Source organism: Musca autumnalis, unplaced genomic scaffold (assembly GCF_047663935.1).
Source record: "Musca autumnalis isolate F117 unplaced genomic scaffold, ASM4766393v1 scaffold_5, whole genome shotgun sequence".
Taxonomy (NCBI): Eukaryota; Metazoa; Arthropoda; class Insecta; order Diptera; family Muscidae; genus Musca; species Musca autumnalis.
Window position 1 is genome coordinate 93,186,253 of NW_027412088.1, and position 72,089 is coordinate 93,258,341.

The following is a 72,089-nucleotide window of genomic DNA, read 5'->3' on the forward strand; positions in this document are numbered from 1 at the left end:
TACTCAAAATATGTACAAATGTTTACTGTATGTTGTTCGTTTACTCTACGGTACAATGTTTGATACCTTCAAAATACCGAAAATTGGGAGGTATTATTCTATGAAGGTTATATCAAAGTGTGTAACAACAAAAAATTATAAATATGTATATATATATATATATATATATATATATATATATAAAAATATAAAATTATAATATATATATATATATATATATATATATATATATATATATATATATATATATATATATATATATATATATATATATAAATGAGCTTGGTGATAAGTGACTGACTGACTCATCATCAACGCCCAGCCAAAACGGCTAAAGCTAGGAGCTTGAAATTTTACCAGTGGGTCACTGTTGATGCAAATGTGCGAGATAAGGCCGGGTTTTAGAAAATTCGTCCTGGAACCACAAAAAATAACAACAGCAAAAATCCTTATTTTTCATTACTATTACGTACTTATTCACTTAGTTGGCCCTCTGCAAGACATGTGTCAAATTAACAATGCTATAACTTCTTGATGCCGTAAAAATCACACATAATTTCAAATTTTGTAGTTTACTTCTAGGCGCACTTATTTTATCGTAAACGACTAAATAATAGAAAGACAAAGACAAACCGATCCTGATTTTGTTTTCACATAACAGGTGTCGCACAAAAGATTTTTATTCGTTAAAGTCCAGTTAGAAAAAATGATTACAATCGATGCATTTGTAAAAATTTTGATTTTCAATTTAAAATTAAAACAAAAATTCTTTCAATAAATAATGTTGGGTTTGTTGAACAAATGAGTTGCTGTTAAAGACAACATTAGGGGAATAAATTCAGAAATCGGCCAGAAATAACAACAGCTAAAAACTGTATGCACTTGACTTTTTGGTAATAACTAAATGTTTGCAAATCAATGAAAGTGCAATAAAATGGTGCATATTACCACGATTTATTTGCAATTAAGAATTTTATCGTATATGGAGATGTACAGTCATAACTATTCAATTTTCAAAATCTGTAATTTGAAGAAATGGCTAAATAATTAATGAAATCAATAATAGGTCCCAAACCAGAGACAAAAGATTAATTCTGTAATTGAAAACGGTTTTGGAGTATGTGTGTTACATGAAAAAGGCAGAAAAGTATTACATAACAAGTATTCATCACGAAGGGTTAGGAAAAAGTTCTCTCCCCGCAAAATATAAAGCAACGAATCAGATTTGAAGAGAAGATTTCAAGCCCGTTAAAGTACTTTGATGACGTTATATTTTCTGATGAGATGAAAATTATGTTGCACTATTACGACGGAACCCAAAAAATATGGCGCAACCCTCTCACAGCCCTGGAAAATAAAAATGCAATACATACTGTAAAGTTCGGAGAACTGTAAGTTATGGTAAGGGCATAGACAAATGAAGTGTATAGACAAAACATTACTCATGTTGAGTGCTGTCAACAGACTGAAACCAAAATACTTAACATTTTTCGAAGTCGATTTTTGAGAAAAATTGCAAGATTTTCTTTTACATCTGAGGATGTCGATTCCGTCAAAAACTAACCACATACAGTTTTTGTTTTTAATTGTTTTTAATTGAGTTGTTCTGTAAACGAAATCGATGTTAACAAATGAATCGTATAGACAAAGGATTACTCATTCGATTTGTTGCTAGGTTTTGCCATTTTTGAGATATAGAAGTTCAGGTCACAGTTTTAGGTTTTTTGTTAGGTTTTCGCGAGTTTGCTTGAAAACGGCATGTACTGTCAAAATGGGACTAAAAAAATCTTATAGCTGTGAAAATTTCGTAATTTTTTCCTAGGTTGTACCATTTTTGCGATATATAAGTTAAAGTGGGGAAATTGCAGTCGTGACATTGTTTCATATGGAGACGATACAGTCAGTGAATTGTCCTAATCTGAACATCTATATCTTACAAATGGTAAAACCTACAAAAATAACATAAAGGAAAATTTTGTAGAGAATTTTCTATGCTACAACAATTTCTTTATTCCATTTTGAAATGGAAAACCTAAAAACCCCCAAAAAATGTGAACTTTGAACGTGATTTGTTTAAAAACGCTCAGGTGATTTTTTATTCCTAGGTGTAAGCTCCTTAACCGACCCAAACAAAAATACTCAACGTTTTTCGAAGGCGATTTAAAAAAAAGCAATATTTTCATTTATACATTTATCTGAGGATGTAGATTTCGTCAAAAACTAACCCCATACAGTTTTTGTTTGAACAAAATATGATCACAATTGTATTTTTAATACAGTTGTTCTGTCACCAAACTCAATGTTAATAAAATTGGTGAGAGCAGTCCTATGTATATACAATCCGTTTTTCTATGGCATGGGGTTGTACATAAAGCAAGGGCTTTGGTAAAATACGGATTTCGGAGGAAACATTGAAAAATGATTTAATCGACAACGTCAACATTGGGTTTTTGGACTCTGAAAATTATAATATAAACTCTACCAACACAAGACAGTCTATACAGACGTAAATCTTATTTACGTAGGACTTGGTTGTTATACAACTACAACGAAGACATCGACACTAAAGTCCAAAGTCCAAATATTAACCCCATTGAAAATTTATGGGTTCATCTGAAGAAAGAAGTCGGGAATAAGACAGCCCACTAATATGAGAGACTTAATAAAGATCGATGGCACAAATACCAATAAAATAAGACATTTCGAATTGTATTTTTTTAAATCCTAGGAGTTTAAAAGCTGTAATTGATACCCGAAGTAGGTATACGTTATATTAAGACCAACTTTTCCTGAAAGTCCCGATACGATAAATGTTATACAAATGAAATTTGTATAACATTTAGATAACTAAAACAGTCAAATGTATACATTTTTCGCAGAATACTTTCTTTGGACATCCTCAATGTTCATGTGAAAAAGAATGTCAAAAGTCGACCAACCCTAAATATGTACATATAAAATGTATATGAAAAGTTTCAACACATATGTAAAAACATATCGTGTAAAGTATCCATTACATATTTAAAATTACAACGAAAATAAATACATTTTTGCTCTGCAGAAAAATTGCAATTTTCAATACATTTACTATTCAGTGAAAAAAATCTGCGTTTTTGAATAATGGTTATTGAATGATTATAGTATAGTATATTTCTATTAACGCTGAATATTTTAAGACAAAATAATTAATTAATGGCCTGTTTCTCTAAGATGATTCGAAATCAAATCCGTTCGAATTACTGCCAACCAAACTCCTGTTGTTGTAGAAAATATTTGTTTGACTGAAAACAAACATGACTCATAAATTTTTATATATTTTTCAAAAAAAAAACGTTTGGTAGTAGTTTGAACGAATTTGTATATGTATCGTATTAATGAAACTGGCCATAAATCTTCTTATGATAAAGATTGTCGATTTGTTATACCCTACACCACACTGTGTTAAGGGGTATTATCAATTTGTGCATTTGTATGTAACATGCAAAAGGAAACGAAATAGGTCAATGGTTCCTTTCGATGATCTACATAGCATCACATTCTGAGTCCATTTATACGTGCCGGTCCATTCGTTAATGCACTTTTGACGCATTTATTATCCTATCCGGGTTAAAATTTATGATGGTCACAATTTTGACCAAAGGACTATAGCTTTTGACGAGAATAGGTTGAGATTTGGATATAGCTCCCATATATTCTCCCGATTCCGTATATTCTATCCACCAAACAACTATTTTAAAACAAATGTGTAATGAAATCTGTTCAGTAGTGCGATTCACAAACTAATTTTGTGAGTTATCGACAAGTGTCGGTAAAATTAAAATGCTTATAATTTCGGTAATTACCGAAAGAATATGTGGTAATACCTTAAACTGTCGTAATTTACTGGATAAAGAATTTGTAAATAGGAACGGGTGAAACTATACTCTGCATTTTAATGTATTTATTTATTATCCTCCTTTATATTCGTGTGAATTCTCCGCTAACGAAGTAGCGGGCACTTGCTAGTATATATATATACATATAACATATCATATATGCATCATTGAAATATTATTGTACGATCACCAATATCCGAATAACGGGTGAGTAAAGAAAGAATAAGATATCAAAACGGGGACCTTTACTAACGAGGTCCACTAACGAGGTACAAAGACGACCTAATTACAAATTTCAGGTAGGAGAATGTAACTAAAACCTTTAAAATACCGAGATTTGAATGTAGCGTTCATTTGGGCTATATCAAAACGTCGATCTCTACCGACAATTTTCAGGCGGAAAGTTTTTAGTCTCAAAGATGTCTAAATACCAAATTTCAGATGTTTCAGTAAGATGTGGTTAAAACCGTCATTCAATATACCGAAAATCGGGAGGAACGCTACTATGGGTCCTATATGAAGACGTGGATTTATACTGATAATTGTCTTCTGGAATATTTTATAACCTCATGGAAGACAACATACTAAATTTCAGTAATTTCTCTGGGACATTGAAGCACAACCTTCACAATATCGAAAATCCGGATGTACCATTATATGGGGGCTATAAGAAGGTTTGTAACTACACCGACAAATTTCCGGTGAGAAGTTTTATACACCCAACGAAGACTAAATACCAATTTTCAGCCATTTTGCGGTGATAATGAGACGAAAACATTAAATATACCCAATATCGGGAGGTACCGTTCTATGGGGACTGTAATAAAGCGTGAACGCATGTAGTCAATTTTAAATACCAAACATCCTAGGAGTAATACCAAATTAAAAAGCTCAGTTAAAATTTTATATTGATCAAAAATATATGGGGAGTTCTAATTAAAATCGGACACTTATGCAAAAAGTGGTTTTGATTTCCTTTATTTTTTGCTGTGTTGATGCTGCTGCTCACAGGGAAAACGTTTCAGTATTCTTACTAAAGATATCGCGCCATAAAAAACGATTTCTGTAAAAACTATATGCAAAGAAATACTCATAACTTCTTTAATATTGGTCCAAATAGAAAAAAATTGTTTTTTGGTTTTTTTTTATCTGTTGTCTAATAGAAAATAATTGCACAGTGGGCTTGGATGCAATTTTCGCGATTTAAAATGTTAAATAAATTTTTAGCAATGATTGTATTATTCGATTTTCATGGATTTTTTTATTAAACTAGGCCAATTACACATTGATCATAATTTTTTAAAATTTGTCAATAAAATTTTCGTACACACCTGTGTGAAACATATGCTAAACATTTTAAAAACTGTTTATTTTTCGATTTTTAAAGTGATTAGCAATTATTGTACCAGCCGGACAATAAACTAATTAAAGTGATAATCAAATAACTACAGCTTGGCAATTATATGAACGGGCATCCGAGCCGAATTATCTACCAAACACCAAAGTGAAGAGGGATTGAATTTAAGGTATGAAATGGTTAAACCTTCATTAAGTAATACCCACTAATTGCTAAACTATTCTTAAAATCGCAAAATTAAAAATCAACTAAAACATCAATACAAATCTTTATAAATTATTTTATTATTATTTTAATTATTGTTATTATTATTATTTTTTATTATTATGTTTTTTTTTTTGGTAAAATAGCAAATATTTTTTGGCAAAAATAACAAATGTTTTACACTGTATAACAGAACTTCTTTATTGACAAATTTAAAAAAAGTTATTATTCGAATCCCACTACCAAATACGATTTAAAATTTTTGTACTTAGTCGAAGTTCAATACAAAAGAAATTAATAAAATCGAAGAGTACAATCATTTATTGTCTATATTTCATTACCTGATAAAATACAGAAAAGATTTTTTCTATTTGGACCAATTTTAAAGAAGTTATGAATATCTCTTTATACATAGTTTTTATAGAATTCGACTTTTTCACGACGCGATATCTATGGAACGGTTAGTCAAAAAATCTCAAAATATACTGAAATGTTTTTCTGAGGATCAGCATCACCACAGCAAAGAAGAAAGGAAATCAAAACTGCGTATACGTAATATCACGTTATTATACCCTACACCACTATGTGGGGAGGGTATTATAAGTTGGTTTTGGCCAAAAAGTTTGTAACGCATCGAAATAATGGTCGTAGACCCATACTTATATATACCAAAATGAATGTCTCGACGAGCTGAGTCGATCTGGCTATGTGTGTCCGTCCGTCAGTCCGTCCGTCAGTCCATCCGTCCGTCTGTCCGTCTGTCCATCTAAACCTTGTAATCACGCTACAGGTCGCAATTTTGATCGGATCGTCACGAAATTTTGGATGTTGATGGAGGTCCCGGAGGGGAAGAAGCCTATTGATTTTGGTGATGTTCGGATAATATTTAGGGGTCGGAATGGGCAAAAAACTTATGTGGATAAAAAGACAACGTTTTTTTCCAAAGTGAATATCTCAGCTTCTGTATGGGGTATACCAAAAGCAAAACATGATAAGGAAAGTAGAAAATATCACATTTCTAATGATGTAAAGTAGGTTCTCGTAGGGGATCAAATAACGAAGATATCACAATAGTCGCAAATAAAACTCAAATTTTCATTTTTGCGATTTTAATTATAATGACGAATATCACAGCTTTGGTTGGGGACTTTCCAAAAGCAAAGCCTGGCTATGAAAGTAGAAGATCCCATCTTTACAATGATGTAAACAAGGTAGGCGCAGGTGACCAAATAACGGAGATATCGCAATAGTCGGTAATACATCCCATTTTTTCACTTTTTTGGAAATCACGCTACAGGTCGCAATTTTGATCGGATCGTCACGAAATTGTGAGGGTTAATGGGGGTCACACAAATGAAGAAGCCTATTGATTTTGGCGATGGTCGGATAATATTTAGGGGTCGTAATGGGCAAAAAACTTATTTGGAGAAAAAGACAACTTTTTTTCCTAAGCAAATATCTCAGCTTCAATATGGGGTATACCAAAAGCAGAACATGGCCATGAAAGTAAAAAATATCGCCTTTCTAATGATATAAAGTGGGTTCTCGTACGTGATCAAACAACGAATATATCGCAATAGCCGCTAGTAGAACCCAACTTTTTATTTTTGCGATTTTAATAATAATTACGAATATCACAGCTTCGGTTGGGGATCTTCCAAAAGCAAAGCCTGACTATGAAAGTAGAAAATCCCATCTTTACAGTGATGCAAAGTAGGTTGGCGTAGGTGGCCACATAACGGAGATATCGCAATAGTCGGCAATACATCCCATTGTTTCATTTTTTTGTAATCACGCTACAGGTCGCAATTTTGATCGGATCGTCACGAAATTTTTGGGGGCTAATGGGGATCCTACAGAGAAAGAAGCCTATTGATTTTGGTGATGGTCGGAAAATATTCAGGGGTCGGAATGGGCAAAAAACTTATTTGGAGAAAAAGTCAACGTTTTATTTCAAAGCGAATATCTCCGCGTCTAAAAGGGGTATATCAAAAGCAAAACCTGCTAATGAATGTAAAAATCCCATTATTACAATGATGTAAAGCAGGTTGCCGTAGGTATTCAAATAACGGAGATAACGGAGATATCGCCATTTTCCACTTTTTTGGAAATCACGCTACAGGTCGCAATTTTAACTGGATCGTCACGAAATTTTGGGTGTTATTGGGGGTCCCACAGAGGAAAAAGCCTTTTGATTTTCGATAATGGTCGGATATTATTCAGGGGTCGGAATGTGACAAAAAAAAACTTATTTGGAGAAAAGGCCAACGTTTTATTTCAAAATGAATATCTCTCTTCTGTAAGAAGTATATCGGAAGCAAAACCAGGCAAGGAAAGTAGAAAATATCACCTTTACAACGACGTGAAGTAGGTTGTCATTGGTGGTCAAACAACAGAGATATCGCAATATCGGTAATGCATCCCTTTTTCCATTTTTGTGCAATCACACTGTGAAATTTTGATCGGATCCTCACGAAATTTTGGGGGTTGATGGGGGTTTAACAGGGAAAGAAGCCTATTGATGGTTGGCATACATCCCACTTTTCCATTTTTTACTTGGGTTGTACTGTCGATGCACTTAAATGCGTTTCAAAAAAATTGACCTGTGTAAATGAAGACATTCAGAGCAAAGGCATAGCTTAGCGCTTAATATTTTGAATTTTATTAGTCAAAAGGTTATGAACAGGGGAAGTGGTGTAGGGTATCACATACTCGGCCCCGACCCGACTATAGCCTTGGCTCACTTGTTTTTTATTACGTTACTCATACGGCTTGGAACTAACACAGTGAACTAGGAACTAGATTACCCATCTCTAGTCTTCGACGAATATTTCGATGTGTTACAAACGGAATGACAAATTTAATTATACCCTCTATATTATGGCGAAGTTTATAATAATAAGGTATGCAAAACAAATATACATATACCACATATTTTCACTTTTGCTTAATATAATGAACAATAATTTTTTTAATTTTTTTTCCAAAATGCGCACAATAGCCAAAATAAGTATTTTGAATACATTCGAATTTCGGGTTTTTTCCTCAGAACATGTGCCAAAAATCTGTCTTCAAATAAAAAAGGTAAAAATGTCAACTTGTCCCTTAGTCACAAGCATTTGATTTTAATTTGTTTATGATTATAATAATAATTATTGTCATTTTATTTTGATATTTTTCATATAATATTATTTATAAAAACAAAAATAAATATAACAGAAAAAATGTTTAATACTATAAAATATATTTTATATGTTTTTTGCATAAATGTACATATTGTTTATGTAAATATTTTAAATTACTGTAAGTAATAACATTAAACACTCTAAGAAACCTTATTTGATTTTATGACAATACTCGTAGTAGAAGAAAAATATAGAAAGAGGTCATTTATAATTAGATCTCTTATCAACGATTACAAAAACACAAACATTATATAGAAGAAATATTAACAAATTACAATAAGTTATAGAAGTCTTTCGCAAGAAATATTATATGTTTAAGGTTGATCTGTAATTAGTTAACATAAATTCCATTATTTGCCGATTCAATTGGCTGCACTCCAGCTTCTTTAATGTCAAATTGTTGTGGTATTGGATTTTCACTATTCCAACGAATTTGCTGATAGACTTGATAGATGGGATAGAAGAAAAATATCATAATACCTATAAAGAGAAAAAAAATTACATGGTCGAATAAGTAATGGAAATAATAAATCATACGCATCCTTATAAACACTTATGTTGCAATAGACAATAATGGGTGTTGGGTTTAGAGTTTTACCCTGGCTCGACTAGAAATTATCCACAAACGAATTTTATTCCAGACATTAATAAAAAAAAAACGGAAATGTCGCCTAAACACGAAAAACTTCATGAATCTCTAAAATTTGTGATATAACCCCCACATAGGAACTGTGAGATCCGAAAACAACAAAAATGGCATTTACCTATTTTTTAATTTACTCATCGTCATAAAGAGTAAAGTAAATACACCGCAAAAAATCCTATTACCAAAGAAACGGGTTTTATTGTCTTTTTTTGTAGTCGTAACTACTAGCACACAACACACTGTGCCATGCGTTGTTGTTTAAACGCTTACATGTGCACCACCAACTGTTATTTATTTTATTTAATTAGAACATTTATTTCAAATTCTCAGCAAATTAGTGACTACTTGTTTAAAAACTTATTTAAGTGGCTTTTAAATAACTACCAATTTCTCACAACACGACCTTGTTAAAGTAATGGGTTAGTAGGGGAATTTTTAATGAGTATTTTTGCTGGGTTAAACACTTTAAAAATACGCAAAAACCTTGTCTTTAAGCGAAAAATAATTTTAAAAAATGTCAGTTTCAAAATTTCGATTTTAACGAAAAAAATGAACGTTTTTGTCAAAAAATCGGCCAAAAAACCGTTTTTAAATAAAATCTGTCTCGCTTAGAGACAAGATTGTTATGAGTTTAATAATCCCACCAAAATATATGAAGATCGGCAAGCGTTGGCACAGTGGTTCGACCGAAGCAAATGTTTGAATAACAAGATATGCCCGCAGCTAATTTGAATTGAAATTTTCGTCAACGGACAGATCGAATGTATTTAGGGTCTTTTCAGTATTTTTTCAGTATCTTTTGGACATTTGAATTTGCCGACAAAAATGTGAATTAGGATTAAAGTTCAATGGTGTTCCGGAGGACGTACTTGAATTGACTGAATTGATTCCATTACGGAAGTGCATTTTATTTCGGGAGTCATAACTTTTCGATAGATATCGCGCCCACTAGTCATTTTAGTGGATCATGGTATAAGTTTTGGACCAGTATGCCAGGAAGCATGGACTTGTCCGCGGAAAACATAATGTCGCTGTAAATAGGACCACATCGAACAGCATCATTATACATTTCCAAAGGATCTTCAAACAGACCTTAAAATGCACTTGGACACAAATGTTGAACTTTTGTGAGGGATGTACCCTAAGGAGAGAACCGATATGGGCCATTTTAGAAGTTAAACTAAATTTGGATAACATATTAGGAGATCAAAAGTTTTGACCAAATTAGTTGCCTCTTTCAATAGATGTCGTGCATACCATTTTAGGGAATTATCGGAAGTTGTGGGCCGGTATTGCCTAAACTAAAACTAAGTTTAGACAAAATATGACGAAATCCAAGTTTTGGACCAAATCGGTTGATCAGTTCCAGAGTTTTTGTGCTCTCTACCTACTACATATGGCGCCATAGATTTTTTACACCTTTCGGGCTGTTTTCCCAAGAAGTAGTGGAGACAGCAAATGCAAGTTGCTTCAACAAAAATCAAAATGATTCGATATGACCCATCTTCAACTAAGTTTGGACATAATGTTACGAGGGCTAAATTTTGGACCAAATCGGTTCATCCGTTCGAGAGTTATCGTGCGCACCAGCCAGACAGACAGACGGCCATTGCTATATCTACTCCAAATTGTCTGAAATGGATTTCGTCCAAACGTTCTAAAACCATTATTTCGATGAGGCACATTTTGCTCGTATGAAAATTTGGCACAAGATAAAGTAGAAGTCGCAGACAAAATAGAAATTCCTAGTTTAGAAAAATATCATTTTTTGATTTATGCCACTTTTTGAATAAATAAGCGATTTATAGTTAAACTAGGAATAAGCCAAAAAAGCTTCCTCACAAAAAGCTTTTAACGTATTTTCACGCAACAGACTTATCTACTTGTCGCTAACTAACTGTTGATCGTGTATCTTGCATGACAGACGAGCTTTGCTCGGATACAAAACTTAAGACATTACTTGGAACATCTTTTGCCGTATAGGTCTGTTAAAAGCGGGTTTGTAGTCGACAGAAATTGAGAATGTCTCGATCTACACACTTGAGTTTTGTCATGATTTGCCGTGGGGTAGATATTTTGCCAATAACAGGTTTGCCTGTGCAAGATACGTAATGATATTGATCAATTGTTTCTAGCCCAGTCAAAATATACATGCGAATAAGGGGGAAATAACAAGAATTCCTGAGGTGTTACACAGTTTTTTAGATTTTTCTTAAAAACGGTAAAACTTATCAAAAAGCGGCTGAAGTGAAACTTGTACATTCAATTTTTTTTTACAAGAATTGTCTTTATAACATTTAGAACGGAGTACCCATTTTTGAGGTATCGCGACCGAAGTGTCAAATAACACATATGGAGAAATAAGCTGCGTAGATACATTGTGAGGCGAACCGGTTAAAATGCCCACACCTTGTGATAGGTATTTCCATAAGCTTTCAAAGGATACTTTGTAGTAATCGGTTCAGTAGAACCGGGTCTAACCCGGTTTTTTTATCTGGCCTTTCGGGTCAAATAGCTGAACAACTGGGCATCTATTATAATTTGGATAAAAATTAAAAAAAAAAATCGTTTGTTTACACACGTGACACGGTGCGCCTTAACTAATTTTAAATGGAAGGTGCTTACACCTGGGAAGTTTCTGCAGATTCTGAAACCACAATGCTCATAGATGAGAAATGTCAAGAAACAACAAAATCGCCGGAGGGATTTTCAAATAAATCGCGATTTAAGTTCACATTTTTAGGGGTTCTTTAGGTTTTCACAATTTTACTTCGAATGGGTCTAAAGAAAATGTTGTAGCTGTGAAAATTCTCCACAAGATTGACCTTTATGATACTTTCGTAGATTTCACCATTTTTGATATATAGAAGTTCAAATTGAGACAATGCACTGACTGTATCGCCTCCTTATAAAACAATGTCATTACTGCAATTTTTCAAATAAAAATAATATATCTTGAAAATGGTTCAACCTAGGAAAAAATAAATCAACCAGTCTTGTAGAGAATATTCGCAGCTTCAACATTTTCGTTAGTCCCATTTTGATATGACTTGCGGTTTCCAAGCAAAATCTTGAAGACTTAAGATAAAAACCTAAAAATTTGAACTGAACCTCTATATCTCAAAAATGGTAAAACCTACGAAAAAACCTAAAGGTATTGTAGAGAATTTTCACAGCTACAACATTTTCTTTAGACTCATTTCGATACGAGTTGCGGTTTCCAAGCAAAATCGAGAAAACCTAAAAAAACCCTAAAATTGTGAATTTTTATCGCGATTTATTTAAAAATCCCACCGGCGATTTTTTCTGTTTCCTTTATTTTTCTTATCTATGAACATTGCTGTTTCAGAATCCGCGAAATCTTCCCATGTGTAAGCGGTTTTCATCATGCACTGAGCATGATATTGTTTTATAAGGAGGCGATACAGTCAGTGTATTGTTTCAATTTGAACTTCTATATCTCAAAAACGGTAAGACCTACGAAAATATCATGAAAGGCCAATCTTGTGACGAATTTTCACAGCTACAACATTTTCTTTAGGCCCATTTACATAGGTCTCGCGGTTTCCAAGCAAAATCGTGAAAACCTAAAGAACCCCTAAAAATGTGAACTTAAATCGCCATTTATTTGAAAATCCATCCGGCGATTTTTTTGTTTCTTGATATTTCTCATCTATGAGCATTGTAGTTTCAGAATCTGCAAAAACTTCCCAGGTGTAAGCACCTTCCATTTAAATTTGGTTAAGACACACCGTGGTGATTGTCTAATTTGGCAGAAAATGACTCTTTCATGGCATAACTCTGCTTAACTCTCTCCGATTTTGTTGGGTATTTTTAAAGGGTAGGTATAATTGTGCTGTTTACGGGGACACATATTACTTTGGTGGAAAAATCCAGTGACCCTAGTTATTTTAGCCGGTTCGCCTGAATATGTGCATACTCCCCTTATATGTGCATATAAATGATGTGCCTTTTACAGCTATATCTCAAGAATATCTTTTTGATTAGATCAATATTTTTTATAAAAAAAAACGAAAACCTAAAAACTCTTCAATTTTCAACTTTGACCCCGAATAACTTTTTTGCACACATGGGATTGATGGGGACATTGACTACATTTTGGGGACATTTTGACTAACATTGAATGCTGAATACCCCTTTGAATATACATCTCCATTTGGTGGACGGAGAATTGCCGTTGAAATTATAACAATGACCTTAGTTACTTACCCAATGTCACGCAATTCAATATCAAGTGAATCATTAGATCTCCAAATGTCGCAGAATCGATGAGGTCCCTAAACACATTGTAAACAGTTAAACACGTTTGGATGCCCAAGGCAACATAGTTGCCAAAGACAAATGGTGACATAAGTTTGTGACGTTCCTGGTGAAAAAGGAATAAACAAATGAATTGTTTTTTTTTACCAAAAAAATGTTTCACCAGCTCACCTCAGAAATTCCTTTCAACAGCATAATATCAAATATTACACTCATCACACTGAATAGAAAGAGGAACACCAGAGTGGGTAAGCCCGTATTGGAGATTCTTTCTATAAGTAAAAAAGTAGTGGTTAAATATAATTCACAATTTCCTCACACAATTTTGCCCGTTGAAAACAACCCTTCGTCACAAAAATCTCATTATTAGCATTTATGTCATTACCACTACACTTACCCTCTATAACGGTATCCTCATAGGGTTTACCCTCAATAACGGTATCCTCGTTGGTTTTATTATTAAAGGTGCACAAATAAATCAATGTGGAAATGGCTAAAATAACAGCCAAAATTAAGTGTATCCAGCCAACGATAAGGCTAAGAGTTCTCATATTAGGACAACACATTTTAATAAAATTTTCTTTTCCTGTTTTAATTTCCTTGTTTTTTTTTTCTTCTTTCTTTTAAAAACTTCCTGCAATTGTAAACTGTTGACACCAGCCGCTCTCAATAAAGACTAAAATAGTTATATTTTTAGAGCAGCAATGAAAGGATGCTGCTGCCTATTGCCGTCTCTGCCCAACAAGTTCACAGAACAGTAGCAGACATCCAAAAATCCTTTGGCGCCAGTTATTGGAATACCAACAACAAAAAGCGAAGAAGAAGACTCATCCTCCAAATCTGTGACTTCGTTACATTTTTTTTTTGGTTTTTATTTTCAAAGGACTTTTGTTTTCAGTTCAAGTGACTGTAGACTAATAAATTTCAACAAAAGGACATGACTTCATACATTTCAGCAAAGAATGAAATTATTTATTGTTGTTGTTGTTCTTTCGTATGACCTAGAAAACAATTTAACGCACATATCAAGTTACTTTGATAGTTTTTCTCTTTTTCTGCTTTTCAAATGCCATGACATTGAAAATGTGATATTGTGGACTGCAAACATTTTGCATAAATTAATTTTTTATTGTTTTTGGTCGAGTTTTTTTATGAATTAACATGCGTACTTATCTCATTGGAAAATAAATTGGGCTTTTATATAAAAGTTAATTTTTTTAAGAGCAATCAAGGAGGCAAATACTAATTTTGCTTTTATTTTTCAAAAGACAAAAATGGGAATTTTTCTGAAAATTCTCTAAAGGTCGCTACAATGGTCCAATCAATGAAAAAACTTTACTAGTTCATTGTTGTGGCTAGAAGATGGATTCTACAAAAATTTTTGAAAATCGGATCGGATTTTGATATATTGTATAGTCTCGATAATCCGGACACCACATGTTTCGGCGTTGTCCGAATTACCGAGTAGTAACAAAAACATATAATTTTGTACGTTTTAGGGCCATTATTACATGTGTTCTGATGGATTTGAAAATGCAAAAAAACTAGTTTGGAGGCATTAAACCTATAATTTTCATATTGAAAGTTAATGGGAAGAAGCTCCCCCTCGAAATTCAAACATCACATTTAACTTTAACTTAACCGGAACGTTCGGTAAATCCAAACTATAACAAAAGAAAACTTATAATAATGGGGGTTAGTCAGTAATAAGGTCGTTTACTTTATAATAAACTAACATATAAGATAAACGTGTTCATATTAAGCAAATATCGCGGGTGGCGACCTTTTTATGACTGGGAGCAGCTTCCCTGGCTACCAAATTTACTACTTATATTCCACCAGCGTAATTTAACTGACATTTTCTGAGTAATTTTGTCAGCTGAAGTTTCTCTACAACTAATATTTATTTATTCATAGTATTTGTATGGGTATAAACTACGTAGAGCATGTACATACAGTATAGTCTCGATAATCCGGACACCACATGTTTCGGTGATGTCCGGATTATCGAATTGTCCGGATTACCGAGTAGTTACAAAAACATATATTTACTAGATAATAACCTGACACCTAACCAAAACGAATTCATGTTAAGCTAATATCACGGGTTTTTAGACTGGAAGCAGCTATCCTGGCTATCAAATTTACTTTTTCGTTTTACTCATCCAGCGTAATTTAGGTGAAATTTCCCGTGTAGTTTTGAAGTCTAAAACGTCTCTACAATTGGCTTATATTTATTCATATTTTTTTTCGGGGATATAAACTTCGTAGACCATGTACGGATATTGATTTTCAGGGTCCATGGAACACGAGACTCTTACGACTTGAGATATAACTTCAGAATTCGAATGCACTTATCTCATTATGGGGAATATATTTAAGCCATTTTTAAGAACATCACCAACTGACTTTATCTCGTCGGCGAAACCAAAAAGGTAATGTTTATATATATGTTACAGACTTCGAATATGACAATATAGAATTTAAACCTATTAGATGCATAATTATGAGAATACAACAACAATCCGTAGTTGCCGGTAATTTTGTATGAAAATAAAAGGACTCTTACCTTTTTTAATAATTTATTGAATTTTCTATCTCTAAAGGCCTGCATACATAAGCGACTCTGTCTGATTGCCTTGCTTTCCTGCTTCATTTTTGACATAATAAAAATAAAAGAATAAAGAAGGCCGAGGAAATTTCGAACTGGGTTGCCCTTTTCTTTTTTACTCTTTTATCAGAAGTAAGCAAGGTAAGCAGGCAAGGCAGCTTATGTACGCAGGCCTTAACTCATTTTTTGCGTTACTGAAAAAATCGGTAAAATTAAAATGCTTATAATTTCGGTAGTTGACGATAGATTTCAGTAAGATGGCGACCAAAAAAGTAATCGTAAAGTTCTGCCTATTGCAAGAGTACTGTCAACTATTATTTAAACTTTTCATTCATAATTTTTAATGTTAACGATTTTTGTCACTAACTCAAAAAGTGAGTTAGAGAATCTAAAAAATCTTAAAGCTAAGCTATTAATCCTAAGGCTTTAAATGATTTAAACATTTCTAGGGAAAATATCCTTGGAAAACATTACATGCTCCCAAGGGACATTCTCACTAATCAGAGGGCTAATGAACTAAATCCTTTAGAGGAAACGCACATCCAACATAGATTTTTAAGGGAACTAAGATACCCAACACTAGGTTTAAAATATCGTTGCTTATCATAGTCATCCATCAATTGTTGAATGACAGAAAAATCATTCGACAGATTCAGATAGTTAATCCCATATTGACTGTATAACTGATGCAACAGTGGCTCGCCAAAAAGGCGAGATGTGGACCGAAAACTTTGAAAAACTTAACTTTTCTTATTTGTACACCAATTGCTATTGCTACGAACGAAAACGTCAATGAAATAAATAAGAATATAATGCTCAAGATAGGAAAAAAAATACTGATGTCCGGATTATCGAGGTACGAAAAATATGAGATGTCCGGATTATAGAGTCTACAATGTAAAAAATTCTAGTGTCCGGATTACCGCGTTGTCCGGATTAACGAGTGTCCGGATTATCGAGACTATACTGTATATTGATTTCGCTTGTCCATGGGACATGATCTTCTTATGACTAGTGATAGAATTTCAGAATTTAAATGCACTCATCTCATTATGTAGAATCTTTAGGCATTTTTATGAACATCACCAAATCACCTCACCTCGTCAACGAAACCAAAAAGATATATCGTTTTATCTACAGAAATGTTATAGCTTACGAATAAGACAAAATGGAATATAAATCTATTTTTTGCATACTAATGGGAGTGACATACAATAAACCTTAGCTACCGGTGATTTTGAGTGTCAAAGAATGAAAATAAAAGGGGCGCATGACCCCTTTAATTTATTGAAATTCCTATATAAGGTCTTGTTTCCTCGTTTAGCTATAAATACCAATTAAATCTAAGCTATAAATCCCAACGCCCAGAGGGGAAACATAGGCCTTAAGTTGCTCAAAACTCAAAATATGAAAATCGTTTTTTATGAAAAACTTGTTGATAAACAGCAACGTGACTCTTTTCTACATTTGCTATAACCATCCGCAACTTTGTAGGATTAACCAATCCAATGCAGCAGTCGATTGAACTCAGCCATACTGAAAACAAAAAGTACATGTTCGAATACTAAGAAATTAGGTTAACATTAAAGTGATATTATTTTCGCAAAATATATATTTTTCAAAATTAATTGTTTTGTACAGTCTCCAAACAAGATGGGTTTTTAATAATTTCAGATTGTTTTTGCATGTTTGTTCTTTAATGATGGTGATACAAATCCTTTTTCATACATGTTTTCTATGATAATTTTTAAGATAACTAAAATTTCAATATTGAAAAAGTCTATTTCCCCGTCGTTTCCCGACCCTAGTTTCTTCTGAAGTTTTATGCGCTTAAGTTTCAAATATCAGATTCAATCATAAAAAATTGCGCATATTTGCGCCATTACGAAAAAAATCTATTTTTCTCAACTTAGCCTCAAAATATGAAAATTTAAAGGCAAGATATTTTTCAAAATGTAAAATGATTTTGGTTTCAGCGTTCGCCAGGACTGTTTATTTTATTTGTCCTCTGGCGTATTCAACATAAAAACGAAATTTGTATATATGTTTGCTACATCCGAAAAAGCTCAGTTGCTTACTGTGATAACTTATAAGAATAGGAAATTGAGAGTAATATTCCACTTACAATAATTCAAAAAACATGAAAATTTATAAGCATGTAATTCGCGAATCAGTTAAAATCAGTCAATGCGCATTTGCTTTTGGATACAGCGAATCAATCTCTTTCAATATTTATGCATATTTCGATGTTTCACTCAGCGGCCAAAGTGTGCCGTCAGTTCCCAATGCATACATTTTATTTTTGGTAAAATACCCATATTATTCGCGTATTTCGGTAATTTATGACATGCACAAAGGATTCCATATATGTAGAAATTTTCAAAGAAACTCGCGCCTTAGTACGCGTGTCAAAATATATTTTTGCAGATTTCCCTACTTTCATTAGAATCGTCGCGTAAAAAAACTAAATTCACGCGGTGTTCAAAGGAAATTGAATGAGGCTTGTAAATTTTAAACGCAGAAAATAGTTTCCTTTAAGAAAATTCGTCCATAAAATGTTGGCCTTTAGACTCCAATTACTAGGATGCTGTACGGAGCACACTCATGAGATATACATTAAACGACGTAAAGTCACGAGTTCTATAATCCTATCATGACTTTGGAATAGTAATATGTTGCGCGTCCGGATATATTTAAAAATCATAAACTAGTACCATGTTGCCCATGGAGTATTCTTTGAATCTTGCATTGGGCATAGCTCTATAAAAAGTACGGTTAAGCCAGAAATCGGAAGGGAACATAAAAAATTTTTCTTCCACGTAAATTAATTTTAATGGTCGGCATAAAGGAATTCCTCCTACAACAATTAATTTTAAAGAATGTCAGTCATACTATATAGAATACTAGCTGAACCCGGTGCGCTTCGCTGCCCTGAATAAAGCAATGCCAACAATTAAATTCCCTTTAAATTCTAAAATTTTTTAAATATTTCAATGCATAAATATAGGATGGATGCGTTTTCTACCCGTTCAGTGCTGTGTATGGAGCTTAACATGGTGTTTTTGTATGATGCAGGAGGTAGCACTCCTCTAAATCCTTTCGGATTATAGTACTCTTACGTAGGTTACATTTACAAATTATATTCTTATACTCTTATGTGGTATGTGGTATTTAGTAAATGTGTGATATTTTTTAATGAAAGAAAAAACTGAAATCTGAATTGATTTCACAATAATTCTGCACACATTTTACAAATCTTGACAGATTTCAATATACTTTTTCAAACTTAATTGGAGATACATAGAGTGTTTGATACATCAAGTACATGAACTCGGGCGAAAATATGTTCGGGATCTATAACTAAATCTGACTCGATTTCATTATATATTGGCAAATTTATTGGACATGTATAGCGTGTTTGGTGCATCAAATATATAAAATCGGCTTAAAATATATATGAGAGCAATGTCCAAATCTTAACCGATTTTAACAAAATTTAGCAAATTTATTTGTAGACCAAACTGCGTCACATGTTCCAAATTTCAAAGAAATTGGACATATTTATGTAGCGTGTTAATATATATGGGAGTTATATTCAATTCTAAACCGATTTCAATATAATTTGTTATACTTATTCCTACACCAAATTCCGTCACACAATCCAAATTTCAATGAAATTGTACATACATAGCGTGTTTAGTTCATCAAATACATGAAATCGGCCGAAAATGTGTTCAGGAGCTATAGCCAAATCTGAATCATGAATGCATCAAATACATCAAATTGACCGAAAATATATATGAGAGCTATATCGAAATCTGAACCGATTTCAATATAATTTGATACACAGTTTTCTACACCAAATTCCGCCACACATTACAAATTTCAATAAAAGTGGACATACATATCGTGTTTGATGCATAAAATGCAATGGGAAGCCATATTCTATCTGAACTCATTTCAATATAACTTGGCACATTTTTTTCTATATCAAATTTCGTCACAAAATTTTCGTTAAATTTCATTGAACATACGTAGCGTGTTTGATGCATACCCAGCAAAATTTGACGGAGGGGTTCTTTGCGATGACGTGATTTCATGTCATCTTTTGCATTGGTTCAAAGGAAGTCGTGGAAGATCCGATCTTTTCATTAGGATTTGAACCAATGCAAAGGAAGTCGTGAAAGATCCGATCTTTTCATCAGCATTTGTACCCATTCCATCGATCCAATAGAGATGATGTTTGTGTTTTTATTTACACACCTGTTTATTTTCATTTTGGTATGTTCCAGTACTGCAAAAATCTACTAATTTTTACTATTTTTTCCGATAACATAAAGGAAAAATTGTTATCGTAGTAAAAATAAGTAGATTCTTGCAGTTTCTGGAACAGACCAAAGTTGTTAGAACTGTCGTCGTGATGTTGTCTTACATTTCCTGCATATCAAACAACTAAAACTTCTAAACAATTGGTATTATATGAAGTCCCAACCATCGAGCTAAAAATAGAATCGGACTGCACACATTGCTATTTTAAAAGTTCCCTTGTCTGTTCTAAATCTGACATAGAATGAAATCAATCAAATCTCGCTTCTTGGAATTTGAAAAAAAAAGTCCGAAACGAAAAGGAACAAGAATCTGAAAATAAAGAAGAAACTACTTTTGGAAAGAAACAATTAAAAATAAATTAATTAAGCATAAATGGTATTTTCCATAAAAAGTCTCTCCTCCCCGTTCGTTACATTTTGTTCTTAGAGATCCCTAAAGCAAGCCGGGTTGTAGATCCCTACATATTTCCGTCACTAAACAAAAGAGTATAAATTACCAAAATGTTGTTATAAAATAAAAGTAATTTACGAAATAAAAATACTTAAAGGAGTGCATTTGGAGTCCATGTCGAAATCTGAACTGGTGATGGGAAGATAATTGAAAAAACCTTTTGTAAGATGAAAGAATATCAGTTGCGGAGAACGGAGGAAGTAATCTTTTGCGTTGCAGCGGTGGTGATTACATTGCAATTTTGGATGTAAACTTTTGAAAAACTAAACTGATAAATTAATTGTAGTTATTTCATGAATTCGTTTGAATTAATAAAGAGTTTTGTTTTTCATGAAAACCATATTTCAATACAGCATTTCCATTTTCCAAACAATATGAAAATTTCATGCCAAGGGGTTGGTGAAAATGACATGCCAAAGCATTGGTTAAAATGACATGTCAAAGCATGGGTGAAAATGACGTGTCAAAGCATTGGTGAAAATGACATGTCAAATCATTGGTGGAAATGACATGCCAAAGCATTGGTGGAAATGACATGTCAACGCATTGGTTAAAATGACATGCTTAGGATCCAGAAAAGAACGTCATCTTTTGGGGTCCACGCTCATATAAAATTCATCGATGAAGATGCTAAAAAGATGACATGCTAGTTCACTTGCACCCATGATTGAATGTCATCTTTGGCATCGAACATTTTGCTGGGATAAAATACATGAAATAGATCGGAAATATATGAGGCGCTCAGCGCAAAAACGGCCTAACCCACATGCCCAAAAAAATCGAACTGTCTATAAAGATGTAACTGGAACATTTTGAAATACATTCTAAAACATTCCATATTGCATTATTTTAGAAGGAAGTAAAACCTAGTGTTGTGCCCAGATATCACTGCTAAATTTCTGTGCAAGATCAAGCATGATTTGAAGTGTCTTGGTGCTTCGTAAACTCAAAAAACTTTTTTGTTGAATGATGCCAAATTCATAGTAAATGAACTGTAACTCGTAGAGTTGTAGAGATATCACCATGAAAATTTTACACACAATAAAATAGAAGTCGAAGAAAAAAAAATAGAAATTGCTATATCAGAAAACGCATTTTTTGAGTTATGCCATTCTTTGAGTAAATGAGCGATATGTATATGGGAGCTATATCCAAATCTAAAGTGATTCCAATATAATTTGGCAAATATATTTCTAAACCACATTCCAAATTTCAATGAAATGGGATATACATAGCGTGTTTGATGCATCAAATATATAAAATCGGCCAAAAATATATATGGGAGCTATATCCAAATCAGAATCGATTTCTATGGAATTTGACATACTTATTTCCACATACTTATTTCCAAATTGCGACGTACATGACGTGTTTGATGCATCAAATCGGCCGAAAATATATATGGGAGCTATCTCGAAATCTGAGCCGATTTCAATATAATTTGGCATACTTATTTCTAAATTATTATCCGCCACACATCCAATTTTTGGAAACTAAATCTATTACTGTTCTTGAGATATCCGCATACAACTTTTAAATTTTTTGGAGATACCTCCGAACCCGATGCTATATCTCCAGATCAACGTAGAATTTGAAAGATTTATGTAGCCAATGTTACTTTCAGGCGATGCAGCAACATTCTCTGAAAATCTTTCTTCAAAATATATCTTTGCAAATTTTCGGGGATTTCTTCACAATATCTCAAAAATAAAATACATCAGATCCTTCCTTGGATAAATACGAACATTTTGAGATAATAATTTCTGACAATCTTTCTTCAAAATATATTTTTGCAAATTTTGGCGGATTTTTCGCGATATCTCAAAAATAAATTTATCAGATCCTTCCTTGGATATGTACGAACATTTTCAGATAATATTCTCTGACAATATTTCTTCAAAATATAGTTTTGCAAATTTCCGATATCTGAAAAATTATATACGTCAGATCCTTCCTTGGATTAATACAAACAGGTTGAGACCATATTATCTGACAATCTTTCTTCGAAATATATTTTTGCAAATGTTCTCGAATTTTTAGCGATGTCTCAAAAATTAAATACGTCAGGTCCTTCCTTGGATAAATACAAACATTTTGAGACAATTTTTTCTGACAATCTTTCTTCAAAGTATATTTTTAAATTCGAATAAATTCGAACATTTTAAGACAAACGCGAAACAAATCGGTTGTAAATTGGTTAAGTTTTTGATTCACGTACGAACGTCATTTGAGTTTTATATAATAGATGTTAACAGTTCGCGAATTCTTAAAGGGTGAAACTTGGATTCAGAACATTTTTGGTTTTTACCATATATGGAAGCTACATGTATGTACATCTGAACCGATTTGATCTAAATCTTATCAAAATTGTCCTAGTGAAAATTTAGAATAAATTTTATCTTGTGAAACTTTAACAAAATGTGAAATAAAAAATATGTTGGGACTACAAATAAATCTGAACTGATTTGGACCAAATTAGACACACTTTGACATCGGCTAAGTTTGGATGCTTTCCGCTTCTATCAATTGTATATAGCTTTTTTTGTGTATGATTTATCTAAACTCGGATGCCAATATATATGGGAGCTGTATCTAAATCTTTACCAATTCTCACTATTTTCTGTAGTGTTACTCTTTAGGCCGTAAATATGTGTGCCAAATTTTACGTCAATCGGACTGCAAATGAGCTTCTAAGGAGTTTTAATCAACTTTTAACAAACATTACTCCTCTGTGCAATGCTTCAAATGATTAAAAAATTTGTTGGTAATAGCATGTTCTCACGTGCCACAGTGCAAAATATGAGCACTTTAGCGGAACTTTACTAGTAACTTTTAAAGGAAAAGGTTTAGATTCCTAAAATTTTGCACAAATGTTTCTTATATTAGTGGACAGTGTGGGGCTCAAATTGGGCCACATAGACCCGCGGTTTCCTGTAGCGCTCATGTAACGGTGGCTGCCGTTTTTACGTTTTACGTTAATTTTTCAATCGATTTTGATGCAAATTGGTATATTGAGTTTTCAGCGGATAGAAAACTTATGCACAAAATATTTTCAATATAGGTTCGCGTTTTGGAATAGCCCCCATATGCCGGGTTCCCTCATATTGGGTATTTTAAAGGTTAAAGACAAAAATTGAAGCCGATTTTGATGCAAATGTAAATTTTAAGATGTTAGCGAATAAAAAACCTCCTCAAACAAAAGCTGTCAACATAGGTTCACTTCTGGGTGAAGCCCCACAACCCTACACATCTATTAAGGAGTAAAATGTCAATATTTTTTGTTTTCATTTGTATCTATAATGTTTATTGGTCCATTCAGCAGGTCTGCACCATTAATTTTGTTAATAATGTCTTTCAGATCAAGTTCAGGTCTGCACTGCATTAAAATTTTTAACGTATTTTGGTATTTGCACCGCAGCATCTAAAAATGTTGCACTATATTTAAATCACCAATATTTAGAGGTCAAACCTATGAAGAATTGCGAGAGGTCTCTTAATTTTACAGAAATTGTCATTGTTGGAATTAGTGAGTCCATTTCTTCAAAACACAGTCAACAATGGCGTTCATTGTCGCGTTTACCTTCCACTTTTTGAAAATGCAACTGAATGAAATTCCCGAAGTCTTTTTAGAAAATCTTGAATATCTCCAAAGACCGCGCGATACCGCAGCTGTTTTATAGCTTTGCGAACAGAGGAGAATCCAATTTTTCAGATTATATATATCTTAACACATGAATGTACGGAACTCACTTTTGAAATGTCCACGGAAAATAAAAAAATTATAATTTTGACAACTTAAAAAAATCACTTCTTTCCGACTAAAATTGCACGAAAACAATAAGGGTTTTTTGAATTTTTTTTAAGTGTAAAATATCATAATTGTTTTGTAAAATATTAAGAAAAGTAAGCGCCACTCCATTTTTTTAATGAATCAAAAATACATTTCTTACAAAAAAAAAAAAAAAAAATTATTAAACAAAAGTGCAAGTTTAAGTGCATTTTTAAGTCGTTTCGTGGAGTAAATCGGCAAACTGAGTATGGACCATTTGTAGTGGAGTACTTAGCTAATGAATTCAATAAAAGTTTAATTAATTTCATGTACTTTGAAAATCCCTTAAAGTTCTACTAAACTTCCCAAATTTCGCACTGTACGTGCGTTTGAATTACGTTGTTCGCTGTCGAAAAAAATTTTGAAAGTTCATGTTAGCAAAAATTTTTATTTAGCAATGACGTAAACCTTATTTTAGACATATATGTATTACCGATGAAAACATTTGCATTACTATTTTTTAATTAAAATGACGTAAGACTTCTTGGCCAATTTACCCTTGTTTTCAGAATTTTTTTGACAATATGTATAATAATATGTTCAAAACAATGGATATGTTAATAATCGCATATATTTTTGGGTGTATCATTTATCAAATAACTCACAACTAGAGTGAATGTTTTGTAATTCAGTGAAGAAAGACTATATTATCAGAAAACCTTAGAAATATCTTAACATTTCATTTTTTTGTTTACATGGAATGTTGAGGACATTTCCTTTGTTTATTACTTCACAAAAGTTCAAAATCACGGCTTCAATTTTCCACTCCAATTTTATTGTGTAATTTATGAAAGGAAAATGGGATTAGTAGATAATTGATTAAGTAGAGGGAACTTTGGATATCATGGCGTTATCCACTAGTATTTTTCATATTTACAGGTAGAATTTAGAAGGAAACCAGTAAGGAAAGGATCAAAGTCGGGCGGGGCCGACTATATGATACCCTACACCACTGTGAATATGTAAAATATAAATCGGAGCTATATCTAGATCTAAACCGATTTTGATATAATTTGGCACATTTATTTCCAGACCGAATTCAGTCACACATTCCAAATATCATTGAAATCCGACTTATATAGCGTGTTTGGAGCAGCAAATACGCGAAATCGGCCGAAAATATATATGGGTGCTATATCCAAATCTGAACCGATTTCGATATAATTTGGCACATTTATTTCTAGACTGAATTCAGTCGCACATTCCAAATTTCATCGAAATCGGAAATATATAGCGTGTTTGGTACAGAAAATACGTGAAATCGGCCGAAAATATATATGGGAGCTATATCCAAATCTGAACCGATTTCTATATAATTTGGCACACTTATTTCTATACCAAATTCAGTCAAACATTCCAAATTTCATTAAAATCGGACGAATATAGCGTGATTGGTACATCGCATACGTGAAATCGGGCGAACATATATATGGGAGCTATATCCAAATGTGAACCGATTTCGATATAATTTGGCACATTTATTTTTAGACCAAATTCAGTCACACATTCCAAATTTCATCGAAATCGGACATACATAGCGTGTGTGTTACAGAAAATACGTGAAATCGACCGAAAATATATATGGGGGCTATACCAAAACTTTGACCGATATAGCCCATCTTCGAACTTGATCTTCCGACGGCTAAAAAAATGGTATTCCCCAATTTTCAGCGAAATCGGTCAACAAATGCGACCTGTATGTTGCGAACGGACGGACGGACGGACGGACGGACATGCATAAATCGACTCAGAAAGTGATTCTATGTATATCCCTAGAAGGAACTATGGGTCTATCTCGCTTCCTTTTGTATGTTACATACAAATGCACTAACACATAATACCCCTTACCACATAGTGGTGTAGGGTATAAAAACGACGATGCGCGTGTGTCTTCTTTTTTTTGGTCTCTTTTCACGCTGCTGTGTCAGAATATGCTCAATTTTTCAATTGGTGTCAGGTGTCCAATAGGGTTCTGACTTTTTGACATTTTTTCTCAAAAATGATTTCCTGTAGCAGGGATGAATGAACTTTTGCCTAATAATCACTACGCTATCGTTTATTCCATTGAAATATAAAAAAGTTCACGCACAAATCGATTTTAAAAATATAACATTTTTAAAACAATGTATGAATTGAAAAAAAAATTTCAAAAATTATTTTTTGTTGCAAGAATGAATAAATATAAGCCCACTAATAACTATAATAATGTTTATTTCATTCAAATATTGAAAAAGGTCTTGCACAAACCACTTTGAAAAAATTTTAAATTTTTTGTTTTTTGTTAAAAAAATTATATCTTTAAATAAAAGCGTTTACGACATTTTTACGATTCTCAGAATTGAAGAAAATTAGTGAGAAATACATTTTATGTCAGTTTAATTATCTCATGTGACTCTAAAGTTTATTTTCAATTGTATATCTGCTTACAGTGACTTCAAAAAATTGTCCATAATATTGATAAATTCAAATTTTAAAATCATTTTGTGCGTGAGGTTTTTTACCGAATCACCTTATAATTATGATTTTATGTAATCTTATGGCAAAACTCATCACGCTATGATACAGGAATATGAGGTTGTAAAAAAGTCATAACCCTAGTGTCCAATCGTTGTTATTGTCATAAAGAAATTGTAGTTATTTCCCTAAAGATATTTTTTCAAGAATTCAAGAAAGTGGTATGGACAAGTTTTCTTGAACGGAGCAACAGATTTGGTCCAAACTTTGGATTTAGTAATATTTTGTGCAGACTTAGTTTTAGCTCGAAAATGGACCAAACTGTGTACATCCCTAACGTACCGGTAATGTACATCCATTGAAAGTACTTCCCAAAATACAATTCAAAGAGTAATCGACAGAAAAATCCCTGAAGATGAAATTCAATGTAATTTCGAAATATTGGAAATAATAATAACATAATAATAATTACATAATAACATTGACCTCATTCTCAATAACCTTAATTTTATTAACATTCGAAAGGTCGAACAAAACATTAAAATACGACAGAAAAATCCTTTTCTATACATACAATTGACATTTACTAAATTATAGGAAGAAACCAGTTTCAAATAATCTCAACGGACGACACTACGTTGGAACAGAAATTATATCATAAATAGACAGCGGAATTTTATGCAACCCCTGCAAAATGCATAAATTTTTGCATATGCAAAATTTATGCATTTTACATATTTTCTTATGCAACAAATATTTCAATAATAGATACAAAAATGTTTGTGTGTACAATTTTTCTGTTTAAAATTCTCTTCAGACAAGTCAGTAAAATAAAGAAATGTATAAGGAAGACTTAATACCAAATTTCAGCCATTTCGGAGGGATATTCAGGGCACAACCTTCAAAGTATGTACCAGAAATCCGGAGGTACCGTTCTATGGGGGCTATATGAAGACGTGGACCTATACCGATAAATTCCAGGTGGAAAGTTTTATACCCCCAACAAAGACTTAATACCAAATTTCAGCCATTTCGGAGGGATATTGAGGGCACAACCTTCAAAATACCAGAAATGCGGCGGTACCGTTCTATGGGGGCTATATGAAGACGTGGACTTATACCGATAAATTTCAGGTGGAAAGTTTTATACCCACAACGAAGACAAAATGCCAAACTTTAGTCATTTCGGTGCGATATTGAGGCCACAACCTTCAAAATACCGAAAATCGGGAGGTCCCATTCTATGGGGGCTATATGAAGACGTGGACCTATGCCGACAAATTTCAGCTGGAGTGTTTTATACCCCCAACGAAGACTAAATACCAATTTTCAGTTCTTTTCGTGGGATATTGAGGCTACAACTTTCAAAATACCGAATATCGGTAGGTACCGTTCTATGGGGGCTATCTGAAGACGTGGACCTATGCGGACGGATTTCAGTTGTAAAGTTGCATGACCCTAACGAAGACTTAATACCAAATTTCAGCCATTTAGGTGGGATATTTAGACCTTAAATCCTTGAATATGTTTTTGCATATGCTTTTTTTATGCAGATATGTAAAAATATGCCAAAATATGCACGATATGCAGAATATGCAAAATATGCAAAATTTTCTGGGCCTAATTCGTTTTATTTTGTAATAAAACGAGTTTCTGTCTAATCAGATTTTCTCTACGACCATCCTAACCATAATCATAAAAAATGCTTGATATAGTTTTTTTGCAAATTTTAAATTTGTAATTGTTATGATGTTCAAAATAGTTCATTTCATAAACGTGTTAGAGACTCTATACAAAAATTTATGAAATTCTTTAGTTCGACTTAAATTGTAGGGTAAACAGCTTTAGGGCCATACAGCAAATTTCTCATTTTATTTAATTTGCTAGATGGCTTTATTGACCTGTTTATCGATACAGAGTCGGCGAAAAAGGGAACTGATGAAGTTGTTTGGTGACAACTGAAACTACAGTATTCCCTACCCTTCGCCCGCAACTAATCAATTTCATATCCACTTTAAAATATTTTGTTGTTATTAAAACAATTGAATTACAACAAAATATGGACTCAAGCTGAAATAAACACAAAAATTTAAAACCACAGAGATTAAGCAACGATCTTTTATTTTCCATATGTTGTTTGTAAGCCAAAGTATTGGAGGTAATATGCTGCAAACGTCCAATAAATACAAATAAACGTCTTGTTCTGAACTCAGTAACACTTAAGGCCAGAACAGAATCAATCGTCGCTTGCTGTGCTTGTTTCCCCAAAACATATTGGAAGATTCTGAAATGAAACATATAGAGGTGATAAAGTATTTTTGTTGAATAAGGCGTTGTATGGCCTTAAGCAATCTGGTCGGCAGTGGTATAAGAAGCTGGATGAGAAATTGAAGAAATTTAAACTAAAGCCATTGGATTCATATCCCTGTATTTATTTGTCAAAAGATGGAGAAAATATCACACTTGTATCAATATACGTAGATGAATTAATAGTGGCAACGAATAACATGAGTAAGTGGCGCGCATTGAAGAAAGAACTTGCTAAATCTTTTGAGATGAAAGACTTAGGTCGTTCGAATTTATGCCTTAGAATATAATTTCGTCAATATCAAGATACAAAAGAAATGATGATGTCTCAGAAGAAGTACGTGCAGACAATTCTTAAACGGTTTAATATGAGCGATTGCAAGCCTGTAAGCACACCATTAAATTGCAGTGTAAAATTGTCCTTAAACATGTGCCTAAATACGATAGAAGAAAAAGCCGAAGTAGAAAACCTACCATACCAAAATCTTGTTGGTTCCCTGATGTATCTTGCAACATCAACCAGACCGGATATCGCCCATGCAGTTAGCGTTCTCAGTCAATATAACACAAATTATGGAAAAGAACATTGGATTGCATCAAAACAAGTTCTACGCTACCTAAAAGGAACTGAGAATTATGGATTAAAATTTAAAAGAACAAATGAGTCGCTAGTAGGATATGCAAACGCAGACTGGGGGTCAAATATCAATGACCGAAGATCATATACGGGTTATGCTTTTAAATTGGCTAATGCCGTTGTGAGTTGGGACTCAAGAAAGCAAAGAACTGTAGCGATGTCAAGCACCGAGGCAGAATGCATGTCTCTCTCAGATTGTACAAAAGAAGCCATTCATATTCGAAGATTTTTAACTGAAGTATTTGGTGAACAACAAACGACAATAATTTTCAATGACAATCAAGGTGCCGGAATGTTAAGCAAGAATCCTGCATTTCACAACAGAACTAATCATATGGACGTCATACATCACTTTGTTAGGCAGAATTTCATGGAGAACGTTATTGAAGTTAAATATCTAACTACTGAAGAGATGACTGCGGATGTTTTAACAAAATGTTTGGCAAAACCGAATCACGAAAAATGTATTGATAAATTAGGATTAGTAACTATTGATAATTAAATGTATTAAGTATTTTTTGAGGGGAAGTGTTGTAAATGGCAAAATAATACTTTATACATTTCTACTGTATTTCATTGTTTACATTCTAACATAGTAGGCCTTGATTCATGTGCATTGAAGAAAATATTGTAGACACATTTTGTTGTCAGTCTCTTAATTAACTTTCATTCCTCTACATATTAAAAGTTGGTGTTTGTATTTTTGTTCCTCGGACTCATCAATTTGTCACAATGGAATTGCAAAGGAAATTTGGTTTGTACCATATACCTTGGTTGGTCTAAAGACTGAGGGTATACTAAGAAAATGCTGCTATTCCTACTACAGGAAAAAACATTTTGTTCAAAAAGTACAAAACACGTCAAGATTAAATAATAAACAACAGTATTTTTGAAGAGTTCTCTTTTGAGTTCAGTTATTATGGTCAAAGACTCACGCACAATATCTTTTGAAAAATTTTCTATATGAGCTTTTATGGCAAAAAATAAGCTTTGGAGCCACATCATATTATTACACATGCAAAGAAGGGATATTGTAGCGGCAATCATATTCTAAGAACAAAATAATATATTTTAAAAATCTGAAAATATATATTGTTGGTGCAACAATATATTTTGGCTCAATATGGTGCCAGACACAAAATATATGGTTGAAACAACAATATATATTTTCAGATTTTTAAAATACACTATTTTGTTCTTAGAATATGATTGCCCGTTACAATATCTCTTCTCTTCGTGCATATATATCATTTTATATCATATATAATTTTATTTCATATACCATATCAATTAAAAGTGTTTTTTGTGGGACCATTTGCCATATTTAAATAGAATAAAAAATATTATAGTCAAAAATAGAAAAAATGCCATTCATTCATGCAAAAGGAAATATTAAAAAAAAACAATTTTTATTTCATAGTGTTTATAAATTCGTTAACTTTTGCTCGCCACTGTCCGGTTGAATTAGCGGTGACTGCGTCAAAATTCAAAACTTATGTAAAATATGTAAACAACATTTAAATTAAATTGAATTTACACAGAAAATTACATTGAATTTATAAACATAAAGAAACAACACAAAATACCACAAAGTACAAAATAAATTAAAGAACAAAACACAAAAAATTGTTAAAACTAAAATTTGCCTAATTAGAAACCTACTTATAAACTACAATTTTGCTATTTAAAATCTACTTACAAGCTAAAGTGATAAAACTTACACGCTAAAACATAAGTTAAGAAAGCAGAAACACATAAATACTTACCCAAACCTAGATCTCAAAGTTGCCTAAAACTTACCTTAAACTTAAATTGAATCTGCCTAAAATTGCCTAAAACTTACCTGTTAAAATTGCCTATTTAAAATCACCTAAAAATTGCCAAAAAATTATCTACTTAAAACCTAGTGAATTGCTGATAAAACCTTGTAAATATTGCCTAATTATAACTAAAACATAAATTAAATTTGTGAACTAACCTAAAGCATCAATAAAAACCCTACATTGAATTGAAACTAGAGTGTCCAAAACCGAAACCGGTTAACCGGTTACCCGGCAAGTTTGTATGACGTTATTCACACGTTTTGGAACTAGTACAGTGAACTAGGAACTAGAGCTGTAGTAGCTACAATTTAAAACCAATATTTAGTCCAATATAGTAATTATTAAACAGATCAGCCTCACTAGGGGGAGTATGTGCATAATTAACACAATTTTTAGACGAATGTCAGGTTATAAAGGGTAACGGTAACAAAATTAATGTTGGATTCAGTCATTTCACGATAAGTTGAGGTTGGCAAAGCGAGACGAAGAATCCGGACTTAATGAAATGTAAACTTAATTCTTTTGGTACACAATATTATATTTGTATTGTTTACCATTGTTATAATAACGAAGTCGTTATACTTAATTTACACCTTGTCGCACATTTTTAATCAACTATTTATAAATTATGAGCAATTTTGTACCTATTTAACAAAACCGGTTTAAACCGGTTAACCGGTTTTGGCAAATGCTGAAAACCGAAAACCGGGTTTTGAAAAAATTAAAAATTTCGGTTAACCGAAAACCGTTTTATTTGGAAACCCCGGTTTTTTGGACACCATAATTGAAACATAACAAAAACAAATCTTATTATTACAAAAAGGCAAACCAAAGGTAAGTCGCGAAACACATAGTATTTAAAATAAATCAAGTTGGTTAGTGTGTGACCTTTTCTATTACCTGAATAGAATAAAGGTTATTTCAGTCATTGAGAAACAAGGTCAAAAAGTCATAACCCTAATGTACATCCGACCAATATGCTACGGACGGCCATTCGTGGTTAAACATCTCCGTGAGATTATACAGTGCTCAACTTGTAGGAGAAATAATCAAATAATTCATCTAAGGAATTCGAACTAATAAAACAAAAATAACCCTATACGGTTTAAAGCAGAAAGATTTACAAAACACTTACTGTAATACTAAAAATCTGTGACCTTTCATTGTTTGTTTCAATAATTTTTAACAATCGATTTGTTTATTCAATAAATTTTCTTCAAAAATCTTATTTTATACATACATATTAAAAATAAATAATTGCGTTGGTCATATTTTTCGGCTTATTCTCAGCCCTCTAACAATAACAATAAAAGCATTCGTTTCATAAAAAGTTTCATAAAACTATTCGTTGGTTGGTTCGTTTTTTGTAACATTTTTTTTTTTTGTTTTTAACAATTGACCTTGTTCACCTGGATGTTAGGTCTCGGAGGTCTTACGGGTTTAGTAGGTTTGTGGTGTTTATTCGGAGCATGTTTATTAACAGGTTTCCCATGTTTCGATGGTTTAGCTAAAACTTCAGTCTCATCCAATATCTGGTGTTCATGGGTAGGTGGCAGACGTGTTTGTTGAACCAGCAGATAGACGGGATAGAATAAATACACCATGGTGACTGAAAAGGAAATAAATAATATCTATTAATTACTTAAATATTTTTATTTAAAAACTTCCATCTTACCCAATGTCAAGCCATGCATTAGTGGATTTATTAAATTACCCACCGTTGTATCCTTGTGCACATAATCCTCAGCAAAGAAGAAAACAGCACAGCACATCAAGAAACCCAAGACCATGTAATTGCCAATAACAAAGGCTGATATTAAATTAACGCGTCGCTGGAAAGAATACAATCAATTCTTAATTACCATCAACAATTCTTGCAATATCTACTTACCGCCAGTATACCAGTAATTAGCAGTATGTCAAATATGAAACTGGAGAAACTGAATAAAAATATTGCCAATAGTACCGGCAGGCCAAATGCAGCTATTTTTGCTAAATAAAATAAGAGAAGAAACTTTATTAGTACATTAAAAATTGAACTATGGAATTTGGTGACTTACGATTGTCATGTGGTCTCTCATAATAGAATATCAAATAGTATAACAGTCCCATTGCTAGAGCAGTAGAAAACAAGAAATGAAACCATCCTATGATCAGATTAATCCAGCTGGCAATAGTTCGTCTCATCTTTACCGCAGTCATGTTTAATGTTTCTGAAATGAAAGATAAGGTAAGAAAAATATATAAACATTTATATATACGTAGTGATTTGAATAATAATCGTAGATTCATTTCATTAGCACATTTCAAATTTTTATTTGTTACTTCATTTTTGTGTATAGGAAAGATCTGGATGTTTCTTAATGGTATGTTGGCTCAGATCCAAAGCAGTAAAAATCACCTGATATTTCAACGATCAACTTATCTTTATTTCACGAAGAATTGTACCCAAATTTCAGTAGAAGTTCAAGTTTATTTTGCACCGTCTCTTCTATTACTCATTTTATATTAGTTATTTATAAATCTAACAAGAAACTATCAACTGTTGTCACGTATTATAGACAATTAAAGGCCACAGCCTTCAAAACGTATTTTTCCAAGTATTATAGACATCGTTTACCCAATATTAGCGTTTAAACTTGAAATGGCTTTTATTCCAATTTCAATTTTAAAGAATCGTAACAGTAGCATTCAAACTTGGCAGTCGTACTCAAATTATTAAACAATGTGCTATTTCGGTGAAACACTTCAAACCGCACAAATTTTGGGATTTTTGAAAGAAAATTATAAAAAAAACAAGGCTATAGTCTGGTCGGGGCCGACTATGTGATATCCTACACCACTACCCCTGTGCATAAGCTTTTGCCTAGTAAAATTCAAAATATTAAAATTGGGATAGCTTAGCGCCTTTGCTCTGAATGTATTCATTAATACAGGTCAATTTTGTTGAAACGCATTTAAGTGCATCGTCAGTACAACTCAAATAAAAAAATGGAAAAGTGGGATGTACGCCAACCATCAATAGGCTTCTTTCTCTGTGAGACCCCCATCAACCTCCAACCTACTTCACATCGTTGTAAAGGTGATATTTTCTACTTTCCTTGCCAGCTTTTGCTTTCGATATACCTCTTACAGAAGAGAGATATTCACTTTGAAATAAAACGTTGGCCTTTTCTCCAAATAAGTTTTTTTTCACATTCCGACCCAAAATGTCGTTTCGATCCAATCAAAATTGCGACGTGTAGCGTGATTACAAAAAAATTAAAAAATTGGATGTATTACCGACTATTGCGATATCTCCGTTATTTGGCCACCTACGCCAACCTACTTTGCATCATTGTAAAGATGGGATTTTCTACTTTCATAGTCAGACTTTGCTTTTCGAAGGTTCCCAAAGCTGCGATATTCGTCATTATTATTAAAATCGCAAAAATGAAAAGTTGTGTTCTATTAGCGGCTATTGCGATATCTTCGACCCCTGAATATTATCCGACCATCACCTTCATCAACCCCCAAAATTTGGTGACGATCGGATTAAAATTGTAGCGTGATTACAAGGTTTAGATGGACAGACGGACACACATGGCCAGATCGACTCAGCTTGTCGAGACATTCATTTTGGTATATATACATATGTATGGGTTTACGACCATTATTTCAATGCGTTACAAACTTTTTGGCCAAAACCAACTTATAATACCCTCCCCACATAGTGGTGTAGGGTATAATGAAATGACATGACATAAAGAAGAAATTAAGTTTTATTGGAAGTTTCTCGCAAAAAGAGTATTCAAACAAAAAAATTAAATATTTCTTAAACAAATTGGGCCGCCACCCTGCGTTCATCCCTGAATTAGGAATTAACTAATTATTTCTTACACTCTAAAAATACAACCTAATCCATGACCCCCAAATTAGAGCGCACAATAGGCCTCCTTATTGCTTAAGTCTATGTCCACACGGACATGTGATGATTTTGCATCACCCCTCTTTTCAACCTAACCTAACCTGAAGTCCCCAGTGGTCATAAAACATCTTCATCAAAAATTGTCAACACGGCAGCTTTTTAGGAGATTAGCTACGTTTTTTGACCGAACTACCTGTAATTAAGTATTTGAGGTTCACAAAATATATCCACAAACAAGTAAGAAAAGCGTTAAGTTCGGCCGGGCCGAACTTTTTATACCCTCCACCCCGAAGTGTATTGAATTGAATAAGAACAATTAGTTTTATTTCATTTATGAAAGTACTAAACTCTTCCTTTTATTGCAGGAGTAGTAACGGGTGTTTTTTACAGGTTTGTTTTTCGAATAGAGATAAAACTGGCATTTTGTGGTCAAATCTGGCAACTCTAATGTCATTTATGTTTGGTTTGGTTTGCCATTTCATCATGAACAGGTTTGCAAATCGTGCAAATTTATTTCGAAAATAATGGTTCAGTTCGCGAAGTTTACCGCAAGCTCCGTCCATTTTATGGTCGACATAATCGTCCATCGGAACAATTAATTCGGTTAACCATGGATAGTTTTCGCACTACGTTTACTCTATATGATAATACGCATCCGCAGAGACGTCGAACAGTGCGCACCGAAGAAACAGTTGCCGCTGTAGAGCAAAGTGTTGAAGAGGACCCGAATGAATCGATTCGCCACCGTGCACAGCAATTGGACCTTTGTCCATCAACATTATGGAAGATTTTGCGCAAAGATCTTGGCTTGCGACCTTACAAGATCCAGCTTGTGCAACTGATAATAATCCCTTCAAAACAGTTAATATGGGGCGACATTTTTGTTCTTTTCAAAACATGGACCAATATTTACAATCTTCCGAATTCTTTCTATGGGGGCTATATTAAGGCGTAGACCTATACCGACAAAATACCGAAAATCGGGAGGTACCTTCTTATGGGGTCTATATCAAAACCTTGACCTATATAAACATTTTATGGTAGAAATATTTCTTAGCCTGTGGAAACACAAAATACAGACTTACAACCGATTCTGTGGTCAAATGGGACTAATACATTCAAAATATCTTAAAGTGACGCGTACTATACATGGGGCGTTATATGGGGGCTCTACCAAAAGGTGGACCTATATAAACAAACTTCAGTAGAAATGTTTTTTAGCCTCTGGAGACACAAAATACCAAATTACAACAAATTCGGTGTTCAAATGGACTAATACATTCAAAATATCTAAAAATGACGCGTACTATATATGGGGCCTTATATGGGGGCTATACCAAAACGTGGACCTATATAAAAAAAATTTGGTAGAAATATTTTTTAGCCTCTGGAGACACAAAATACTAAATTACAACCAATTCGGTGGTCAAATGGGACAAATATCCTAAAATTTCGTTAAAAGACGACGCGTCACGCGTCACTTTGTATGGGGGCTATACGAAAACGTGGACCTACATAGCCCGCTTTCAATACCAAAAGTCATACATACATATAATAGATTTTACCAAAATTTCATCCACCTATTTCAATCCGTTCGGAAGCTGGAGTGATTTCCACTGACGGACGGACATGGCTAAATCCATGTAGAATTGCACGCTGATCAAGAATATATATAGTTTGTGGGGTCTAAAATCATTATTTCGAGTAGTTACAAGCGGAATGACAAACTTAATATACCCCCCATCCTATGGTGGAGGGTATAAAAATCGAACAAGAATTTTAAACCGACCAAAAAATTCACCAACTGTAGTTTTCCTAAAATTATTTGTTTTTGTAGAGGCGAGAACAAAAAGATTATGTCTGTTTGCCATTTGTTCTGTTCATGAGAGAGCAAATACAAAAACAACACAGCGGGTTAACGCAATATACTGTCTTTAAAATTCAGTTCTTTATCTTGCTAAATTTGATACTGAAGACAAGTTGGGAAATTCTGTATTTGTAACCGACAATGGTTCCAACGTTGTTTCGGATTTTAAAAGATTTAAACGTATACCGTGCGCTTGCCCCAATTTGAACTTAGTTATGGATGATGTTGTTGAAAAACATCCTCTTCCCGAATTGGGAAACGTTATTGACTGCTTAAAAAAGCTTGTAAGATATTATAAACACTCGGAGCTAAACAACATTAAAACAAGATATAAGAACACGTTTGAATTCAACATATATTATGCTTGAGAGCATATACCAAGTCCAGAATGAGATTAAGAGTATTTTGCTAGAAAATAATGAGTTGGATCGTATATCCGACTTAAAGCTAGAACCTCTATTGGGTTGTCTCAAAATATGCAAAGAGTGTTCCGAAAAATTAAGCTCGGAAAAATACCCTGCTGTGCGTATTAGCGTTCAAAGCCAAACTCATAACTTCAAAGGCAGCGCAAAAAAGCGTTTGTCATGAAGAAATACAATTCAACCGCATTTGCATATGAAAAATTAAAAGTTCTAAGACAGAGAAGTCGATACGTCTGAAGAGCTGCTCAACAAATAACGAATCCAGGTCACGTAATTTGGTGACTGTATGGGTTCGAGTCCTTGGCTTTCCTTTTTCACTTGCAAAAAATGTTCGATCATCAAGCTAACTCTAAACGAGAAAATTAATAAAAATCATTAAAAATGATCTTCGCCCTAACAGGCAAAATTTCAAACTTTTGAAAGTTTGCTCAATTCTTGCCATTGACTCTCAATTCATGAAAGATTTGAAAGCAATGATTGTTTACATTGTTTAAACGCTTTGTACCAGCAATGGCACATCTTATAGGGATGTTTTTATTTCCGCCATTTAAGCAGATGATTTTTTATTAGAAAAAAAAGAACTGATGTAATAGCTAATGTAAAAGCAATGTTAGCTGATATACAAAGTGAGAACATAGAGTGTTCTAAGTATAAGCACATTTACACGAATTTTCACAGTTTCTTGATCCAAATTTGGCAAAAAGACGAAAAATGGACAAGTCTCTAATTGATAAAGAAATTTATACCTATTTAGAGAATGCCGTATCTAGCCAGCCTGATGTTTTAAACTTATGGAAAGAGTCTAATCTGAAATTTTTAAAACAATTAACCAGGAAAATTTTGGTTATACAAGTCAGCTCAGCAACGAGCGAGAGATTTTTTCCACATCTGGAAATAATGTTTTTAAATAAGAATATGAATATAAGTTTATAAGTAATTTTGCAATATGTATATTTTAGAAGTATATATAAATATTTTGTGAACAAATAATTGCACAACCATATGAATATCTCTTTTTTTTTTGTTGTAATTTCGTGCGTGAGTGTGGGTGTTCGTGCCTTCTTGAAAAATGCCGGGTTTGTGCGTGAATGTGCATAAAATTTTTGTTCCGTGTTCGTGCATGTTAGTGCCTAATTATTTAGGCACGCGCCCATCTCTACTTCCGTTCGTTTTTCTTTTTTCTACACGCAGAAAAATTTATGTTAGAAATATGTTTGGATCCAAACAAATATATGTTTGGGACCGGTTGCAAACAAATATATGTTTGCAACATTTTGTAACATATCTCAATTTGATATGTTTGGGTAAAAGATATTTTTTATGTTAGAACATTTTTTCATGGGTGGAGAGAGGATGTTTGTCAACGATAGTAATAACAGTGCTCTTGCGGCTGTGGAATGCTGTTTAATAATAAAGAGTTGTGTGTATTGTATAATAGAAGACGTAGAAGCGAAGAAGGGGGTTTTGGTGGCATGTATGCGTCAAACTCGAGTGTTTCTTGTTTTGTTCTTGTTAACCAAGAAGAAATGATATGAATTATATTTTTTCTTTCTTCAGTGTTTTAGTTGCCTTTGTAGAGTCAAGACGGTAAAGTTAGTGAATAAATCAGTGTTTTGTGTTTTCTTAAAGAAATTGTACTTTTTAGTAAATTAAATGCCCAATACATTTTATAATTGAATCGGAAAGTTGAATGGAATTATTTTATTGGACAAAGAAATGGCATTTAATATTGGTAATTACATACATACTTATGTATATTTGAAATATGGCATATCCATATTTATTTATTACATTAGATAATCATTTGATTCTAGATGCCGATTCCCCGCTGATGATTTCAACTATGAGGACAATTTGTTTTATTTCACAACTAAGGAGAAGCGTTCAACTACGTTTCTATATATTTTCCTTTTTAAAAGTGTAACTATTTACAAATTATTTCAATCAGTTTTTCTTTTATTAAAGTGTGTTATGTATTTCTTTGGAATTTTGTATGTACCTATGTGTTTGTTGTTCTTTTGCCTTTCAATAAAAAACCACAACATTTGTGTGTATACTATAGAGATAGCCAGTGAGTTCTTACTGAGAGCAAGTGAGCACACATTTTAAAGTGTTTTACATTGAATTTTACGCTCCCTTGCTCTCAGTAAGCGCCCACTGGCGCATGTGTTTGTTTTTTTTGTGCCTTTTGGGTTTGTATTTTTTACACCCAAACATGTAAAATGTTTGCACCCAAACATAGAATTGTTTCCACCCAAACATATCTTTTTGCACCCAAACATAAATATATTTTCACCCAAACATAAATATCTTTGCACCCAAACATGTATATGTTTGCACCCAAACATATATTTGTTTGCAGACCCAAACATATATTATGTTTGGGACTGTTGCAAACATATATATGTTTGCTGCAAAATATGTTTGGGACATATGTTAGAGAGGCCGTTTTTTTTGCGTGTAAATACTTCCCAAACCGAAACAATTAAATGAAACTATCAATTAACCGTTCTTTTGTGTTTTCACTTTTCATAGTTCTTATCTTCGGAGTTGATACATAAAAAATGTCTTTTTTTGGTGGAGGAACTATGTATTTCCAGTAATACCCAACTGTAATAAAAGTTGAATTTGTTCAACCTCAAATTTTATACGCTCAACGTATTTCGGTAGTATTCATAAGAATACATGCATTCTTCTTTTGTGGTAAAAAACGCTTTAAGTGTTCGGGCGTTGTTAGCATGTGCGTTACAGAAATTATTCAAAAAAATCACATCTTATTCGCATCACATTATTTCGCACAAAAAGTAACATATCCGTAGGGAGCTGGACTTTATCAACCATCAGCAGTACAAACACGACCATGGACTGTTAGTCACATTTTTAAAGCAGTAGGCCGTTACACCAACAAAACTCTGCATGATTTAATCCCTAAGGTGAGACAATCCGTTATTAAATGCCCTTTTTGGATCATGTCCATAGTTAAGATTTTTTGGAATTCTTTGATACCTATATACATTTTTTTACATCTAACTTCTTTCTTTCCAAAAGATAGAATTTTCCATTGTAATTAATTGAAATTTAATCCAAGTAATGAATCATTTTGAAATTTTACTATTACTATTTGCAACGATTATAATTTGATAATTATGCCTAACTGTTTCATTATTTATATCCACTTTCTGTAATTTGACCAACAAATTTATTATCCTCAAATCGAATTTATCGTAAAATTTCACAAACAACGCCGAAATTTGCTCTTACTTTATTTATTTATTTTTTGTTTTTTTTTTTTCAAACTTAAAATTCTTTAACCACCACGTTTCACGTCCGTTTGACAACTAAATGACAATGGTATTCCCCGAAACGGGAATTACATCAGCCACGGCGAGCGAGAACACACAATTCCTGGCATTCCAAAAACACACAAAATTTCATTCGTTACAAATCACGAAATTTTCAAAAACAGAAAAGGGCCAACAGAAGGGAAGGGCAGCAAAGTAAAATCAATGGCGCCAATAGGTCGAATGGAAAATGCTAACTAAGACAGTTATCAGTGAAATAAGCTCCCCGAACCTGAACCACGAAACCTTTTGTTCGGTTAGCCAATCAAATAACGAAGAAGCTTGTTGACCTCTTTTTTTTTGAATAGAGATATTGACACTCCAAAGATTCCTGACCTACACACTCTCCCAAAACACACACGCGCACGCACGCACTCTAATCCAGAAATATGTACATACACCAACACTAATAATATTTATTCATATCCTTTTGTTGTTTTCATTTCAAAACCAAACACCCACGACCAAAATAGTCCCGACAGCTGAACAAATCTATGACGCCAAATAACTGGAATTCTAAAGGACTTTTGGTTACATTGACTTTTGCTGTTGTTGTATTTTACTTTATGAATGTGTGTGATGTTTGTTTTTGTTGTTAATCCAGTGAAAATATTTGTTCTTGTCTTTTTTGTTACTTTTATTTTGGTTTAAATCCACAAGTGGTTCACAAATGTTGAAAAGTTGTGCTTTCTTGTTGTTGGTGGTGGTTGGCGGTGAGAATGTTGTGACATCATAAAAGTCCGTTGGCAAACAAACATGTATAAAGTTGTATGCTATCATCGTCCTATTCATATTCCCTTAAATGTGAGCAGTTATGCTGCTGTCATGTTTTGAATAAGAAATTTTGAGAATATTTCGTGGATAGTAAGTGCCCCAAAATGAATATCCTTAATGACTTTGAAACAATTTAATGTTTGCTAAAGGTCATAAGGACAATTATTGATACAACAAAAATTTGTATTTTTAATAGAAATTTCTAGTAATTACCTACACCGTCCATTACCGTATACAGCCGCATACAGCTTAAAAGAAAACACCCTAAAATTAATTTCCTTCATCGTCTAACGGACAAATATGTATTTAGTTTTTGTTGTTAGTAGTGGCCTGACGTCATTGCCTTCCTGTAAAAACTTTATGAGTTTATATTCCTATACAGCTCCTGAAGTCTACCTTACTTAATAAACATATTAACGCTGCTTGTTTGGGCCTAAACGAATTCTTATGTCTACCACCATAAGGAAATTTTATTCCTATAAATATATTTAAAAGTTGTCTATAAATGGGGACCATGGAAGAGACTGATCAACTGGATAATTATTTTTCAGGGAGGAATTCAATTCACTGATGCTATAGATTGTTAGAGAGAGAGAAAAGAGAGAATAACAGACCAAAACCCATAAAACGAAGTTACACCCAAGTCGAAGCTTAAATAAGTAAAAAAAGTATTAGTCGATACCATCAGATTGATTTATACCTTCAGCTTATGACATGAGGTTAGATTTTGCTCACTCGGAAATCTTAGGTTTTTTGTGTTCATCCTGAAAATATATCACGGTGCGCCTTAACCAACTTTAAATAAAAGGAGCTTACACCTGGGAAGTTTTTGCGGATTCTGAAACTGTAATGTTCATAAATTGGCAAAATCAAAATACTAAAAGAAATCGCGGGAGGGCTTTTTCATCTCCTTATAAAGCAATATCATGCACGCTGCTCCTTTACTAACTTTAAATGAAAGACGCTGATACCTGGGAAGTTTTTGAGGATTCTGAAACAGCAATGTTTGTAGATGAGATAAATCAAACCACTAAAAAATCGCTGGAGGGGTTTTTAAATAAATCGCGGTCAAAGTTTACATTTTTAGTTTTTTTTAGGTTTTGGCGATTTTGCTTGAAAACGGCAAGTCCTATCAAAATCGAGCTAAAGAAAATATTGTACCTGTGAAAATTCTCTAGAGGATTGACCTTTATGATTTGTTCCTAGGTTTTACCATTTTTGACATATAGGTCCCATTTTTGGGTTTTTTTGTTAGATTTTCACGATTTTGCTTGAAAACGGCAAGTCTTATCGAAATGGAAATCATATAGCTGTGAAATTCTCTACGAGATTGGGTTTGTAATTTTTTCGTAAGGTGTACCATTTTTGAGCTATATAAGTTTAAGTTGGGAAATTGCAGTCATGACATTGTTTTATAAGGAGGCGATACAGTCAGTGCTTTGTCCCAATTTGAACTTCTATATCTCAACAACTAAAAAAGTATCAGTCGGCTTTGCCGACAGAGATATACCCTCAGCCTGTGTGAAATGAAACTTGCATCTAGGGACAGATCGAATGTATTTAGCGTCTATCCTGAATTTTGTGGCCTTTTTTGGACATTTGAACTTGCCGACAAAAATCTGGGTTAGGGTCAAAGTTCAAAAGTGTTGCGGAGGAGGTACTTAAGGGAATAGACCGACATAGTCCAGTAGTCATTTCATTGGGTCATTGTATAACTTTTCGACCAGTATGCCAGGAAGCATGGACTTGTCCACGGAAAACATAATATCGCTGTAAGCAGGACCACAACGATCAGCATCGGTATACGTTTCCCTTCTCCTGTTTCTTCGAACAGACCCTAAACTGCACTCAGACACCAATGTTGAACTTTTGTGGGGGAGGTACCCTAAAGAGAAGATCGATATCGGCCATTTTAAAAGTTAAACTAAATTTGGACAAAATATTAGGAGATCCAAAGTTTGAACCAAATTGGTTACCCCTTTGAAGAGATATCCTGGATACCATTTTAGTGAAATTTTTTATATATTGGGGGGAAGTACCGGAAGTTGTTGCCCATCTTCGAACTGAAACTAAGTTTGGACAAAATATTACGAGGTCCAAATTTTGGGCCGAATTGACAGATCCTTTCGAGTGATATCGTTTGCTCCAACCTCTACACACGGTGTCATACGTGTTTTTGGGAGATACCCGAAGGTGTGGAACGATTCAGTCCATATTGGAACCTCATCTAAGTCTGGTAGAAATTTCACGATGTGCATGGTACGAACCATATCGGTTACTTCCTTAGAGTTATCGTGCGCACACATTTTCGAACTTTTGTGGGATAGGTACCGGAAGGAGTGGGCCGATATAACCCATCTTCGAACTTAAACTAAGTTTGGACAATATATTACGAAAGCCAAATTTTGAACCGAATCGGTTGATCTATTAGAGTGTTATCGTGCGCTCCAGCCAGACAGACGGACGGACATTTCAACATCTCAACTTCAAATTTTCTGAAACGGATATCGTCCAAACATACTTGGGGTCTAAAACCACTATTTCGATAAGGCACATTTTGCCCGTATGATAGTGTATATACCCTCCTTAGCATAAATGCTGAGGGTATAATCAAAGTGATTCGGAAGCAGGTCTTACAGTTAACTTATCCGAAATGTTGTGTGATAGGTACCCTAAGGAGTGGACAAATAAAGTCCATATTCGAAACTGATGTGTATCTTGTAGATATATTTGGACGTGTAAAGTATATATTGGGTGCCACAGTGGTGCAATGGTATGCACACCCGCCTTGCACGCTAAAGGTCGTGGGTTCGATTCCCCGGCCAGTCAACATCAAACATTTCTCAACGGTGGCAAAATACCCCTCAGTAATGTTGGCGACATTTTCTGAGTATTTCAGCCTTGTACAACTTCTCTACAAGTGGTGTCTTAGACACGCCGTTCGGACTCGGCGATAAACAGTAGGTCCCATATCATTGAGCTAATATGAATCGGGGTTCACTCATTGATATGAGAGAAGTCTCCCCTGTTTGTGCGATAATTATAAAGTATAGACCAAATCGGTCCCTCCCTTCAAGAGTTATCGTGCGCACAATTTTTCCGAATATTTTTGAATTTTTGTGAGGGGGGTACCTGAAGGAGTGGACCGATATGGCTTATCTTTGAACTTAAACTTGGACAAATTATTTGTTTGCGTAGCAAATAAATATGAAAAAAAAGAAGAAATAAAAACACAATTTTTTTGGCAGTAAATAATTCAAAATAATATTGGTTTTATTGAGGAATTTGGGTTATAATATTATCGTAGATAATATTTACCTTTGTAAAAGCTGTTGCTTTGGCGAAATGCAAGAACGAATTAACAAGTGTCAACAACGAAAGCGTAGGTGTTGTAAAGTGGCGCTCAATGCATTAGTTACTCGTTAGAAGTTTGACAGTACTACTTTGTGCCGTAAGCGCAAAGTTGTACTTCAAAGTAGCAAAGAAATTCTAACGTATGCAAATTTATGAAAATTAGTAAAACGAAAACAAAACCAAAGTTTGATTTTAAAATTAAACATTGCCGCCAGCATTGCAACATCTAGCCATGTTGCAACAAGATAGAATTATATATACATAAAACAAAGTGGAAAAAAAGTAATTTTAATTCATTTCAGTATATATGTATATTTTTAAATTCATTTTTTCAATATCAAGGTGCTCGGAGAGCCAACGCAATTATAATATTGCTTTTCAAACTACCTACTAAACGAGCTCGTAAAGCACGCAGGTCGCGGGACACCGTATGGCTGTCATCACAAAAAAGGGTTACATGGGACATGTACCGGAGACAACCCAACCAAAAATGGTGAGCTGTGCCCACGGGAAACCCGGACTAGCATATTTTTGTGGCTTCATGATTCGGGGGTAAACATCCGGGCCTAACACCATAGCAATGCGGCCAGCCCTGAAAAACTGGGGATCCGCTAGCATCATGCCACCGTAGTGGTCCTTAATGGTATCTGAAGCTGTTGCTGATGGAGTTATGATGTGCTGCAAGTCGGATACCCTTGCAGACACTAACAGTCTCTCACTTCGACTGTAAAAGGACTCCAAGTTGAGGGGACAGTACTGGTCCTGGTCAACATTAATTGGAGAGAGCTGCATTGACTCTACCAAGGATCGACAGATGCGACTGTTACCTGCACACGGATCCAACAGGGCCCGTACTGGATAACGTCGATCACCGAACACCAAGTTGCACACAACAGTGGGACCCAGGGTTACCATTGGTTGGATGCTGAATGTGTGTACAGGGTTGTACCTCACTACAGACGGACAAGGGAGTGCAGGCGGACGTGTCGAGACGGACAGACCCGAAGAAGGACGAAGGTGTTGGAGGTTCTTAGACTCCTCTCGCGACAAACAGGGGTGCAGAAGAGTGTGGTGCTTCTCATTGCATTCTCGACACCTCTGCTCACTTGTGCACTCTCGGAAGGAGTGGGATGCGCAAAGGCAGTTGGAGCAGATGTGTCGAGAGACCAACGTCCGGACCTTTTTTTCCAAGGACATGCCTCGGAATCTTCTGCACCTCCTTAATGGATGCGCCTTATGGCAAAGAGGACATCCGGTTGACTTTAAACCGCCACTTGAGCCAGAGTTTCTCGTTCCCGGTTTTGAACCCTTCGTCGACCCTTGATGTCCACCAACAGGTATTACACCAGAACCCACGATCTCCTCTGAGGGACGAACGGATTCAGTGCTCCCGACCTGGATCGGCTCTTCTAATTTCTGCGAAGTCAGTGCTGGTGGAATCTCCTGCATGGGAGTATCAGCTTCCGTAGCCTCAGTCGTAGGACCTGGTTCTGTTGAGGTCGTTTCCGCCGTAGGGTTTGACGATACCTCCTGAGATGGTGCCAATGGAACGTCAACTTCTCTTTCCTCGTCAGACATGGGGGTGAGACCCTCATAGTCGGGAAGAGTTGCAGCCATCTTACCAATATTTTCCATTCTGTGAAAAGATAGAGAGGCCGCGAAGTGAAGAGAATTAAACAATTATTTATTTTAATTGGTCAAAATAACCAATTTGACTACTGGTCGTCTTACAATTCCGTTTTCGGTTCGTACATCGGCGACTCGAACGTGACCGTCGCTACCGGGATAAACGTTAATTACGCGACCTAACTTCCACGATGTGGGAGGCAATTGTTCATGACGAATGACTACGATATCATCCGTTTGTATATCGCGCTGCGGATGCTGCCATTTGTAACGCTTTTGCAGACTCTGCAGGTACTCTTCTTTCCACCGTTGGCAGAATTGCTGAGTAAGCGCTTTTATCTTACGATACCGATTCACGATATGCAACGGAGCTTCGTCAATTAATGGTTCTACAGGAGCAAGAATTGGAGACCCTATTAGAAAATGACCCGGTGTTAGCGCTACAGCATTTTCGGGACTATCATTCATTGGGCACAAAGGCCGAGAATTCAAACACGCTTCAATTCGAGAGAGTATCGTTGATAACTCTTCAAAAGTATATTTTTGGTTGCTAGCGTGTCTTCTAAAGTGCAACTTAAAACTCTTAACCGCAGCTTCCCAGAGCCCACCCATATGTGGTGCTCCAGCTGGGATGAATTTCCATGAAAGCTCCTGATAACTATATTGTGAACACACCCTATCACGACCTTCATGAAGTACAGCCTTGAAGTCACGCTCTAATTCTCTAGACGCGCCAACGAAATTGGTACCATTGTCTGAGAATATTGTTTTTGGGCAACCACGGCGTGAAATAAACCTTTGAAATGCCTCTAAAAATGTTGTCGTTGACAAATCTGAGGTGGCTTCTAGATGTAGTGCTTTCGTAGAAAAGCACACAAATACACATACGTAGCCCTTCGTAATTCTACAACAACGACCTGTAAACGACTTTAGATCGAAAGGACCAGCAAAATCTATACCTGTAGTGGCAAATGGTCTGGTAATGACAGTTCTCTCCGGAGGTAGAGATGCCATAATTTGAGAACATGACCTTTTCTTTTCTAAAATGCAAGGTTTGCATTTTCTTGTAACCTTACGAATCAACGATGTTGCTCTAGGTATCCAATATTGCATGCGTAACATACGTAAAACTAATTGAATTCCTCCGTGAAAGGAAATACGGTGGAAGTATTCTACCAACAGAAGAGAAAATCTGCAATTGTAGGGTAATATAATAGGATGTTTCTCTGCGAGAGGCAATGTTGGGCATTGGGCTAATCGTCCATTGAGCCGCATAACTCCCATATCATCTAACATAGGATTAAGAGGGAGCAGAGAGCTTTTGGAATTCAATGGCCTTTTATTTAGTAAACAATCATACTCATCCGGAAAATGAACTTTCTGAGCTACTATAGCAAGACGTAATCTTGCATTTTTAATTTCCATGGCCGTAGGATGTTTTCCATCGAAAGTATGTCGACCTTTATGCAAAGGATGAGTTTTATGGAAAAAACGGTAAACCATTGCAACAGCGCGTAGCGCCCTATCTAGATCTGAAAAATCATCCAGTATATCCTTATGTTCCGAAAAGAAAGAAACATGGCACCTTACTGGGCGCATTTCAATGTTCGTATCAGGAACAGGAGTAGACTGAATATCCCACTGCGAAGAATCTTGACGAAGCCATTGTGGTCCATGCCACCAAATTTCTGACAATGACAACTCTGACGGTGAAAGTCCTCGGCTGCCTAAGTCAGCAGGATTGTCTTCAGATCGTACGTGAAACCAATTACTTTGACCAACATTTTCATGTATCCTACATACCCTATTTGCAACAAAAGTGGACCATGTAGAAGGGGTTTTCTTTAACCATGAAAGGACGATCGTAGAATCGGTCCAACAGTAAACTTTTCGAAAAGATATATCAATTTCAGCTACAATCGATTTATACAGTTCTGAAGCTAAAACTGCACCACATAATTCTAATCGAGGGAGAGAAATGGATTTGATCGGTGCTACTTTTGTTTTGCTAGAAAGCGAAAATGTAAAAATTTCACCATTAAAGGCAATGATACGGATGTACACCACCCCCGCGTATGCCTTTTCCGAGGCATCAGAAAATATATGAAGTTCGGCTACACAATCAGGCACATATTTAACCCAACGAGGTATTTGAATCGAATTAACGCCCTGATAAGTTTCTACGAAGCTATGCCATTCATGTGCCGTCGTAGACGGAAGCGAATCGTCCCAATCAATCTTATCTAACCAAATACGCTGCATTATAATCTTGGCTACTACAATTACGGGGCTCAACCAACCTATGGGATCGAACAACTTAGCAATTGCAGACAAAACTTCCCTTTTGGTATAATTATCTTTGATGGCAAGGGGCTTGACATTAAAATAGAACATATCCAACTGAGCATTCCATCTAATACCCAGAGGCTTAGAGCTACTAGCTTCCACGAAGTTAAGAAGCTTAGAGTCTATCAAATGTTCAACGGGAAGGGGGTCTAGGATGGAGCGATCGTTAGATGTCCATTTTCTCAACTCAAATTTGGCGGAATCTAATGCATTAATAAGTTGATCCCTAGACCTTTGCGCAGTCTCCAAATCGTGATATCCCGTCAGGACATCGTCAACGTACATGCACTTACGTAATATGTGTGCCGCCAGCGGAAAATCGGCTTCAGTATCTTGAGCTAACTGTAACAAAGTCCGAATGGCTAAGAAAGGGGCACAGTTAACTCCAAAAGTTACAGTTTGTAACTCATAGTCCTGTATAGGATTATTGGGAGAATCCCGAAACAGAATCCTTTGAAGAGAGGTATGAGCTGGGTCTACCCGTATCTGGCGATACATTTGGGTAATGTCACAATTAAAAACATATTTATATAATCTCCATCGAATTATGAGGAGGACCAAGTCCAGTTGTAAAGTCGGACCGACGTGAAGAATGTCGTTGAGGCTTTTCCCATTAGATGTTTTGTTAGATGCGTTAAAAACCACCCTTAATTTGGTTGTTTGTTTATCGGGGTTGATAACGGGGTGATGAGGCAGATAACAAACCGAAGAGTTTGTCGACGTTGTCGAAACTGGCCTCATATGATCTAACTCTAAATATTCACGAACCACTCCATCGTAAATTTCCTTAACTTCTGGTCTTCTAAGGAGTGATGCCTCATTACGAAGAAATTGTCGTAGACAATTCGTCCTAGAGTGTCCGAGATCTAGTTGGCCTATGAATTCATGTTTAATGGGAAGTGATACGACGTATCTTCCATTAGAATCCCTATGAGTGGTTCGTTTGAAGTTATCCTCACAAAATTGGTCTGAAGGAGACAATAATTTGCGCTTTGGGACTTCTTCTAGTTCCCAGAAACGAAGTAGAGTCTCGTTGAGCTTCTCTTCGTGGGAATATTTCACATTTGTTGAAAAGGTAGTGACGTTACTAGAAGAAGAAATGTTATTGTTGGACCTGTAATAATCCAGCCGAAAACGGTTTTCTGTGCGACTAAAGACCCTAGTATATTAGACTGTATCCCCTGAAGAAGTATTTTCGGATACAGATCTGCTCCTATTAACATGTCTACTGGACGACAGTCAAATAGATTTCTATCTGCCAAACGTAAATTTGGCATTCTAGATGCAAGTTCTTTGCTAATGGAGAAGGACGGAAGATTGCCTGAGATAGTGGGAACTACTAAGGCTGTCATTTCCATAAAGATCGTAGTATCTACAGGGGAACCTACACATAAGGAACATGACTTTCGTGACATTATCGAAACAGCCTGATTTACTCCTGATATTGTAGCTTGAGTGGAGGATGTGGCTATACCAAGACGCTGTTGTAACCTTTCAGTTATAAATGATGCTTCAGAAGCAGGATCTATTAGAGCCCGAGCTGGATACGTAATACCCCGGTGAACAAGGTTCACCATAGCTGTGCCCAATAGAACTGTCCTGTTTTGCGAAGTATGGAATACTTGCCTATTGGAGCTCGAAATCTGACCTGATGACGTTGTAGCGATATTTGGGTTAGTTTGATTGGATTGGGAATTGGTTGGAACAAATTCTGATTGCAATGGGGGTTGCGACGTCGTCGTTCTATTATTAGAACTGTTATTTTGTACCGTATCATGATGGAGTAAAGTATGATGACGTTTGTTGCACCTTGAACAACTGTGGGAGCTAGTACAATTCCTAACGTCATGACCTCGAGAAAGACAATTAATGCAAAGCTTGTGTCTTTTTGCTAGTGAGAAACGGTCGGCCGAAGAGCGCTTTCTAAATTCTGGACATAATCTTAAATGATGGAATTGCCTGGGACACAGTATACAACACTTTTCACCAGAGGATTGTGAAGATTTCGATGGGGCCGCATTCGTAAAATGGGTCCTAACTTTCTTCTGCTCTGATCGTTTGTTGGAATCGATTCCTTTTATATCCCTAAGACAAGTAAGAGTTTGAATTCTTTCCGTTAGAAAGAGATCCAAATCTTTCCATGAAGACAACGCAGATTTATCTTTTATGCTTTGTTCCCACAGCGTAACTGTAATTTTGGGAAGCCGTTGCAGACAAAGAAAAACTAATATTGGGTCCCAATTTTCAGTAGCAACTTCATAAATTGCCATGGCAGAAATGCACCCATTTATACCTCGTTGTAGACCTTTCAAACCAGCGCTCGTTTCATTGTCAAGAACTGGAAGATCAAAAAGAACCTTGAGTTGGTTGTTAACCAGAATGCGAACATTATCATAGGTTTCTTTTAAAGATTTCCAAGCTAAACTAAAACTTCTATGAGTGAGAGGGAATTTTGACACAATATCTCGTGCATCGCCACTCGTTTTCTTGAGCAGATGACACAATTTTTCAATATCACTCAGGCGAGAATTATCAATATAAATAGCTGAAAAGAAATCCCTGAATGTTGGCCAAGTAAGAATGTCACCATTAAAGACATCGATGTCACATGGCGGAAGATTAATACTGTGTAGACAACTCTCAGCGTTGGAAACAAAAGAACCTTCACCAAATATACCACTTTGACGCGAAACGTTCAGACCAGAAGCAATGTCTTCTTCTAGAGGCTGTGCTGCACGTGGAGTGCTTGCTTGATTAGATACCCTAGCTGGAGTTTGGTTCTTCGTTGAAGGACGAAATTTGTCTATTTTCCTATTTACAGCTGATAATATCTTAACATATGACTTAAATGCAACATCATACTTGCTATTAAGGGACGTGAGTTCATTAGCCGAAGGCTGGTCACTTGACTGAATCTCATCTAGGCAGTTGTCAAAGAGATCTTTAACCTTATTCCAAAGTACCTTAGCTTCATCCCCATGAATTTCCAAGGAATACGTGTCAAGCTCTTCATCTGGAAGAGTTTCAAAGTTTATAACGAACTGTACCAGAGAATCAGTAGCTCTGATAAAGGATTGAAGAGAACTCAAAGGCATTTTGATGGGTTAATTGACTTTTAAAACCAGATCAAAGACTAAAACCACAAGTATGTAATAAATTTCCAACAAAAAATTGTTGAAATTTCAATAATTGACCAAAAAACTGTTACTGAGACAAGTTGAAGTTGAAAAAATAAACTTCGATTAAACAGTAAAACCCAAAAATCAATGCGATTTTATCTCAAAACAAGAGGAATTAGAAAAAACTCTATTAAAAAACCAACAAAATATTTATTAAGCAGCAAAAACCCAATAAACTGCACGGTAAATATGAAGTGGAAGAAACTTTTCCTTAAAATGTAGCGAAAACTACACCAATTTGAGAGAAAAGTAGAAAAAAATCAAAAATTCACTTTTTTCAGTGTGTGAAAAAGCAATAATTTTCGCTCAGTGTATGCGGAACATACAATCACTGATTGAAAATACCAAAAAATTTCCAAAAGTTCAAAACTTTTTCAAAAAACCGAAATTATTTTGAGAAAATTCAAAAAATTCACCAAAAAACACTAATTCAACAATGTAGTGTGCACGGACTGTAAGATGCACACGACCACAAAATGTTAACTGTATTAAATTTTTTCCCAAAATTTTAAAATTCAATAAAAAATCAAAATTCGAAATATATAAATTATAATTTACGTAATAAAAAATAATATACTATATATTCGTATTTATCGAGGACCGACTGTACAGTACGCCCCGAATTTCCAACAATTTTTTATCCGCGTACGTATTCGTAAAAATACCCGAAAATATTTTCCAAAAAAAAAAATTAATTTATTTTCGACAAAAAATTATTACCAAAAATTTATCACGCCACTTGGGTAACCCTATTCGTGTGCATACAAAGGTTTGATGTGGGAACAGTGAGAAGACCATCCAACATTAACAACAACAACAGTACTGGCTAATGCAGTCAATGTGGTTATGTGGTTCACTGAGTGCCTGTATATTTTGTTTTTGTATTTTTCTAATTTCTTTTTATTCTTTAGCCTTTATTTTTTGTTGTAAAACACTATGTAGGCTTTTTGTATGTGGATAAAAATAAAAAAAATATTAATAACCACTGAACGATATTTAGGCACTTTTTCACTGTTCTCACTTGTTTTATTTTTATTTGTTTTGCAATATCTCTTAAGGAATATCACTTTGCATGCGACGAGTAGGTTTGACGGGAGAATAAAAACAACAACAACAACAAGCCGCGTATTGTAAGACGACCGTAGGTTATGTCTTTTGTTTGCAATTATTTTTTCGAAAAAAGTAAACAAATTGAAACACTCGCGAATGCACTCTTAAATAGAGATACGTACCTTGATTTTTTAACGATTATTATGAGGGAAATGAGGGTGAATTAATGAGGTGATGGATGTGTTGTGGTTGGCTTGCTTCTATGAAAATAGAAGAAGAGAAAAACCTTTATAATTGTCGTAAACAATTGTTTATCCGGTTCGCTCAGGACCAAATGTTTGCGTAGCAAATAAATATGAAAAAAAAAGAAGAAATAAAAACACAATTTTTTTGGCAGTAAATAATTCAAAATAATATTGGTTTTATTGAGGAATTTGGGTTATAATATTATCGTAGATAATATTTACCTTTGTAAAAGCTGTTGCTTTGGCGAAATTCAAGAACGAATTAACAAGTGTCAACAACGAAAGCGTAGGTGTTGTAAAGTGGCGCTCAATGCATTAGTTACTCGTTAGAAGTTTGACAGTACTACTTTGTGCCGTAAGCGCAAAGTTGTACTTCAAAGTAGCAAAGAAATTCTAACGTATGCAAATTTATGAAAATTAGTAAAACGAAAACAAAACCAAAGTTTGATTTTTAAATTAAACAATTACGAAGGCCAAATTTTGGACCGAAGAGACAGATCCATTCGTGAGTTATCTTGCGCTCCAACCACTACACCGTGTCATAGGTTTTTTTTGCAACTTTAAGGCTATTTTCTCAGGAAGTATGTACTTTCCCCGTACGAAGCTTATACCGCTATATGGGGGGCACTGAATACATGTTGTTGCAACAAAAATCAAAGCGATTCGAGAGAAGGTCCTAAACTGAACTTATCCAAAATTTTGTGTGGGAGGTACCCGAAGCAGTGGACGGATTGAGTCCATATTGGAACCTCATCTAATTCTGGTAGATATTTCACGATGTGCAAAGTATGAATCAAATCGTGTGCTCCCTTCATGAGTTATGATGTGCACAAATTTTCCGAACTTTTGTGGGGGAGGCACAGAAAGGAGTGGATCGATATAACCCACCTTCGAACTTAAACTAAGTTTGGACAAAATATTAAGAAAGCCAAATTTTGGACCGATTCTGCTGATCCGTTCGAGAGTTATCGTGCGCTCCAACCAGCCAGACAGACAGACAGAAGGACGGACATGGCTAAATCAACATTTTGCCCGTATGAAAGGCACATTTTGCCCGTATGAAAGTGTATATACCCTCGTTACCATAAATGCCAAAACTGCCAACGTGAATCTAAATAATATCAGAGAAATATATATTTCTTTCTCCAGAAATTGACAAAAATTATGTATTTTCCGAAATGGGGGAAATTTTTCTCTTTAGTAGCACAAAATGCCCACACCTTTTGACCTAATTTTTTTATTACCTTAGTTTCTGTACGACTACTATCGAAAATAAAAATCGGTGGTGACAAAAATTTGTGAATTTGGTCAGGAAAATCGATTTCTGAACCATTCAGAACCATTCATATCTTGTTGAAAACGTAAACAAAAATCTTGTATTGTTTTATTTTATTTATTTTTTACACATTTTATTAAAAGTCGTCAAAAATTTTACTTAAAACAACATCAATAACAATATTATTTACACTATAAAAATATTAGATTGTTTGTAACAAGCATTATTGTCAAATCACGATTTTCTTACAAAAAAAATATTCTCAAAATAAAATTGAAACTTAAGCCCTAGCATGGTAAATGCCATTGGTAATAGCGGTGGTTTGATAAGTATATGGTCCCATGCTGTTGGGATAGTGACGCATTTTGTAATACAGACTGTGAACAGGCGAGAAGAATAGTAAAGTCAATCCTGAAAGAAAGAGAGAGCACATAAGCATTAGTAGTATGCGAAGCAATATTACTTTTTATGACCTACCAAACCAACTTAGATTTGTCACAAAATCTGTTATTAATACATTGAATGTTGCCTCCACCATATCCTCGACGAAGAAAATAATTGTTATGAAAATTAAAAATCCCAACGCCACATAATTACCGCAGACAAAAGGTGTCATTAGCCGATGGTTTTCCTAATTGAAGAAAAAACAAATATTAATTAAATATACATATAAATGTATCTGTTAGTATATAATGGAATGAGGAGAGAGAAAGAGTTCAAAACCACCGAGGAGGTTTCTCACAAAGGACAATTTATTGTATATCCTACTTGAAAACGTTTAAAGGTAGAAACTGTTTTATATATTTGGGAGCAGCCACAAATAATAGAATTAACATATGTTTTGAAATAAAAAGAAGGAAGTAAATGAGGATAGTTGGAATGAGAAAGGAACAAACTCTCGCCAATCATGCGAAAGAAGACGGTAAGAGGTTGCGAGATAAAATCTTAGAATAATCAAAGGAACCAATGTACGTATATGGAGAATATCGATATCATACGAACTTGAAACTGTATGAAGTATGAGTTAACAATGTCATAGTTAAGTGATAATGTGAAATTTGGATCCAGTTTTTATGTTCCAAGTCCCAAGTCCTAATCATGGTATTGGAAGGCAAATTCTCTATGGTTGATATAAAATTAAAAAAAAAAACAAGTAAAAAAGCATTAAGTTCGGCCGGGGCGAACTTTTCATACCCTCCACCATAAAATATTCTGAACTAAAATGGAATAATTACTTTTCATTCCTGTCCCCAACTTTAAGTGGGTACGTCAGATAATGTTTATGTACATTTATGCTTCATTCGGGAGGACCTTTTTTATGGTGCCTATATCTAACTATGTATGTTGACAATTTTTGGTAGGTACTGTTATATAGGGGTTTATATAAAACATGGGCCTATGTTGACAGTTTTTGATGGGAGCCTTCAATGTCAAATAACTCCTAATTCGGTTAAAAAATTTAGCTAGAATCTTCAAAATATCGAAAATCGGTACATAACGTGGGAACTTCAAATGTCATTAACAGCTAGTTCGGAGGTATCTGGGCTATACGAAAATAGGAACTTAAATGAACCGTTATATGGGGGCTATACCAAAACGTGGACCAATGCCCACAAGTTTTGTCATATAAGTTTATTGACATTTAAGAACTTTAAATGTCATATTATAGCTACATCGGTTTGAAAATGTAGCTACAAACGTCAAAACACCGCAAATCGGGGGTACCGTTATATGGGGGCTATACCAAAACATGGACCTATGTCCACAAGTTTTGTTAAATAAGTTTATTGACACTTAAGAACCCTAAGTGTCAAAATATAGCTAAATCGGTCTGAAAATGTAGCTAAAAACGTCAAAACACCTTAATCGGGGGGCACCGTTATATGGCGGCTATACCAAAACGGGGACCTATGTCCACATCTTTTGTTATATAAGTTTATTGACACTTAAGAACCCTAAATGTTAAATTACAGCTACATCGATCTGAAAATGTAGATAAAAACGTCAAAATACCGCAAATCGGAGGGTACCGTTATATGGGGGCTATACCAAAACGTGGACCTATGTCCACAACTTTTGTTATATAAGTTTATTGACACTTAAGAACCCTAAATGTCAAATTATAGCTACATCGGTCTGAAAATGTAGCTAAAAACGTCAAAATACCGCAAATCGGAGGGTACCGTTATATGGGGGCTATACCAAAACGTGGACCTATGTCCACAACTTTTGTTATATAAGTTTATTAACACTTAAGAACCCTAAATGTCAAATTATAGCTATATCGGTCTGAAAATGTAGCTAAAAACATCAAAACACCGTAAATCGGGGGGCACCGTTATATGGGGGCTATACCAAAACGGGGACCTATGTCCACAACTTTTGTTATATAAGTTTATTGACACTTAAGAACCTTAAATGTTAAATTATAGCTACATCGGTCTGAAAATGTAGCTAAAAACGTCAAAATACCGCAAATCGGAGGGTACCGTTATATGGGGGCTATACCAAAACGTGGACCTATGTCCACAACTTTTGTTATATAAGTTTATTGACACTTAAGAACCCTAAATGTCAAATTATAGCTATATCGGTCTGAAAATGTAGCTAAAAACAGCAAAACACCGTAAATCGGGGGGCACCGTTATATGGGGGCTATACCAAAACGGGGACCTATGTCCACAACTTTTGTTATATAAGTTTATTGACACTTAAGAACCCTAAATCTTAAATTATAGCTACATCGGTCTGAAAATGTAGCTAAAAACGTCAAAATACCGCAAATCGGAGGGTACCGTTATATGGGGGCTACACCAAACCGTGGACCTATGTCCACAGCTTTTGTTATATAAGTTTATTGACACTTAAGAACCCTGAATGTCAAATTCTAGCTATATCGGTCTGAAAATGTAGCTAAAAACATCAAAACACCGTAAATCGGGGGGCACCGTTATATGGGGGCTATACCAAAACGGGGACCTATGTCCACAACTTTTGTTATATAAGTTTATTGACACTTAAGAACCCTAAATGTTAAATTATAGCTACATCGGTCTGAAAATGTAGCTAAAAACGTCAAAATACCGTAAATTGGGGGGTACCGTTATATGGGGGCTATACCAAAACGTGGACCTATGTCCACAACTTCTGTTATATAAGTTTATTGATACTTAAGAACCCTAAATGTTAAGTTATAGCTAAATCGGTCTGAAAATGTAGCTAAAAACGTCAAAATACCGCAAATCGGGGGGTACCGTTATATGGGGGCTATACCAAAACGTGGACCGATATATCCCATCTTCGAACTTGATCTTCCGACGGCTAAAAAAATGGTATTCCCCAATTTTCAGCGACATCGGTCAACAAATGCGACCTGTATGTTGCGAACGGACGGACGGACGGACGGACGGACATGCATAAATCGACTCAGAAAGTGATTCTATGTATATCCCTAGAAGGAACTATGGGTCTATCTCGCTTCCTTTTGTATGTTACATACAAATGCACTAACACATAATACCCCTTATATAGGGTATAAAAACACCACCGTTGAAGAGGTAGTGGAGGGTTATATCATGACCGTCCTCAGATGACCGTCCTGTCGCTGCCGACAGACAAGCACTTAACAAACAGAACGCCTTGACGGATGATAATGTCGATTAGGAGATGGATGACTCTCCCAATTTCTCAACCATCAAATAGTAAGGCCCGGTAGAGAAAGGACAGACACTGCTTTAGAAGAGCTGTGAATTATTGCTCAAAATTTGTGAAAAAAAAATCCCAGGAGATTTCTCGTAGACGAAAACTTCGTGAGGTGCTTCGAGTACCCTCACGTTAAGAATAGTTTGTTACCTAACAAACAGATTCCGCTTCCTGGCTCCGAAAACAAAAAAACTGTGTTGCGTACACAGGAGCCGGTCAAGTTCGAAAAACCGGTGTCCGGATTCCTTACGAAAACCAATGGTGTCTGTGACATTGCCCGCCATTTTGATTTAATCGATTTCAATGACATGGTTTGACTCCAACAAAGTGGATCCCGCTGCGAAGATGTCACACCCTGGGACCTATTGTGACAGTTCCGTCAGTGACTGCCGCTAAACCTTCTGGGGGAAAACAGGAGCTGGTAGGGTTTTGGTGCTACGAATTTGCGTAAATATTATAAACAGATATGCAAACTCGGTGGCAGCAAACAAGTCCAGATCCTCTGGGAAAAATAATACAAATTCGAGTAGGTTGATGCGGCGTGAAGTCAGGTGGCAGCTACGTTCATCAACCTCAAAGCAGGCTAGTACCCTGAAGACGACCACTTCACAAGAGGCATGTGTGAAGAGAGTGTGGTCTTTCGAGGATCCACAGTTAAAGGATGGTGGAACGTCCGTCGAGCAGAGCCTCGGCTTCGTACGCTAAGGTGGCGCTCGCTAGACAGTTAAGGGAGTTCAACCGGGGAAGGCATGCAAAGGTAGATCAGGCAAACACCACCAAAACTTTCTGGTAAGAACCACATGAGCAACCCAGGTCTGGGGAATGATTGCCCCAGATGACTTCCTGGTAGCAACCATTGATAAGTCTGCTCCTGATGGCAGAATAAATGAGGATCATTGATTGTTGATGTAAAGTCGTCTGAGGAAGGTCATAACTTCTGACGAAGTGGACTGAAGAAAGGCCGGCTTTGGTATGGCAGCAGTTTTCAAGGGTGTCAAGAGCATTAATTAGCAGGAAAAGATCAATAAATGGATGTGACCTATTTTGAGAGGGCTGAAAGCTGGCCGCAATCTCTACTACTGAAATCCCCCGCAACATGAGTGCCACTCCCTAATTCGGATGTAGCAGAGGTGTTGAAGCAGGCTTCGACTCTTCATCCCACAGTGGCAGTGAAGAACGTAGGCGTGCGTGGTGCAGATAACAAAGCAATGCGCCTTACCCTTTAAACTTCCAATGGAGAGATGGTAAGAATATGTATTGTAGCTAAAATATGTCCAAATCTTAATCAACTCCACAACTCTTCAGGATCGGTGATAGGAGAGAAATGAGACTGGACTGGTCGTCATGTTGTATGAAGAATCCGACGCTTTAAGCGATTTGGTGCGCAAACTATTAGTGTTCAAATGCTCATGACTTCCACTGGGGAAGCAGTGTCACCACTCGCTACCAACATTAACTAATTCGGTATTGAAAACTCGTCGATTCTCAGGATCGAAGTTCCACAATTTCCACTTTAGTTCCCTCACAGTGCAGTCAACTGTAAACTTTAGCATGGAGATGTCACAGGAGGTAACCAATTAAGTCCTTCTGCATAACCGGTAAATGGTATTATACTAGTTCCAGGTTTACAGTCACATACCGGAACGTTGTATCGTTCATCTCTTCTATTGTTGTTGGGAATAGTGGTGGTTTTTATTTGAGAGATAACATTCACAACTGACGCCTTTTACTTGGGGAGAAGAGGGTTCAATTAGTTCCTTCGCGTTTGTTAGGGTTCAATTTTGTACTGTTACAGCTTAGAACCAGTTCTGGACTAGTTATATTGCGACAATTGGAATTCTCATTGCTAACGGAAAATGAAGGAAGTGAATAGAGAAATACGGAAACCTTCCAGAATAGGCTAAGGCAGGAGGAGATATATAGATCTCGCTCTTACGAATATGGAGGATACGTCTATATCAGTGTATTGGAGCAGAGCTTCTTATCGGGTCACAAGGCCATAAACTTTCAATTCTCATATAGATGTAAAGGCAACCGCCGCATAGGAACCCCAGAAGGACCAACTGGGAGGACTTCAACTCTCTGACTTCTTCAGACTGGGTAAAGTTCCAGAACTTAACACAGCGAGGGGAGTTGCCAGAGAATTTGAAGATCTCTGAAGTGTTCTCCGGGATTTCTTGAGAAGTCTTGGAGACTTCTTAGGAGAGTTCATCCAGTTTGGTGGAATAAAGATATGGCTAACTTTAGGAATGCCAACAAGAGGGAGAATGGGCCTCTATAAGATAGCCTTCTGCCATTCTATAAGAAGATATTCTGGTCTTTTATAAAAAGATATTCAGATTTTCAATAAAATTAAGTTCTGTTCTTTTATAAAAATATCTTCCTGTTCTTTTTTAGAAGAAATTCTGATCTTCTATAGTAAGCCATTCTCCTCTTCTTTTTTTACTTAGTTACTTAGCTGGCCCAGAACATTTGTTCCATAGGCCGAACTAAGAAAAGATCTCCATTTCTCTCTATTTGTTGCTTCGCACTCTGGAATACCGCGCCTTTCTTCTCTCCATCCACTTGTTTGCGCCATTTATTCCTTGGCCTGCAAATTCTGCGTGCACCGCCAACCGGTCCGTATTTATACGCCTTTTTAGCGGCTTCATCTTCGCTCATTCTTATGATATGGCCTAGCCAACGCAACCGTTGCATCTCGATACGTTTAACTATATTGATGTCGTTGTGTAGCAGATACAGCTAGTGGTTCATGCGACGTCGATATTCGCCGTCAACGCAGATTGGTCCATAGATCTTTCGAAGAATTTTTCTCTCAAACACACCAAGCACTGCCATGTCTGCTTGCGCAAGTACCCAGGCTTCGGAGCCATACATCAGCACGGGTAGTATCAGTGTTTTGTAAAGCGTTATTTTTGTTTGACGAGATGTGCCTTTGCTTTCAAACTGCTTACTTAAACCAAAGTAGCATCTGTTGGCCAATACAATTCTTTTTATTTCACAACTGATGTCGTTTGTTGTGTTTACGGAGGTGCCGAGACGAGGAAGACGAAGTCTTTTACTACCTCAAAATTATAGGAACCAACTTCCACAGTTGGTCCTGATGACCTCGTGTCAGTTAAAGTTATTTTACAAAGCCGGATGAGCTTTGCGGGGATACCAAATTCGGACTTCATTCTGGTTCCTGTACATCTCGATTTTTTTACACTCCCGCTTTTCCATCTCTCCCTTTTTCCTGCGGAAAAGACGTTTCTCCTCTCTCCTGAGCTACGCGTTGCTGCGGATTCTAAAGTAGCCATATATGCCGCATTTTTCTCTTCGGTAGCAGCACGACACTCCTGATCATACCATGGATTCCTTGGTGGAGGTCTCTGGTATCCAAGTATGGATTTTGCGGCTGTTTGCGTGGAGTGGGCAATACTTTGCCATTGCGCTGATATTATTGTGATGAGGAGTGCTTTGATTAAGCAATTGGGCTAGTTGAGTGGAATATTCTGTGGCTATCTGTTGTGATTGCAGCTAACCTATGTCTAACTTTCGTGTTGTGTCTGTTCGTACTTTGTTTGCTAGGTTTAATAGGGTGCATACCTTTGCTGCAACAAGGTAGTGGTCCGAGTCTAAGTTTGCTCCTCGATTTGATTTCTTGTTTTCTGATATGGAGACAGCCAGTTGCCCTTATGAATATCGAGTTGATTAAATCTGGTACTGCTAACTACCATGTTTTTTGCAGCTGCAAAGTCTATCAGCATCATACCATTGTCAGATGTTTCACTGTGGAGACTGAATTTCCCGACTGTTGGGCCAAAGATATTCTCCTTTCCAATTTTGGCATTAAAAACGCCTAGAATAATTTTAATGTCACGGGCAGGACAACGGTCATATGTTTCTTCTAAGCGCTCATAAAATATATCTTTGGTCAGTTCGTCCTTGTCTTAAGTGGGTGCATGAGCGCAAATGAAGCTGATGTTGAAGAATTTTGCTTTTATTCGAATTCATTCACTGGTGTGAAGCTGGAGACCAGGTGTTTTAACCTCCGACCAACTACAAATCCGCAACCAATCTCATGCTTTATGCCATGGCAGCTATAATACAGTGCGTCACCTTTAGGTGTTGTTGCGAAGCCTTTCCTATTCCATCGTATTTCCTATATGGCAGTAATGTCGGCCTTGTACTTTTCCAGTACATCTGCCAATGCATAAACTGCACCTTCTCTATAAAGAGTGCGAACATTCCAGGTGCAGATTCGCAGATCATGGTCCTTAAAACGTTTGCGGGGGTCGTTAACTTTAGAGGGATTTGTTTTTCTTTTCTTTTCTTTTGTTTTTTTTCACAGTAGTTTGCTTTTTCTAGGGGAGGGCTACTTACCCTGCGCCCAACCCCAAGTTTTTAACGTTCTTATGGGTGAACGCGCGGCACATTTTAGCTCACTACCTTTAACGGGTGACACCAGGTGACACAACGGGGAGGTCAGTGTCCACTTCTTTTTTATTAAAAAAAAAACATTCCACAAAAATGTCCTTCTGATATATCTAAAAAATATATTTTGTGCCACCGATTTTCAGGCCAGGCAACATCAAATTTTCAATGGTGGCAGAATACCCCTCAGTGTAATGTTGGCGACATTTCCTGAGCCAGGAAAAACTTCACTGCAAGTGGTGTCTTAAGAAACGCAGTTCGGACTACGCGATAAACAGTAGGTCCCATATCATTGAGATAATATGTATGAATCGGAGTACACTCATTGATTTGAGAGAGGGGAACAAACTCTATTATAAATTCAACCTTAAGTAGCAACCCTAGGCTTCACTAAAAAGAGATTCTGATTTAATATAAAAAGTACTAAAAATATAATTTTCAAGATTAAAGAAAAAAGTAAAAAATCGAATTGAACTTTCACTTATTTACACAATATAATTATGGGATATGGCTTGATATGTATTGAGCAACCACTATATTATTTTGAACTATACGAGATATAATAATGTTTCTTTAAAAAAAATAACGTAAACATAACTTTAACACAAACTATACTTCGTAATAAAAAACGTTGTTTGTAACCGCCAACAGCTATTCACACAACACTATTTCTTTTATACACATTTCAAATCCAATTAGTCGTTTTAATCAACTTACAGTGGTAATGCCTCTTAACAACAGCACTGAGAATACAAAATCCGCCAAACACAAGCCTAAAACAAATATCCAATGGTATGTGTCCATACCCAATATCAATTCTGTAATAAAGACACAACAACGTATTTAAATAACTCGTCGGCGATTAGAGCGCAATATTCACACTTACCCTCCTCCGGCATTCCACCACCCTTCGATTCACTGTAGTAGATATAGAGCAGTAAAACAATTGTCAGCGACATGGCGGCTGATGTAAGTAAATGCAACCAACCCACCATCAGACACAAGACTCTTCGATTAATAACGTTACACATATTCAAGGAAACTTTTGTTTAACAAAATTTAAAAAAATATTTTGTTTCGTCTTTTTCAAAAGAAATTCTGCAATTATTGTTACAACCACCATCGACGAACACTTGAATACCAATTAGAATTTGTCCTAGCAATGGCAGACCTACTGGCACTGGAATTCCTCAGTTACAGCGATTCCAGCGAATAAATTTGTTAACCGGCACCAATGGCTTTCGTTTCCAAATGTTGTTATGTTTTTCATTTTTTCGTTTTATTTGCTGATGTTATTCTCCTCTTCTACCAATTGGAGCAAGGAGAGTTTTACAGCTTCTGTTTGGAGGTTTTCTTTTTTATTGTTGTTTGTTTTTGTCAAAATCTACGGTTATTTGCTGTGGTTGTTGTTTTACTTTTTGTTTGTTTGAAACAAATTTTATTTTATGACGTTATTATCCTTAAAAGGATGTGGGTTGTTGTGAGTGCGTTGGGTGAGTGTGTCATGGTAAAGTATTGAGAAACGTCGCACTAGAAGATTTATTTACTAGAAAAATATGGACAAATGTCTACGAACCCAACAAAAATGAGGCGATTAATTCATTACCAAATAATGTAAAAACTACTTACTTTACACATTACTAGGTAATGAGTACGGTGGGGGACAGAGATAGAGAGAAGGAGAGGGTGTGTCCGACTACAAAACCGAGAGTTGTCAGTTCAACGCTCACCATCTTAGCAAACGACCCAGCAAAGAAATCATTACCAAGTAACGTTTTTTTACTACTCGTCCATTATTTTAAGAAGGTCATGTCACTAAAAGCTGAACAAGTAAAAAAGTGTTAAGTTCGCCCGGGCCGAACTTTTTATACCCTTCACCATGAAATACATAATAGTGAATTTTCCATCCTGTGCACAATTTTAAATAGAGATATTTTGGGATCAGGAAACTAAATGCTATATAAGGACAAACAAGTAAGAACGGCGTTAAGTTTGGCCTGGTCGAATTTTTATACCCTCCACTACGAACTTTATTGAAGTGTTTAAGAACAATTCTTGTTGTAATTCTTTCCAAAACATGGATCAATATTTACAATTTTTCGAATTGAGCTTTTGAACTCCTGGCAACACACAATATCAAATTATAGCAATCTCGGTTCGAAACTTGACAAAAACCCCTCGAAATACATGAAATTGGGCAATACCGGCTAGACATAAACATTAGGGTGGGGCGATTTGTGTGGAACGAAAAAAACCTTAATGGGCCCTTCGCGTTTCTGATTCCTGGGATTGAACTGAGCAAAAAAGTCCACTGTACCATATATCTACCGTGAACATCGAGCCTCCCGATTTTGACTTTAAGTTTTTTATTGACGTTTTTTGGATATTTTGGCATATAACAGCCAAACAATTGAGATTTTCGATTCAACACAAAGACAAAATTTGTAGCCAAGACAGATTTTGAAAACTCTCTAATACATCGCAAAAGCATTGGAACGCACCTTCAGGCAGTTTTGGCCTTAAGAATGTGCAAACTTTTCGGAAAATGTCGATAAATGACATTGTGCTACAAAACTTGACCAGAAAATTATTGAAGCGTTCTGATGCAAGATTCTATCGTGTTGGGATCCATGGACAACGAAAATGCCTTTATTTCGATTGGGTAACTCCGTTTAATTTTTTTTAACACTAAAATTAGTGAAAATCTGTGTTTCTTACATTTTCAAATTTAAACGGACATATCTTCTTTTTCACAACGGATTTGTAGTGATCCTTCTTCCTTTTAAAGGGGTGAATAATATCTTTAGAACAAGTTATTATTTGTTTAAATCGGTTAACAAATGGCTAAGTTATAGTGGTTTAAGTCTGAAAACCCCCTCAAAAAAACTATAACTGAATTTCTCATAATTTTAAAAATAATTACTGAACAAAACAAAAAAACATTATATTTTTGAAAATTATGAGAAATTCAGTTATAGTTTTTTTTGAGGGGGTTTTCAGACTTAAACCACTATAACCACTATATAACACTCTCTGTCTACCAGATATAGATCAGGTTCGAATATGGACTATATTTGTCCACTCTTTCGGGTACATCTCACAGAAAATTTCGTATAAGTTCACTTTAAGACCTCCTCTCAAATCACTTTGATTTTTGTTGAAGCAACTTGCATTCTCTGTCTTCATTGCAACGGTAAAAGTTTTTTCAGGTGCAATTCCATACTTCTTGAGAAAACAGCCAAAAGGTGTCAAAAACTCCTATGACAACATATGTAATGGCTGGAGAGTACAATAACTTTCGAACTGATCAACCGATTTGGTCCAAAATTTTACCTTTGTTATATTTTGTACAAAATTAGTTTCAGTTCGAAGATGGGCAATACCGGTTACAATTTCCGGTACTTCCCCCAATATTCAAAAAATGTCACTTAAATGGTATGCGTGATATCTCTTGAACGGGGTCCAAACTTTGGATATCCAAATTTAGTTTAACTTCTAAACCTTAGTCTAAGTGCAGTTTATGGTATGTTCGAAATGTATACCGATGTTGCTCGTTGTGGTCCTGTTTACAGCGATATATTAGATTTTACTGAAATGGTGGACCAAAAATCAAAATTTAAATTTTTGGCCTAAAAAACTGGCGTTTTCTGGTCACAAAATGTGCAAAAAAAAAAAATTAAAAATAAAATCGATCGGTGAAGGAGTAGATTTTGATATCCTTGATAACCCCACAAAATTGTAGAAGAATCGGTTCATTAGTTTTCGAACGAGAGTTGGCACCGATTACAAAATGGCATTTTGAGAAAAAAGCGTTTTTAAGTTTTATGCCACATACAAAACACAATAAATTTATCCCTTTCGACGCCCATATCTCCGGCAATATTGGTCCGATCGACTTGAAAATTTTACCATATATGGTAACATGGGGCGCCTTCGCCACGTTTTTGTTCAAAATGTTCTCATACCGACACCGTTAAAGTTTTTTCAAATATTATTTTTGGTACAAATATTAGCATATCTTGACTATAACTTTTGATATATAAATGGTTATAATTTTGTTTTTAAAATATTATTTTTGAGAATTTACAAAATGTGTAAAAAGTGGCGAAGCCTCCCCACCCATGGGGCAGCTTCGCCATCTATATTGAACATTCTCCAACGGACTCTAAACTGTAATTTACCATACTTCTTCCTTAAATATCAACATTATGCAAGAAAAGAACATGTTTTCTATTGAATAATTAAAAATTATTTTAAAATTCACAAAAAGTAACCGACTCTAGCGGGTAATTGAAGTAGGTGCCTTGAATTTAGGTACAAAAATCATAATATAACTAAAACAAGATACATTTAGGATAATATTTGATTTTTACTTCATATTATAATGTGGCATATCTATGGTATAAAGCATTTAAATTAAACATGACAAATTTCCAACATTAACCCACCACGCCCCTATCATGGCGTAGGCGCCCCACCCCTTACATATTTCATAATAGTAATATATTGACATTTGCATTTGCTTTTTTCATGCGAATTATTGGGATTTATATTCTTCAGTAGTTGTCTTCTAACGGTATAAAATGTGTTTTTGATATCACAAAAGCTAAAGAAGATATCACAAAAAATACCTACCATAATTATTTTTCCCAATACCCTGAAAACACAAAACCGCGTGCGTCTGCTATCATACCTATGACACAACTGCCAACTTTTGGAAGATGATAGATCTTCATTAAACTCACAATTTTGCTTTTAACGGATTTTTTCTAGCAATTGTATTTTGCGAGAAAATCGGCGCTGGCGTAGATGCCCCAGTGGCGAAGGCGCCCCATGTTACCATATTCTATACTATTTATACTTTAAAATAAACCAGTAATTTGCTTTCTGATTTTCTGAAATTTACAAGTGCGGGTCACCACTTAAAAGATACCAAAGGGGATAATAATTGTCTATTACAAAAAAGGAATTTAAGTAAGCTTTCGAACATGGGAAAATAATAAAATAGTTAAAAAAGATATGAATTAGGCATTATGTTTTTTATTGGATCCTCAGTGCGTATTATTGTTATAACACTCTTTCTAATTAAGAACAATCATACGCACACGCTAATGTTGGGGTTAACCCAGCAAAATTAAATGGAAGTGGTTCCATTTGTAATCATTCGTTCACTGGTTTTTCTGCATGAGTTCAAATGAAGTAATGAAAGATCCCATCGTTTTCATCGAATTTTCATGAGTGCAATTGAAGTCGTGAAAGCTACGATCTTTGTCATAATATTATCATGAATAATTGGTTACATGCAGAAGTAATTGTTAAAATGAATATAAAAGTCAAATGAAAGTGATCGATAGTGGCAAAATTGGCATATTTTTATAAAAAATAATATGAAAATTGTTATAAAACAAAATAAAAATATATTTTGTATTTGGAACCCTGTTTCGTTTTGTGGATATTAAAAAGAAGTATGAAAGATACCCGGTCTATAATTCCCGAGCTGTACCAGCTGACCGACACCGATATAGTAAAACGTATCGAAGTGCAACGATTGCGTTGGCTGGGCCATGTCAACAGGATGGATAAATATGCCTCCGGCATATGAATGCGAGCGATTTGATGTTATACTATCCGATGGAAGGAAAACCTCAAATGGAAAGACTAAGTTGCATATGATGTCACCAAGTTCTGTTTAGAATTAAAACCATCTAAACAAGTATAAATGAGACCACCAAAACATGGTAACTATTATAGAATAAGTTGTTAAAAAATAAAATAATAAAATTTAAATATATACTAGATGTCCAGATTTTAAAATAAAACCATAAACTTTATAATTCATATTTTTTATTTTTATACCCTACACCACTATGTGGGGAGGGTATTATAAGTTGGTTTTGGCCAAAAAGTTTGTAACGCATCGAAATAATGGTCGTAGACCCATACTTATATATATCAAAATGAATGTCTCGACGAGCTGAGTCGATCTGGCTATGTGTGTCCGTCCGTCAGTCCGTCCGTCCGTCCGTCTGTCCGTCTGTCCGTCTGTCCATCTAAACCTTGTAATCACGCTACAGGCCGCAATTTTGATCGGATCGTCACGAAATTTTTGATGTTGATGGGGGTCCCGGAGGGGAAGAAGCCTATTGATTTTGGTGATGGTCGGATAATATTTAGGGGTCGGAAAGGGCAAAAAACTTAGGTGGATAAAAAGACAACGTTTTTTTCCAAGGCCAATATCTCAGCTTCTATATGGGGTATACCAAAAGCAAAACCTGACAATGGAAGCAGAAAATATCATCTTTCTAATGATGTAAAGTAGGTGCTCGTAGGTGACCAAACAACAGAGATATCGCAATAGTCGGTAATGCATCCCATTTTCCGATTTGTTTGTAATCACGCTACAGGTCGCAATTTTAATCAGATCGTCACGAATTTTTTGGGAGTTGATGCGGGTCCCACATAGGAAGAAGCCTATTGATTTTGGTGATAGCCGGATAATATTTAAGGGTCGGAATGGGGAAAAACTCATTTGGAGACAAATTCAAAGTTTTATCCTTTGTGAATATATTGGCTTCTAGTAGGGGTATTCCAACGACAAAGCCTTTCAATGGAAGATGCAGGTTGGCGAAAGTGGTCAAACAAGGGAGATACCACAATAGTCGGTAATGCATCTAATTCTTCCATTTTTTTGCAATCAAGCTACAGGTCGTAATTTTGATCGGATGGTCACGAAATTTTGGTTGCTTATGGGGGTCCCAGAGACAAAGAGGCATATTATTTTTGGTGGTAGTCGGTTTATATTCCCTAAAAGAAATGTTTACCAGTGAAAAGCTTATGTACAGGGGTAGTGGTGTAGGGTATCACATGGTCGGCCCCGTCCCGACTATAGCCTTTGCTCACTTGTTTTGTAATAACAATTGCCAAATCCAATCATGTTTGCCTCTAAACATCACCACCATGAACATAACTGACTCGATTGGCTGCAACAGTGCTGTTTTTCAGTGCCAATTGTTCCGACTGATCATAAGTTTCACGCATGCGTCCATATAAAATATAAACTGGAGTAAAGATGAGTATGGACAGACCTAAAATTAAAATAGAAAATTTAGATGCAGTTCGTCAAGGTTCGTCAGTTGTGACAGAAATGTAGGCAAAAATTTCACTATGACACAAATTGGAACTTTTAGATCTGTGCAGTGGAAAATTTCATTTGGAGATGAAAGTCCTTGGGGATTATATTATGAATCCAAAAGGAAATTTTCCCATAGCACAGTGGTTCCAGCCATTGGCCAAAAAACAAAAAAAAAAAGTAAGAAAAGTCTATAGTCGGACGGAGCCGACCATGGGATACCCTATACCACTATCCCTGGACAATCGCTCTCCACGGAACTTCTTTTCAATGATAGTGAAAATTTAATTATCAAATATCAGAGATGTAATGTATAATACTTATGACCAAAACCAAAAAGTTATCTAGCACGATAAAGACATTTTTGTAGCAGGAAAGGAAAATTTTGTTCACACAAACTAAAATGTAATGAAACCCACTTATGTAGTCTACTTCTTCCGTTGTTCAACCGCTACGTTATTGAAATTTTTACCAATTTCCACAAAAGTTTCAGTCCATTTAACCCGCTATGTATTATCTGATCTTCACGTTGGTTTGTGCGCTTCTTCTTCATCATAAACTCAAACTTTGTTTAAAATTTTGCGGGTTATTATTTTGACCTACAGAGCCGCTACAAAATTGGTTAAAATTTTGTTTTTGGTCCATTTCATCTCCTGAACATTTCACGATCATCACCAAAAACTATTCCTTTCTATTCTGGCCCGAACCCAACCTCCTTAAAAAATTTGTTACAATCGGTCCATAATTGCGGCCTTAAGCTTGTTTACAATTTTTAATGGACGGACACACATCACTAAATCGCTTTATCTCGTCGAGATATGAATTTTGGCAAACCAAATAAGGGATCTAGGAGGAATATTTCGTGGTGTTACATAAACTTTTGGAGAGACAATAAGTAGCATGGGATAAAAATGTGGTTTTCTACACAGAACCAATTATATATTAGACAGTAGGCCCGTTATCTAGCAAACACTTTATTGCAATTTACATCAGAGGAAAGGTCAGTAGTTTATTTTCCATATGTGGGCTACTTTGCGAAATATATATGTCCTCAAGGAATTAAAATATCGACCAAAAATAAAATTTTTATATTTTTCATACAAAAGTAATGGTCCATTTCACCTGCTAAAGAATATCAGATCAGCATTCAAAATTGTACGCATCTTTTTCGACCTATACTCTTACCCGGTACAAAATTTCGTGGCCATTGATGTATAATTGCGACTTCTAGCGAGTTTATTATTACACTACAAACAAATAACGGAATATATTAGGCTGTAACTCTGTTATCTGATCATGCACACCAACATAATTGGCATCAATTTAAAGGTCAAGCGTTCCACTTTCAAGTATATCTCTCTTGTCCGGAATGTCACTTCCAGGAATTAAAATATAAGCTGTATATTAAAAATTTTCACAATTTTCACACAAAAGTTTTGGTCCATATAACCCTCTAAATATTATCCG

At 35.2% G+C, this 72,089-nt stretch overlaps 3 protein-coding genes across 3 annotated transcripts; all 3 read right to left on the reverse strand.

The window, feature by feature from the left end:
* Positions 1–8,952: 8,952 nt before the first annotated feature.
* LOC141386689 (uncharacterized) lies at positions 8,953–14,150 on the reverse strand. The gene is made up of 4 exons (XM_073955609.1): positions 13,946–14,150; positions 13,720–13,820; positions 13,498–13,654; positions 8,953–9,101 (listed from the first exon to the last, which is right to left on the reverse strand). Exons 1-4 carry the CDS (start codon positions 14,112–14,114, stop codon positions 8,953–8,955), a joined length of 576 nt encoding a protein of 191 aa, XP_073811710.1. The 5' UTR covers positions 14,115–14,150.
* A 19,105-nt stretch (positions 14,151–33,255) lies between these two features.
* LOC141406023 (uncharacterized) lies at positions 33,256–45,636 on the reverse strand. The gene is made up of 5 exons (XM_073990990.1): positions 45,618–45,636; positions 34,049–34,201; positions 33,880–33,980; positions 33,664–33,820; positions 33,256–33,597 (listed from the first exon to the last, which is right to left on the reverse strand). The coding sequence occupies exons 2-5, from the start codon at positions 34,188–34,190 to the stop codon at positions 33,377–33,379; spliced, it is 621 nt and encodes a 206-aa protein (XP_073847091.1). The 5' UTR covers positions 34,191–34,201; positions 45,618–45,636; the 3' UTR covers positions 33,256–33,376.
* A 268-nt stretch (positions 45,637–45,904) lies between these two features.
* Positions 45,905–54,540, reverse strand: LOC141406022 (uncharacterized). The gene is made up of 3 exons (XM_073990989.1): positions 54,322–54,540; positions 54,037–54,114; positions 45,905–47,289 (listed from the first exon to the last, which is right to left on the reverse strand). The coding sequence occupies exon 3, from the start codon at positions 47,286–47,288 to the stop codon at positions 46,107–46,109; it is 1,182 nt and encodes a 393-aa protein (XP_073847090.1). The 5' UTR covers position 47,289; positions 54,037–54,114; positions 54,322–54,540; the 3' UTR covers positions 45,905–46,106.
* Positions 54,541–72,089: the final 17,549 nt, after the last annotated feature.

Coding starts and splice junctions, on each gene's coding strand:
- LOC141386689 (XM_073955609.1), bottom strand. CDS start 14,114: ATGTGTTGTCCTAATATGAGAACTCTTAGCCTTATCGTTGGCTGGATA. Junction 13,655..13,719: donor TGTTGAAAGGAATTTCTGAG/GTGAGCTGGTGA, acceptor CTTTTTCACCAG/GAACGTCACAAACTTATGTC. Junction 9,102..13,497: donor ATTGAATTGCGTGACATTGG/GTAAGTAACTAA, acceptor TTCTCTTTATAG/GTATTATGATATTTTTCTTC.
- LOC141406023 (XM_073990990.1), bottom strand. CDS start 34,190: ATGACTGCGGTAAAGATGAGACGAACTATTGCCAGCTGGATTAATCTG. Junction 33,821..33,879: donor TAATTACTGGTATACTGGCG/GTAAGTAGATAT, acceptor TATTCTTTCCAG/CGACGCGTTAATTTAATATC. Junction 33,598..33,663: donor AATGCATGGCTTGACATTGG/GTAAGATGGAAG, acceptor TTTCCTTTTCAG/TCACCATGGTGTATTTATTC.
- LOC141406022 (XM_073990989.1), bottom strand. CDS start 47,288: ATGGAAAATATTGGTAAGATGGCTGCAACTCTTCCCGACTATGAGGGT.